The sequence below is a fragment of the Nicotiana tabacum genome, chromosome 12, assembly GCF_000715075.1.
Source record: "Nicotiana tabacum cultivar K326 chromosome 12, ASM71507v2, whole genome shotgun sequence".
Taxonomy (NCBI): Eukaryota; Viridiplantae; Streptophyta; class Magnoliopsida; order Solanales; family Solanaceae; genus Nicotiana; species Nicotiana tabacum.
The window spans coordinates 88,711,653-88,783,741 of NC_134091.1; the positions used below are offsets into that span (position 1 = coordinate 88,711,653).

Genomic DNA, 72,089 nt, shown 5'->3' on the forward strand with positions numbered 1-72,089 from the left:
ACTTTCTTGCTTTTGAAAGAGGATCTTACCTGCTTCCCCCTTGCACAAGCCTCACAAACTTTATCTTACTTGAACTTAATATTAGGAAGCCCTATCACCAAGTCCTTGGAGACTAGTTTGTTGAGTTGACTTAGACTGGCATGTCCAAGTCTCTTGTGCCAAAGAAGGGGATAATTATCCAACACACTTAGGCAAGTGAGTTCATTTTCTAAAAGTGTGAACAGATCTACAACATATATGTTGTTCACTCTTTTTCCCTACAAAACTATCTTGTTAGTGGTAAGATTAATCACAAAGTATTTTGTAGAGATAAAGGCTACCATGTTACCTCTATCACACAATTTTGATATACTTATTAGATTATATTTCAGTCCATCTATCAAATAGACGTTCTCAATAGAGTGAGAATCAGTCTAACCTACTTTTTCAACCCCAATGATCTCACCTTTTTTCCCATTTCCAAAGGAGACATTACCTCCTTTAAGGTCCTCAAGTGAAAGGAACTGGTTCTTGTTTCATGTCATGTGCTTTGAGCAACCACTATCCATGTATCATATTTGGTTGTTCTCCTTCACTTGGACCTACAAAAGTAAATCAGGGGTTAGTCTTAGGAACCCAAACTATTTTGGGTCCCTTTCTATAGGCAAACGGATGAATCAAATTCTTTTTAGCCCAACTCGGTAGCCTATTCTTCCCTTGAACAAATTCTTTGTTCTTTTGACTTGCCTTTCCTTTGCAGTGCATTCACTTTTATAGTGACCTATTTTACCACAGTGTGTGCAAATCTTGTTCTCAGGAAGTGTGAGGTACTTGCTTTTGGGATCCCACTTAGGTGCCAGGTTCCCAAAGCCAAGTCCTCTTCTGTTGCTACTATGGTGTCCGTGTAGCCATGAAAGTTCATCGTAGGACATGTTCCATTTAAAAGTTATGTCTAGCTCATGCTTGACCTTGCTTAGATCCTCCTTTATGATTCTTATCTACTCATCCCTTTTATACAACTCATCTTTCATTTTTCATACATTTTCTTCTAGAGTGAGTTGTGTGTGATCAACTATCTTTTTTCCTAGTTCCTAATTTTAGTTTTAGATTTTCAGATCTAAGCTCTAGGACAGTTGAGTCAAGTGCATGAACCTGGTTCTTCAACACAATAATTTCACTTACAGTTTCACTAACCCTAAGTTCCAGGTTTTTGCACTTAGCCTTCAAAATCACACATTCTTTAGACTATTGTTCCTTTTCATTGTTTACATCCTCATATTCATCAATTAGTTCTAGAAGTAACTTAGATAACCTTTCTTTAGACACCAATTTAATCTTGTCTTTGAGATGAATTACACTTACCTCAGTTTCTTCATCAGATTATCCAATGGCCATAAGTGCTTGTTCATCCTCATCGTCATCATCTGAGCTTTTATCTGAGCTTTCTCCCTAAGAAGCGACCATAGCCTTGGTTGTTCCTTTGTTGTTGCTTTTCTTGGGTTGAACCTGTTTCTTCTTCCTGTTCCTTCGTTTAGCTCTTCAATTTCCCACAGAGGACAATTTTTGATGTGGTGATCAGTCTTTCCACACTTATGGCATCCATCATTGGTTTCCTTCTCAGGAGCTTTTGACTTGCTATAGTATCCACTTCTTGAAGAGCCTTTTTCTCTCCTCAGGTACTTCTTGAAGTCCTTGGTGATCATAGCCATTTCATCATCTTCTAGATTAGAACCTTTAGTGATTCTGAGTGCCAAGCTCATTTCCTTCTTAGGTACATCTGATTTCATGGTTTGTCTCCTAATTTCGTAGGCAATGAGATTTCCAATTAATTCATCTAGTGGGAGAGTGAAAATATTCTTTGATTCCTGAATGACAGTGATTTTGCTCTCCCAAGTGATAGGCAAAACGCTAGTTAGTATCTTCTCGAATCTATCTTCTTCAGGAATAATCTTTCCAAGAGACTATAGTTCATTTGTCAATGTAGTGAACTTTGTGTACATCTCTTGAATGGTTTCTCCTTCCTTTATAGAAAAGTTCTCATATTGAGAATACAGTAAAGTTCCTCTGGATCTCTTCACCCGAGGCATTCCTTCACGAGTCACTTGCAATGTGTCCCAAATTTTCTTAGCATTGGTACAGCTTTGGATTCTACTGTACTCATCTGGACCAAGTCCACAAATAAGCCATTTCTTGGCTTTAGCATTCTTCTCCCATTTCTTCAAGTCCTCAGCAGTGAAATCCGCTCTTGTCTTTGGCACCTCTACTCCTTCAGCATTTATCTTATAGTCCTCTCCTATAATGTGATCTCTCATCCTGTTTTTCCACCAAGAGTAGTATTGGCCGTTAAAGAGTGGTGGCCTTGCAGTGGATTGCCCTTCCCAGTTTCCAGGTGGTGCACTCATGTTGATCTTCTCCTAAGGTGTAATCCTCTTCAAGGAGAACCTATTCTGATACTAATTGATATTTTATACTTCAATGCCACACAAGAGGGGGGAGGGAGTAATTTGTATGGTGTTCAATTTTCCCGTGCACTGATTATAGAAGGACCTGGTTCTTCTAAGTGTTTCTTATACTACTGTTACGGAAATAGTAAATGCGAAAAGTAAAGGACACGCGTATTATACGTGGAAAATACCCGGCTCAAAAAGTGAAAAAACCACGACCTACTACTTAATAGGATTTTTCCCAACACTTCACTAAATCACTAAGCCAAAACAGCATTTACAAAGTTTTTTATAAACCTAAGGATTACCTCTAATCCCATTGTGGCAACCAACCTCTAACTGATACGACAACTTCAAATTAACACTAACTTGAATAATGAGAGTACCTAATACAATTGCCTCTAGATAAAGTTGAAAGGTACAATTTGAAAATACCTTCTACAATGAATCTAGAATAAAAGACAGACACTTGGAACTGGTTCTTCTATCTGGTTCATATAGCTTTAGGTTCGCACACTTGAATCATACAAGAATTGTTTGTAAAATGCCTTGCTATTTTGCTCTCAACTCACGTTTAACTTCAACATTTGTGCGTACCTGCAGAATGAGAACATCCTGCAATATATAGAGTTAGTAGAATAAAAAAACAACTAGAGTTCTAATGCTATACTCTTCCTTGGTGGAAGAGTTCTAGTTATCTTCAACTTCTAACTCCTCCCTTATCTTGGATAACGTTCTCTTCGAGTAAGGAGTCATTCCCCTTATCATTTATGCGACCTTTTCGATCAGGAGATATCAGATATAACAACTTGATCTTATCTCCTTCACGTACATCTCTTATGCTCGAATTCTGTTCGTTACTGTGTACACTGTGTATGGACCTGGTTCATGCTTGAGTTCTTTTATCAATCATCAAAACAAACTTCACTTGGGCGAACACTAAGGCAGCTTGGCTAGGAGTGAAGTGGTGCATCTCACAAAGCTATCAAAATATCTATCTTGAGTGTGACTCCACAGTGGTGATCAATATGATTAAAGGGAATACGAAAGTAGCTTGGCATATGCAGGACATCATTTTGAACATTAGGCAACTTCTCCAACATGTTAATAGTAAAATCCAACATTGCTATCGGGAGGCCAACCAAGTTGCAGATGCTCTTGCTAAACGGTGTATTCAGGAAGATAACTCTTTTTTCTTTTCACTAAGGGAGTTTCCTAGACATGCAGTTGGTTCTTATCTTCTGGACAAGGCCGAAATGGCATCAATAAGGCATAAGAAAAGGAGAAACATGCTCGTATAAATTGGTTTGATAGGTGCTAATTACTGGTAACGTTTTGCTGGATAACTGGGGCAAATATACAAGGAACAATCCTTATATTTGACCATATGAATATGTACATAGTCTAGAGAGTGCCAATATGCAACTTAGAATAGCCTGAAATTTTATATGGTTTTTTGAGGCTACCACAAACCTTCTTAATAAAGGATTGGTTGATATACTCCTCTGTTTCTGATGTAACTTTTTGGTGATCAATAGAAGAATGGCGCCTCCTAACGACGTAAATTTTATTTTTTTTTTAAATAGTATTGCCTTTTTATTTCTGTTATTAGGCAAGCGGTGTTAGGTGTCATTATGATCCTTGATTGGGAATAACTTGGGGGAGAGTGAAAAAATATTTTTGTCAGTTCCAATGGCCATCTTCCCAAAGATTTGCCACTATGAGTTGTTGTTCAGGGATAGTGAGGAACCATGTATGGTGGCACGGGAGTTGGGGATCCAAGAGGAATCCCAAAGCCAACGAGCCAGCCTAGTCCCTTGGAAGTTGGAACAAATGTTCCAACCCCGGAGTATGTTTCCCAAATGAAGGAATAGTTTGCGAAGTTTGGTTTCTTGGCGTACTTGGTAATCAGCGTGGAGGCCCAAGAAGAGCCTCCATGTGAGACCTGCTATGAGTGCGTGGTTTTTATTGGCAACTTTACGTGTAATAATAAGTTACCTCCAAAAACCGATTAAAGTATACTTTCTCTGTACTAATTTATGTGGATCACTCTTTTCTTTTTAGTTAATGCAATAAAGAATGTTACATTTTCATATTTAGAAATAATTCTATCTTTAGAAATTTTTGCTTTACCCTTAATTAAGTAATTTACAGGCACACAAATATATTTGTTTTAAATCATAAGTTTCAAAAGTTCATACCCAGACAAACATTATCACATAATTGGAACGGAAGAATACTAATTAATTAATTTTTTACTCTAATAGTGTTTATAATTTGAATCCATTCGGCCGTGATTGAAAATTGTTGACTTCAACAACCTTTTGAAATTGAGAAGTTGGTCTAATTTCGTTACCAAAAGTTGACAGTCAACATAAGTAGTTCTCCGGAATTCAAATAGATCACTTCCCGTCCAACAATTAGCGAATCATTTAAGTCTACATTCATATTTTCTTTTAATAGACGCTCACACATGCATGTTTGATGGATAATACCACACAGAAAGGGGGTCGACGGTTATGAAAACTAAAAAAAAAGATTTCAGTATAAAAATCGATATTAATTTACACTCCTATAAAAATATTTATTCCATTAACTGTAATTCGTTCTGCTGGGAGTTGAATTCCAACTTAAAAAAAAGGGTCCAAAAAGTATGGTTGATTTGTTCTTTTACCATATTAGCCACTCTCTCATATAGTCAATCTTAATAGTACGAAACTTCAAATACGAAAAGTGCCTAGAGGATATCAATTGTCAAAATAAAAAAGGAGGGTACTTCGAAAAAAATCGAAGAAGGATTTCCTCACTCTTAGCTAGGATGAGTTCTTTATTAACTAGCCATAGTTGACCTGGCAAATATTTTTTGCTAATTTTATATATCTACTTTAAATTATGAATACTAGTTTTAGAATTATACTAATAGGGAATTTTGCTTTAACAACTAACGAAATTAATTACACTTAATATTCTCCTTAAGGTGTGTTTGGTACGAAGGAAAATATTTTTCTTGAAAAATAAGTAGTTTTGATACTTATATTCTCGTGTTTGGTTAGGTAGCAATTTTTTTTTTTGAATAATATATAATTTAGGCAAACACTATGAAAGATGAAATGGGTAAGGGTCGGAGAGGGTGGTAGGCCGGGGTTTAAGGGCCGGATTGGTGGTGGCAAGGGTAGGGGTGCCGGGGTTGGCAGAGGGTGGTTGGGAGGGAAGAAAGGAGGTGGGATTGTGGGTGGGGTTTGGGTGGTGGAGGTAAAGGGGTGAGGTGGGGATGTTGAAAAAAAGTTATGAAAAATGTTTTCCCTCATTTTGATAGGGAAGTCATTTTTTTCCGATTAGAGAAAAATGAGTTCATTAGAAAAAAAAAATTTAAATATTTAAACCAATCAAACATGAAAAAATTAAAAAATATTTTCTTTTATACCAAACACACCCTAAATGTATCGTTAAGACTTAAGATTTGGTTTGTTTGTCAAGTTATTGACGCTCAATACTTTTGTGTACAACAATTCCAGTTGCCTGTGACCCGTTGTTTTTATTAGAGGTCAAAATGAAATAAACGAGCGTCTTAATACACCAAAGAACGTTTGTCCCTTCCAATTGCATGTGTTCCTGGAAAGGAAAAGCTCCCCAACCCAGGAATACATCGCCCTCTCCTTCTATTCAATTTGCATTTTTTTTTGTGTACATATAAAAAGGCAACTTCTAGCCTCTGAACTATCTCTTTCCGTCTTTCTCTTCAGTTCTTCCGGCAATTCTGTACCTTGAATGAAAAGGTTCTCTTCCTACTCCTTTTTTACATACACACATTTTAATGATTTTCTAAGAAATTATCCTAGGTCTCGTCTTTCTAAGAAATTTACATCATTGTTATATGTTCTTTGCTACATTGACGATCATGTCGAATAACTTTTGATGAATGTCTTTCATTCTTAATTTGTTGCCAGCTAGGCGACATTCATATTTTAATTAGTCTTAAAAGCCTTAAGTGAATCTACCCAATCTCTCTTTTGCCATTGATTATACATACTGTTCATGCATAAACAGCATCCTTAAAACGATTTAAAGATTCCAATTTAAACATTTTTGGTGATTTTCCTTGATGATACAAAATGATAATTCAAGAAATTGTTGAATTTGAAGAATGTTATGTCGCCCTTGGAATTTTCATAATGCCTCATTTTTTTAGCAACATTTATGTTATCCACTCATAACTTTCTTGTTCATGTTGATGATTTTGGAACAGAATAATACGGGTAAAGATGCCGGAAATAGAGTTTGGAGGGCACACGGTGAGATCCCATGGGGCTAAGGTGGCCAAAAAGCACAGATGTGACTGGTTGATTTTAATTGTGCTTGTTGCAATGGATGGCTTCTTAAACTACATTCAGCCTTTCAATCGCTACACTAATGCAAAAATGTTAGAAGATCTGAAATTTCCCTTCAAAGAGCACGACACAATACCAATGTGGGCCGTTCCTGTACGTGTTTGCTTTGTATTTAACTTATATATAATAATTGTGTGAATAATTTTCATATTGTCAGTTATTAATCTCACTTATTATGGATTATTACTTGTGCCAATAGTGTATTGAAGTTAAACTGTACTACTTTTATGGCTTTAAAAGCTCAATAATTCCTTTACCTCCAATCGATTATAGTCCCTCTTTTACAATCTTCTGCCTTGTGGTAGAAACGAGTATTTCATTTTTTTTTTAATTTTTTCTCCCTTACTGTTTTGATCATTTTAATTCCCACTATAACAGATCTTTGCAGTAGTTCTGCCATGCACAGTATTTCTCATTTACTATCACTACAGGAGGGATGTTTATGATCTGCATCATGCGATATTGGGTGAGCTTTCTTGATGTTTATAAGGAAAAAAGCAGTCTCTTATTGTTTGGATTTTAGTTCTAGCTAATACTAAGAAATTGACCAGTTTGCTCTTGCAAGTGTAGGTGTCTTTTATTCTGTTCTAGTGGCTGCAGTAATCACCGATAGTATCAAAGATGCTGTTGGTCGTCCACGTCCAAATTTCTACTATAGGTGCTTCCCTGATGGAGTTGAGGTATGTTCTCCTTTTTCATACTTTAGCATAATATTAATGTGGCTTGAAATGTAGATAATTGTTTTCACGGGGTCCAAATTATGAAACTGAAAATTGTCTGTGGTACCACCTAAGTGAATATTATGTGAGGTCTGTGCTAGGAACAGAAGTCAAGATTTCGTGAGATTGTATTGCCTTGCTTTCATCATAGTAGAATTTTCTCTTTGTTTTGCCCAAGAACATGTACATATCAGCCAAACCTTGTATAATGTTTCTTCTTTTACACTGTAGGATTGGTTGTGCGTCTTTTATTGCGAGCTTGTCATAACATAACACTTAAAAAGTTTGTTTTCAACTCTTAAAACGAATTTTGCTTAAAGATACATTTCCCAATTCATGCGCAGGCTTTTCAAGCTAATGGGGATGTTAAGTGTCATGGAGACCCAAATATTGTGAAAGAAGGATATAAAAGCTTTCCCAGTGGACATACCTCATGTCAGTAGTTTTCTGTTTTTTCCTCAGTCTTCGTTTTTGTTGTTCTTTTTCTAATTTCAGTTAATAATGGTTAGTAAGTTTTTGGTTGACAAAATATAGGGTCCTTTGCTGGTCTTGCGTTCCTCTCGTGGTACCTGTGCGGAAAAGTGAAGGCTTTTGACAGAAGAGGCCATGCTGCAAAACTCTGCATTGTTCTGCTTCCTTTACTGTTTGCTGCATTAGTCGGAATTTCTCGGGTTGATGACTATTGGCATCACTGGACAGATGTATTCACTGGATCCATTATAGGTTGGTTCAACTATCCTGTGCTTGTACGGATTCACTACTTTGATATATTGTTTTGAAACCAAATTTAGCTCGTATACCTGATAATTTTGAACATTTACTATCCTTATCATGTAACCAGTTGTAGCAGGTTGCCAACTTATGGACATTGCCTTTCGTTGGCTAAATCACCTGATAGTGTGAAAAACCTTTAGACTGTCAGTGCATGAACTTAATCTTGTATACTGTGCCTTTCAATTGTCAAATTCTGGCTATGCCTATTATGAGAAATAGAGCTGTGAAGCATCTGATAAAGCTACTGTCATGTGACCAGGAGGTCATGGGTTCGAGCGGTGGAAACAACCTCTTGCAGAAATCCAGGCTAAGGCTGCATACAATAGACCCTTATGGTCCGGCCCTTCCTCGAATCCCGCATATAGCGGGAACTTAGTGCACCGGGCTACCCTTTAGTGCTGTGAAGCATCTCATTAAATTTTTGTTTCAGGAACCGTGGTTGCCTCGTTATGCTACCTGCTTTTCTTCCCATTCCCTCATGATATCAATGGTACGTGCTAAAGTCTCCAACAATGGAATTCATCATTGTGATTCTCTTAGTTCAGTGTTAACAATGCTAGTTATTTTCTAATTCCTCCTCTTTTCCCTGCAAAACCAGGGTGGGCACCTCATGCATCTATTAAAATGAGAGAAAAAAATGGATTCCATTCTTCATCAGTAGAAATGGACACTGTGTAATGCAACAAGAGTACAAGAGGGAACCCTCAGTCATCCAGGCGTGGAAGGAGATTATTAAAATTTCCAAAGCCTCGTCGAAATAGCAAAGATTTCATTTAAACTTTTTGTCTTTTTCTTTTTGTTAAATCTAGCTTATGGTGGCTCACTCTGCACTCATACCTGTATATTTGGAAGAAAAGAGCTGTACAACGAGGGGAAATAGTTCCTTACCTCCTCATTTTCCATGGGGGTATGAACGTACAGGCTCATGCCCTTACGAAAAATGGGTTTTTTGTACATGTGCATCTATCTTCTCCTAGATTAGATGAAAGAGGATTCCTCCTGTACACGAATGTAAGATCACCTAAGATATCTGGTAGGACCCAAATCCCACTAAGTCGTGATTGCATTTAACGCAACCGTTTAGGCGAACCAACCAACACAATTATAAGTCAAGCAAAAGATCATCATATAATAATAAAATTAAAATGCAGAATTTAATACAAACTATCCTAAGAATTAGTGTCACAAGGCGTGAGCTACTAAGAATAGGAATACAACGGTGAAAAATACAACTACAAAACAGAGTTACTGTCACGGCCCCAAATCCCAGTCAAGAGGTCAATCGTGATAGCGCCTAACTTTACTTGCTAGGCAATCCAATACTTACCAGCAAAATAAAGAAGCAAAACTAGATATTCAACACCATAAATATCATAAATAAAGAGAATAAGCTTTGGAATATACATAATAAGTCTAATACCATCACAACTATCTACACAACTTTCCAAGACTGGTATCACTGAGTGCATGAGCTCTATGGAATACTAAATACAAAGTTTGAAATGAATACAATATTGTCTGATACAAATAAACAACAGCGAAGATAATGAACTGACTCCAGTGCCTGCGAACGGATATGCAGCACTACCTCGAGTCTCCAAAATGTCCAAGCTAAGCACCTCTCGGGACTCTGCAGAACCAATGCTTGAATCTGCACAAGAAGTGCAAATACAACCGACCCCATGTACTCAGTAAGTGTTGAGCCTAACCTCGACGAAGAAGTGACGAGGCTAAGACAAGACACCTACTTATAAACCTGTACATTAAAAAAGAGAAATAACAAGAATAAATACGAGAAATAATAAAACGATCAACTAAAAGAAATAACGATCATATTTTCTCAAATATCACGACCAAATCTTTCTTAAAAAATTCAATCCAAGAGGGTGAAACGACATCTATGAAAATAACGCAGTCAATCCAGCATCATGAGAGAAATGAATAAAAGATATTTTATCAACAGTACGGCAACACCCTTCGTGCATTTACCTCTCATCCTCACCAGCACGAAAATACCCTGCGAGAGATAATCTCTCTCTCTCTCTCTCTCTCTCTCTCTCTCTCTCTCTCTCTCTCTCTCTCTCACACACACACACACACACACACACACACACACACACACACACACACACACACATATATATATATATATATATATATATATATATATATATATATATATATATATATATATATAATGCCGTAATAATAAGAATGTCAAGAAGTACGGAAATACCATTTGTGCATAAATCACCCTTCGTGCAATCCACTCTTCCTCACCATGAAGATATAAAATAGTACCAAGCAAGGTAGAAGCATAACAACATCAAAAAGAGTGATCAAACATAACACACAATGTGAGAGATAATCATAAGCTTTGCACCAATAGACGAGCCAATGTGTTCATGAACTATAATGCCCAAGTATCTCAACCAAATCTTAAACATAATTATTAACAAGCATGTGAATAATCAAGTAGTGTCACAAATTATTAAAGCATAAAAGAATAATATGTATGATGTAAACAAGATATGAATAAAGCTAATTCTACTAACATACTTTATCCATGGGAAACACATATATACTCGTCACCATGCATTTACGCCGCCCTCAAACATATAGCACGTAGCAAATAGACCCAAGTACCACCTAATTCTCTCAAATAAAAGTTAACAAAGATACTTACCTCTTTTCAAAACAAATCAACTCTTCAATACCGTTTTTCCTTTAGCACAAGCCTTCAAACAACTCGAATCTAGTCAATTAATACTGAAATAGGTCAAAACAAGCTTAAGGAACTCTACAAGTACAACAAATTGTCCATATTTACCTAATTTAGAAAAGTCAACAACAAGTCAGCCCGGGCCTACATTGTCGAAATACAAAATCAAGACCAAATCCCGACTATCCATTCTTTCCCGAGTCCAAATATGTGATTAACTTCAAGATCTGACCTCAAATTAAAGTCTAAATCTCCAAAATTTAATCTCTTAAGTTTCTACCCAAAATTCCATTTTTTACTCTTAAAAATCCTAAATTTAAGGTTGAAAATCTATGAAAAATCATAGAAATAAATCAAAACCAAGTTAAAATTATAACCTTAGAATTTGGGGGTGAAAATCCTCTAAAAATTTCCTCCTTGCGTAGTTTAGGACTAAAAATTGAGTAAAACAAGCAAAAGCTCGAAAATTTTCCTTTTTCCAGCTACAGATGTTGCAAATGCTAAATATTCATCGCAAATACAACAGCTTGGTCCAGAAATGCAAATCAACATCGATGCAGAAATCACTAATGCGAAATGGCCATTACAAATAAGACCATCGCATTTGCTGCCAATTCCTCGCAAATGCGACCACCCTCCTGTGCTGAACTCTTTGCAAATGCATGCCGATATTCGCAAATGCGAGCCTGACATCTACACACATGGTATCATAAATGCGACGCTACCCGAGCTCCCCCTTTCTCGCAAATGCAAGTTGTCATTTGCATATGTGAGCTTTGCATTTGAGCAACTGTCATCGCAAATGCGACATTAACAACACCAGCATTGGCAATATACATGTAAAGTGTCTGAAATCAATCCAAAAATCATCCGAGCCCCGATACCTCAGTCCAAGTATCCTAATAAGTATATAAACCATACACAAACTCGTTCGAAAGCTCAAAACATCAAAATAACATCTAAATGAAGAATCAAACATCAAACCTCAATTTCAAAATTTCATAAACTCAAACTTCCAACTTCCAACTATAAGCGCTGAAACAACCTTTGATCACCCGAAATTCAGACCAAACATGCATACAAGTCCAAAATCATCATACGAACCTCCGAAATTATCAAAATACTGATTCGTGGTCATTTATTAAGAATGTTGACCGTGGTCAATTCCAACAATGTTAACACTCTAGAATCAAAATTTCATTACCGAAAATACATATAAACTTTTTGGGAAATCAAAATGAACCGTGCACACAAGTAATAAATTATCAAATGAAGCTCTTCAAGGTCTCAAATCACAAAAAAAAAAAAGCTAGAACTCAAAACAATTTATCGGGTCGTAATATTCTCCACCTCTAAAAGAAACGTTTTTCCTCTAACAGACATAAAAATATACCTGGACTGACAAAGAGATGTGTATATTCACTCTTTATATCAGACTCGGACTCCCAAGTAGCCTCCTCAATCGGTTTCCCCTTACAATAGCAACCAGCTCTTCTTCATAAGTCAAATTCTCATCAAGTTGCACAGTGGCAAAGTCCAATACATACAACTTGTCCTTATGATACTTCCGAAGCATTAAAACGTGAAATACCAAATGTAACCCTACTAGGCTGGAAGGCAATACAAGCCTATAAGCAACTTCCCCAACTCTCTATAATACCTTAAACAGACCAATGAACCTCGGGCTCAACTTGCCATTCTTCCCAAAACACATCACACCCTTCATAGGCAAAAATTTTAAAAGTACCTTCTTGCCCTCCATAAAAGCCACATCAAGGACATTCTTGCCCGTGTTGACAATCATTTTTTACCCTACCTTTTAAAATTAAATTATTTATACTTAATAATTTGTAATAAATGTGATAAAAATATTTTCTAATCAATTATATCTATTTATATAATGGGAAATTAGTAATGAATAGTGCTAAATTAATAATTAAGTATTAAATATTTATAAAATATGTTACTCTTACTATTTTGATATTATTAAAATAACTTCTATATTTTGATACACAAGTTATTAATTCAACAAATTAATCCTTGGTTTTTAATTAATTCACTTATTAATTAAATTCGAAATTAACTTCATCATTTGAGTAAATAAAGTTTTTTAATAAGTAATCAATTAATTATAGTAATTTACAATGTATTTGATGATTGTATTTTTAGCACATTTAATTAAATTAATTAGATTAAACTAAATTAATCTTAAGAGGGTTAAAGTTTAAAGGGCTGTAATTATTAAAGACTCAATTAAACATAATGTGGCTAGTTATTAAACCAATTCCATCCAAAACATTAGCCCAATCCACACCTGTGACCCGGTCAAGATCCACCCCTGTCTTTTCACTTTGGCAATCCGCCCCAACCCACGCGAACCAATAAAAACTCGCCACGTAAGCTCTCCAACCCCACTCACGTAAGAAACACACATGCATCTGGATCGTTGATCTAATTGATCAACGGTCTACATTTAATCATCGTTTTTTTTTATTTTTAACGCCAAATTTCATCACAATCGAAGGATTAAAATAATCCAATGGTCACCGTTTTTCCCATATTAAACTTCTTACCAATATTTATTCACCAAAAAAAGCGGAATTGTTGATCAAACAATCCAACACCTCACGTTCCATCTACCATTTTTAACCCATAGACAACTCTTAAACCCTAAATTATTTCCCCTACCCGGCCGCCTCTCTTCCCTTTTCTCTCTTATTTCTCTCACACACCGTGAACTATCAGTCATCAGACCTTGCACAAATTCGTGCAAGGCCACAAGATTCGACTTCAAATCACCTAATCTGCCCCTAAGTCGTGAATCCCGCCGGTATATTTCTATTATCATTCCCCAAATTCGAAATCCTAAATCCAAAAACCCTAGACCTAAAGTGAAGTCTCAAATCGTCTGCATCCCCGTTATGATCTTTTAAATCCATGGCATGCATGGTCGCCTCTTCAGCGTCATCTTCATTATTCCCTTTCCAGAGGTCAAACGTTGTGACCTCTGGATATTGGGGTTTTGTCCGATAGTTTTTTATCTACAACGGCCATCCCTCATGCCCAAGTAAATTATTTTGTGCTTTTTCCTCTGTTCTTCACTGATTTTACTCCCTCCCTATCATCATCAACCCCATCATCATCTTCCACTCAAAAGTCAAATAGGCTGAAACCCTAGGCATTGAATGCCACTATAAATTAGAGCCTTAATTGCTCCCACCGAAATGACCCAACTTAACATACGATTGAATATTATCCAACACCTAAGAAAATTAAAAGCTTTGAATCCTTCTCACTGATTTCTTTTTCTTTCTCTCCGGTCCTAAGTTTCTTTGCTTGTTCGAGCTTGAGTTTTGGATTCTCAAAATGTAAAACAAAAGGCTTTGTTTGGTTTGTTGCTCCATAGAAGGTCAGTGTATACTGACCCTCCCTCTCACTTCGATTATTTGTGCTGTTTTGTGTTTTGAAATGTTCTATCTATTAATTACCTTCGTTTATGATACACACTCATAGCTTATGATTAATTATGTTGTCTTGCTTTCACATGCTGTTGTTACTGCTTGAGTTAATTGTCCCCTAATAATTTTTGATCAATCTAGTGTTGACTATTCTGTACTAATAGACTTCATGACTTAAATAGATAAATACTTCCTGTAATGAATGCTCTAAGTCCTGCTACACCTCTGTAACTAGCTAAAAACCTTTGATGTTTCTATGTATGTTTTTGTAGTTTTAGTTAACCTAATTGAACCATGTTTTAGACCCTCCTGATATCTTGTTAAGAGCTCATGTTTGCTGCAATATAGTGACTCTTATTATAGTATTCATGTCACACTCCTAACTTGTCTGCTTTGGCTAAATAATCTGTGGTAGAAACTATGCCTGTTGTAAATACTTAAGAGTTCTTATGTCATTATAATCCAAATTTATGTAACAAACTCATGGTCATTATGTTATCTGGTCACCTTATACATCATGTAATCTTGTAACCTTTAGAAGCATCATTGTATGTATGTTGAGTATCTTTGTTAGCTCCTGCACTTATGCATTTTGTTCATGAACTTCCTGTTATGTCGTCTATTTAAGACAGACTCATATTTGAGGTATTATAATTAAACCTGTCACGCCCCAAAATCGGGGAGCGCGACCGGCACTCAACTGAGTGAACTCAGCCGAGCAAGCCTGTTAGATTTTCTTCTACCCAAACTCATCCATAAATAAAGATAATACATATTTTTGTTAATTAGACAATAAGGTGATCATGTCTACAATACCAATTCATTACCATTAGTTACTTCATTTAATAAGTCTCAAAACACACACACACATTCATGGTTCAAAGTAGAACAAGTGATTTAATCACAACACAACTTGTATATCATTCCTAACACCCATATACAACCCACACTAAGTCTACAGAGCCTCTAAATATACCAAAGAGTACAATGATAGTGCCGACAACAAGGCTCCGGCTATACCTCAAAACACGATAACACATACGAAACAAAAAATGCACAACCCCAGAATGAGATGGGGCTCACCAAGTCAGCTGGGAAGAATGAGCACCGCTATCACTGGTCAATATCCTCCACTGTGGAACCACCTGCATCCATTAAAGATGCAGCTCCCCTGGCAAATGGGACGTTAGTACAGGTCGAATAGTACTAGTATGAAAACCGAACACCAATTTAAGAACTTGGAAATACGATATAAATATGATGAATCAGGGTAACAATAGGATAGAATAGATAGCCGTTTAAGACAAAGAAAGCTTATCAAGAGCTATCAATAACATTTATAAAATTTAAGATGAGATCCTCACTAACCATTTTCACAAAAAGCGGCCCCGCTGCCTCACCCCAATATATGCAGGTGGAGGTGTAAGCACAATACCAAAACTCTACTCAAGCGGCCCTGCCACCTCACCCCAATGTATGCGGGTGGAGGTATAACTACAATACCAAAAAAAAAAAAACCTACACAAAGCGGCCATGCCGCCTCACTCCAATATATGCGGGTAGAAATGTATCAACGATATCAATACCTACACAAAGAGGCCATGCCGCCTCACCCAAATATATATATATATATATATATATATATATATTATATGCACAAAAGTTGTTTCCGCTCGGTGAGGAAGAGGTAAATGCACGAAGGGTGTTGGCCGTGCTATTGATATGATATCTTTTACTCATTTCTCTCATCATGGAGATTTGTGGATTGACTATGTTGTTTCATTGGATACACTTTCACCCTTTTTGATTGAGTTGTTGACAAAGGTTTGGTATTGATACTTGAGAAAACATGATTGTTATTTTTTAGTTGATCGTTTTATTATTTCTCATATTTGTTCTTGTTATTTCTGTTGCTTATTAACTGTACAAATCTAAAAGAAATTGTCTTGTATTATCCTCGTCACTACCTCATCGAGGTTAGTCTCAATACTTACTGAGTACGTAGGGTCGGTTGTACTCATACTATACTTTTGTGCTTCTTATGAAGATTCAGACATTGGTCCATCGGAGTACTGAGAGGTGCTTACCTTGGACATTTGGGAGACTCGAGGTAGTGCTGCATATCCATTTGCAGGCTATGGAGTCACCTTCATTATCTTTACTACTGTTTATTTGTATCATACAATATTGTATTAATTTTATACTTTGTATATAGTATTCGATAATGCTCATGCACTCAGTGACACCAGTCTTGTGAAGTTGTGTAGAAAGTTGTGATGGTATTATTCTTATTTTGTTAATTTAGGAGCTTATTCTCTTTATTTATGATATTATTATGTTGCATGTTTATTTTTGCTTCTTTAGTTACAATTAAGTAATGGCTTTCCTAGCAAGTGGGGTTAGGCACCATCACGATCCCTTAGGTGGGATTTTGGATCGTGAAAAGTTGGTATTAGAGCCCTACATTGTATTGGTCTCACAATCAGAAGCATGTATAGTAGAGTCTTGCGGATCGGTGTGGAGACGTCTATACTTATCTTCAAGAGGCTAGGGGAAAATTAGGAAACTTCACTTTCTTTCTTTCTCTATCATGTGACTTTGTTTTATCCTAAAGTTCAAGTCTTTACTCTCTATTCCCTCACAGATGGTGAGGACGCTTGCCTCAGTTGCAGCTGAGCAGGAGCCAAAGCCCTAGGTTGTAGCCACTACTAGGGGTAGAGGCTGGGGCAGGGGCAGAGCGAGAGCCCATCCTAGAGCACGTGCATCGGCACCTACTGCGACTCACATCCTAGTTCGGGATGAGCCGGTGGTGTTGCACCCTATTTTGTACGAGCCAAAATAAGATTTAACTAGTGGTTTCCGTGTTGATGATAAAAGTGAGTCTCATACTAATATTTAAAGGTATACTAAGATACCTATTTCAGTTATTAAATCATTATCCTATTAGTCTGCTAACCAGTGAGATTTGGGTAAGGGTTCTTGTTCTTCTAAGGGAAAGGTGTTAGGCACCCTCTAGAATCTACCTAAGGTAGATCAATAGGACTTAGACTAAGTTTAGAAAATTAAATGTCTATATTCATCTTGGTGCTTAAAAGTGTATGGCTTATCTTATGTCATGTTTGAAACTTATCATTTTGAAAGAAAGATAATATATCTACTTTGAAAAGAGAGTATAGGATTTACTTATAAAAGTCCTTTGAAAAATATCTACATAATTGAAAGAGTTTTGGAAGTATATTTATAATGTCTATGTTTGTAAATTTGTAAATATGGCTAGGTTTTGAAATACATTATCTTTGAAGTAAAATGACTATCTGTGTAACTTTAGTAAGTAAGGCTATTTGAAGAAGTAGGCTTTAGATATACTTTAAGGTCGATTTCAAATCTTGTACCCAAGTTTATAAGAAAATCATTTAAGGTATTCTTGACTGCAACTGTGTTCGTTTTGGTTTGTAGAAAACTTGATCTTGAAATAGTTTGCCCGATTTTGGCTTTTAACGAAAAAGGATCATCAAACATTTGAATCTGTTTTTGAACTTCAAAGAATTCCATGAAAAAGGTATGTTTAAGTGAAAGTGAAATATATAGTAGAAGTAATTAAGTATGTTGAAGTTAGTTAATTAATACAAGAGAGCAATTCTTTTCAATTTTACCTATGGTTTTTATAGGTTTCTAAAGTAATTCAAAGATAATAAAAGAAAGTACTCACTCAATGTTGTGAGTGTTATATACACATATAGGAAACAACAATTTATGTAAAGCAATTAAGGACAGGGAAGTGAACTCATGGTTTGGGCCTGAAGAATGTTAGGCCCAGCGGACAACGAACATCATCAACAGCTTCAGGTGACTCCAAGTTCCGGTTAAGAATTTGGGCCTGAGTTCTTTGAGAACTCGGCAGGCCCAACTCAGACTCATACAAAAAAAAAGGGTCATTAGATACATCGCCCTATTCAACATTTAAACACAAGTAATATCAATACAGGCCCAAGATAAAACTGTAACAATTTTCAATAGTTAGGAATGAAAATTAATGTGAAGTCACACAGAGTAAAGCAATTTATAGTGAAAACCTTTGTTTCCATTGAACACTAAATCTAAAGAGATTAGAAAATGCCAATAGATTAAAGCTTACGGTAAAATTCCGTTCTTGGCCAAGATACCCTTTGGGTCCCTGGCACTTCAAAGTTCACAAGGGTCTCAAGGACCCCGAGCAGTGCTTGTGTCAGGGAGAGTATCTCAACCAAGAACTAAATTCTACTCCCAAATACCCCTAACTACTCACACTTACTCTTCCCTACAGGTTTAAGTGCTAATGAGGCACTCAATGTAAACCCCAATACCACAGTAATGACCACACACAAGGAGAGGTATATTTCTTGTAAATAAATGTCTAGAGCACTATAGATACATCAAACAAATCTTGGTTTGCACACAAACATGTAGTACATTGTCATATGCTTCAGGATGCTTAAAAGTACTAAACAAAGTCAGCTGCAGGCACATGAAAGGGAAAAGAGCATTGGCAGCACACCTTGAAAACCCAAATAGCTAGATCTTATAACTTAAAAATAGGGAGGTACATAGTTCAGGAATCTCAAGCCATGATCTCATTATCCTAACAACCTATGTTTAAGAATGTATCCTAAACTAAGTCTCAAACTTCTGTTAATTGTTCAAGTTAACATCTTCAATTGGAATCCTTAGAGGGTGTTAATAGGGATGCAAATAAACAGATCCCTCATGGCATGATTCTCTCTCTAAAGCTCTTAACTCCACACTCATGCTAATCTTTCTAAGGGTTAAAGCATATCACATAAACAAATAGTAGTGGAGAGTTCATTTCAAAGTTTACAGGTCAAACCTTATCCATTTCATAGATAATGAAAGAGCATACATAATTCTTGAGATGCAAGCAGTGTTATTTAAGGACAAGATAAATACAGAATACTCAAGAGAGAGAGAGAGAGAGAGAGAGCATACATAGGATATTCCAGCAAGATTACAACATCATAAATTTGGTTGAGTCAAACCAACAATATTACTATGTACAAGTTTCAGGAAAGGACATTGAAAATCATGTCATTAAAAGTCGGTTTTACAAGTTAAGTGTAAGACTTAGTCATGATAGAACTTAGTCTAACATTTCATCATAGCAGATGAACTTAAACACTACAGATTTATCTTAATCAAGCTCTATAATTAAGCCAAATGTGGAGCAGCTTCAGAATACACAAAGGGCAAGTACATGAGTCCAATTAATTCAGGGTAGGTTTACATAGTAAGATCAAGACATGATTAGATAGCCATGAGGTTTAACAGGATCATAGAAGCATGTTACAAAGGAAATCATTCAAATAATTGAGTGTGATATAAAAAACTAGGAATGGAAACCCTATCTCTGTTCTAAAAGATTCATATTCATTTAAGCTAGTCTATCATGATGAAGTTTAGCAATACCTAATTCAACACGTGGTATTCTACCATAACAGATGCAACTTCAATGTCACGACCCAAAATTCACTATAGGTCGTGATAGCGTCTAATGTCGTTGTTAGGCAACCCAACGGTGATTTACCAACTTAATTATTCATGTTATTATTTTTTAAATCATAAGTTTTATTAGGTAAAGAGTTCAATGCATTAAAAATTAGGAATACTTAAAATATTAGTAAAGATATAAAATAATAGATGACAATATCAAATCGAACCATAAACAACCACTAGGATATCCCAAAACCCTATGTAACAAGTGCATGAACATCTACTAAGGAGTACAATATTAATACCACATATGTCTGGAATATGAAATAAACCGGATCAAGTAGATACATAAGATGAAGGCTTTGAGGGCTGCGGTGCATAGCATATAATATAGCTCATCATAAAATCCCCTCAGCAGCTACGCCTACGCGCCAAGATGACCATCAAAGGAACCTGTCAGGTCCTGCAAATATAGTGCAAAAATATAGCATGAGTACGTAAATCAACGTGTACCCAGTAAGTATCTAACCTAATCTCGGAGAAGTATTGACGAGGGTTAGATATCGATACTTACTACTGGTCCAATAAATAAAATGCAGGGATAATAAATAGGCATGAAATACAACATGATCAATAGAATAAGGAATAGTAGATTACGAAATCCTTTAACAAATATTATCAGTTAAAATGACCCAGAGGACACATGCTATCTCAAAAAATAGGAACCCTCAATTAGATATCCGATCTCAGTTCATAAAGAGAATATTACGTAATTCCCAAGTTTAATTAAGAGGTTAATCTCGTGGGTATTCAGAAACTTAGCGATTTTATGCACAAATTATGTCGTGGCCGTTCGGCCCGATCCATATAGTCGTGTACATACACAACCGAGGTCATATGGCCCAATCCATGGATGCATCCCATAATTATATATAGATATTGTCTGTAAGGCCCCGTAAAAGTTTTCCTAAAAATCGGGGTTCTATGATGTCGGTGCATGCGTAAAAGATAATAATGCCTGATTTCAGACTTTTTGGATTGAACAATGCGCTGGGGAGTTGAAGGAACGTATTTGGCAGAAATAGGTATTTCTGCGGCCCATTCTACGGTCGCATAATCACTCTGCGGGCTGCAGAATAGTCGCAGAGAGACAGTTTTCTGGGTCATTTTGATGTCATTTTCGCGGCCCATTATGCGACCGTATAACCATTTCGCGGGCCGCACTTTGATCGCATAATCAGCCTTGGACTTTTGCGGAGGGAGGTTCTGCGGTGCATTATGTGACCGCAGAACATGTCTGCGGTGCATTATGCAATCGCAGAACATGTCCGCAGGCCGCATAGTGACCGCAGAACCAGGCAGTGTTTTTCCAACTTTTTGGTCCCAAATTGTGCGGCCAATTATGCGGACCGTATATCCATTCTGTGGTCACAAATACGAACACATACCCTATTCCATAGCATCATTTTTTGGGTTTTGAAACCCGACCCTTCTTCGTTAAAACATATGCCATAGCCCATTTTGAGCATATTTATGATATATTTAGAGTGAGAGAGAGTTCTTAGAGTAGGGGAGTAACCTTCAACCTATTATCTATCAATTCTTGCTCAATCATTGAAGATTAACAAGGAAAACTCACTAGGTCTTCATCCTAAAAGTAAGATTCTACACCCTAACCATCAATTTCAAATTTTGTCTAGAATTAGGTAATTAGTAAGATAATATTTGGGCATGGGAGTTGTTCATCTTGCATGCATGTGTTACCAAAGGGTGTAAGAAGGTTGTGAGCTAAAGATGGTAGATAATGGGTTGGGGAATGATGGAATCTTTCACAAAAGTACCTTAAAAATATTGATGCATACCTAGTGTTTGATAATATGCTCAAATGAGCTAGAATCATGACCATCTTCCTAATTTTGGTCTAACTTGTTATATTTCTAAAATAGATCGAAGTGCTAAGAATTTTGAAGCGTTTTAGAGTTTAAAGGAAGCTCAATTGAGGTATGTTGTCTAAACCCCCTTATTCTTAGAATCGAATCCCATGGTGTTCATGTAATTGGTGTAAGTCCCAAATTGAGCATTATAGAATTGGCTATTCCTAATGTGTTTGTGTTGAAGGATGTATGTTCAATATTTATTCTAAATACTTCATCATGTCATCTTGCCATTTGAGGATGTGATCAAAATGTGGAATATGCATTAGAAATGTTAAGACTTCATGTCAAGATCGAATAAATGTTGTTATGCCAAATTGTATGAAAAGCCTCTACGTGCCTAAGATTCCCAAATTGCTCATATGTGAATTTAATGTCTTGAATGGGAAACCTTATTGTTGTAGATAATGATAATGATGTTTGAATGTGGAAAAGGGGAAAGTGGAATTATGAAATACGTCCAAGGGCCAAGAATGACTTCCTAATTAAGGCCACTCGTGCCAATGAATTGAAAAGATGTGAAAGAAGTATGAAGTGAGATGATTGACTGAAAAGGTGATGTCTCGGGTTAGATGGACTAGCCGATCGGGCCGTGATCGGACGCCATGCCTCACACATGGTGGTAACTATGAGATGATTGATTTAAAAGGTAATGTCTTAGGTGAGACGGCCGAGCCGATCGGGCCGTGATCGGACTCCATGCCGCACACATGGTGGTAACTATGCTGGAAATTATAATGAAATTGTGGTTATGGTTGATGTCTCAAATGAGACGACCTAACCGATCGGGTCGAGATCGGACTCCGTGTAAGAATACGGAGGTATTGTGAATTATGGTATATCGACTCTAAAGATCACCCAACCTAATAACATGGGAATTGACTTGAGAACTTATGTGATCCTTACTTGTTGTTTTAGTATTGTTTGAAGCTCTTATTGAACTCATGATTGTCCCCCCCCCCTACTTGTATTATTATTCATTCTATTGAGATGGTGTTTAGTTTTACATACTAGTACTATTCGACAGTACTAACGTCTCTTTTCCCGGGGGCGCTGCATTTTTAAATGGATGCATGTTGTTCCGTAGCAGGCAATGCTGATCAGCAAAAGCAGTACACCTTCCTCCTAGAAGACTTGGTGAGCCCCACCTTATTCCGAAGTCATGTATCTTTTGTACATTTTGTTATCACGTTTTGAGGTATAACCGATGCCTTGTTGTCGGCACTATCATTATACTCCTTGTATCTTTTAGAGGCTCTGTAGACACTATGTGGGTTGTACATGGGTGCTAGATAAGTCAAACAGATTATGTTGTGTTTTGATCTCTTGTTTTACTCGAATCATAAGAACATGTATATCTAGAAACATACAAATGATGTAACCAATGAGATGACTTAGTGTTGTATATATGATCTTTCTACTGTCTTATTAATGAAATCATGTGTTCTCTTGATCATGGGTGAGTGGGGTAGAAAGTATCTAACATGCTTGCTGGACCGGGTTCACTCGGTTGAGCGCCGGTCGTGCTCCCCGAGGTTGGGGCGTGACATTGTTGAGGCATTCGGCCTGATCCACAGGAATAGGAGAACTCTTTGGATTTGCGAATTATGTATTTACAACTTCAAGGTAAGCTCACAAAAGAATATAAATTCCCATCAATGATTACCAATCATCCAAATCTCTAGATAACGAAGCTCGATTTAACATAATCTTTAACCAAATTTTTACTTATTAATTCAAGCAATTTAAACTAGAAAATAGAGTTCAAATAGTGCAAGTAATAGCATAGATAAGGCATACGTTTACCCGGACATAAGATGAATTTTAGCTACGCATGGACTCTCGTCACCTCGTGCGTACGTAGCACCCACGATTAGTAGCACATAATAATTTAAACACCTAAGGGGTAATTTTCCCCTCATAAAATTAGACAGGAGACTTACCTCGCTCCGAAAGTCTCATAACCTGCTCCAACACCTCTCTAACACCTCAAACCGTTGCCCATCAATCCAAAAGTAGTCAAACAACATGCAAACCAATTAAAATATATACTCCAACACTTATAATTAATCAATTTATAACTGTCACGCTCCAACCTCGGGGAGCACAACCGACGCTCAACCGAGATACCCTAGTTAAGCAAGCCTGTTAGATGCCTTCTACCCAACCTTGCCCATTAACAATATAAGAACCAGTACAGGTGATATACATGAGAAGAGTCAAGTGTTCCACAATATTTTTCACTACTAAAGGATATTCATTTATGATTTCCAAAATATAACAAGTTTACTGATATGATAAAAACATGTTCGCCCAAATATCAACACTTACTAGTTTAATTCCTAATATCATATACAACTCACAACCTGTCTACGGAGACTCTAAGTACAACAGAAGAGTAGTATGGATGTGCCAACGACAAGGCCCTGGCTATACCTCAAAATGTAACGTACAACGTCAAATGACATGAAGCCCAAAACATAGTAGGGCTCACCAAAATCTGCTAAATAGAGAGTAACTGCTAACAAGGGTCAAAACCACCTGCTGACAAATCATCTGCATCTATTGAAGATGCAGCGCCCCCGGCAAAAGAGACGTTAGTACATATGGAATAGTACTAGTATGTAAAGCTAAATGTCCACTTTCAAAATAGAATACCATTATAAGAAAGGGAAAATCATAGAAATAGAAAGTCACAATCAACAATATCCAAATGCCCAGTAAACATATACCCGTTTTCAAAATACAAAAAATAATATATATTATTGGTTGGAAGATCATTAGCACTGATATACCACCGTGTTTTTAGCACAGAGTCCGATAACGCCCGATCAGCTAGGCCATCTCTCAACGGACAATGTGGTTTGATATGTGATGCAAAATAAATGTGTTACCAAGAGTAGTACCACCATGTGCGCAACATGGCGTCCGATCTCCACCCCATCGGCTAGGCTGCCTTCCCACATATGTCGTGTGGGTTAACTTTCCAATTTAAAGCTAACATCAATCTCATCCCAAATAAGGGGAATAATCACAATCCATCACCATCCACCCGACGTCGTGAAAACTCTTTTTTACGTATGGAAGATAGAGTGCTAAAAGAAGAGTTGTTACCTAACGATTTTTAAGCTACGTTAGGGCACCTATTGTGCAGATAACTCTGTTTGACTAGTCAACATCACCAAAGATCGGGTAAGGGCTCAAATTTCCTCAAAGAGAAGGTGTTAGGCACTCTTCGAGGTCCATAACTGTGGGTCCCGGCCGAACTTAAAATTATATGGATTAGGCTAAGTGATCAAATAAGCAAAGAGAATATAAAGGTCAAAGAATTTTATTACAAAAATCTTAATACGAATATAGAGATACAAATATTCCAATTCTAATAGCAAACATAGAAAGGAAGGGGAGGTCCTAAGTTTTTTAGCCTAAAGGATCACCCTGTGCAACATAAATAATATTTCGCAACTTCCCTGGGGTAGGGAGTTACTCATATTATTCAACGGGCACAAACTATCATCTCCTGCTACCCGATTATTATATTAAAGTTGTTTACGTGAAAGCGCTCTAATTCAATTCTAAGTCGTGCCCTATGCGTACATTACCCGTCCCATACCTATGGTCCAGGAGGTTTTAGACCTCTAGTTAGGTAGTTCTAGACTTTACCTAGGCTGCTCAAAATGTTAAAACTAGGCGACATACAAAACACATTGGACTTCAAATACGGGCAATTTAGGGCTCAAGTTAGCCTCCACACTTAAGCAACAAACGCACGCGAAACAAATGTTCAGGTTAGGAAGTTTAGAATTAAGAACCTTAGGCCCTATAGATATAATTTCTAGGTGACTTTGAATTAAAACATACATGTAGTTTCAGATGCAAGGTGCTGCTCATAGACATGATTATACAGTTGTTACAAGTTGTCTCTTGAGATCGCAGGTTTCAAGTTATTAAACCTATAGGTGCTATGCCTTGGTGATTTACGCAGTAAAGGATAGTAAAATCTATTGGAGAAAAAGCCCCAGAATTAATTATGCTTTCTAACTACAGCCTGAATAAGCAATAAACAGTGTTTGAACAGTTCAATATTAACAAATTAGGGTGAGTAATTATACCCTATAGGCAGGATTTCTAACGATTAATACTTAGAGCCGATTTTATTGTCATACCTTAACCCTATAGGCATATTTTCTAGGTGAATAGTGGCAAACGGGATAATCAAAATCCTATAGGCATGATTTCTAGTGAACGTGCTGAAGCGAATTGAAATCAGTGACATTTATTCCTATAGGCAGATTTTCTAGTAGCACGTAGCAGTGAGCATAATTGCAGCATTTTGAATTCACATTTTCTAGCAGACAATAGGTGTGTGTGTGCTTCCCCTAATGGCGTGATTTCTATAGTGCACATAGTAATTGAATGGCATATATAGCAAGTAAATCACTGAATCCGATAGACATATTGTCTACCCTTTTGTACGCAAATATTGAGAATCTACCCATTCCCCATTTTTACTAACACCCCAACCATTTATACAAAGTTATTACAGGCCCAATAATGAATATGATTACAAATATAAACAAATAATGATAGTAGGCCCACAGCAGGCTCCAAAGGAATACCCAGCACTATCTGAGCCTTCAACAATTCTCTCGTGGTATACCCAGATTTTCAACAAGGAACCTTGTTCCTCAACACAACTCAGAACCCATAGAAGCGCTCAAAGCCAAATCACACAACCATAGAGCAACCACATTACCCAACCAGCTTACATGTTCATTAGGTACTAGGAAGAAGGAATCGATATAATTCAGGTTTTAGTAGTAGAGAAAGTGACTAAAGACCCAAATCCAGTGTATCAGAATTCACAAGGGTCTCAAATGGACCCCGAGCAGTGCTCACACTAGGGAGGTAGGTAGTAAGAGCATTGGCAGCATTGGCTTTCAGCCGGCTAAGAATGAGAGGTTCAAAATAGCATAGGTGACAAGTGAGGGAGAGTGGACAATGTTTAAGGCAGAATTGTACTTAGTTTTAGGAAGCAGACATAGCAAATTTTAAAACACAGAACAGTTAATCAATAGGCCAACAAGGCTTAGAAACAGGTTCATCACTTAGCAAAACAACACATTGGCAGAATCATATTGAAAGAGTTAAGGGAGAAACAAGTTTGCAGGATTACAAAAGATTATAATACACAGGTGCATGATACCAAACAAGTTGAAACATGGTTGGAAATTATGCTAAGCATACATCCTAATGTTACAAGATGGCCATGCTAACTCACATTAAGAAACAACATCAGACATGGCAGGGAAGCACAATTACTACTAAAGGGATAATTAATCAAATGAGCCAAGAACATGTTGATGGACATATTAACAAGGGAACCAGTCATGTTTGATAGAAAAGGGTCTTAACACAGATTAAAACACACTGCATATGCAAGATTACCATTACAGAGATTCATGTCAGATAGTAAATGTAGGCGTTCAGGTATTGACACAATAGACTAATTAACTAAAGAAGGTCCAGGTTATGTCAGGGATTCATCCTAAGATCATGAGATAGTTCAAAACATGGTAGGGAAAACAAGTTGAGGTGACTGTTCTAAAACCTCAAACAATCACTAAAGGGGTATGGGATCAAGTGAGCATGCTGAGCAAAGAAAAACAAGTCACAAGTTATTACAAATGTGAGACATTCACTATAGAGATTCAGGACAAAGCAGGTAAGCATATTCATGAACACTCAAACATCAATACACTAGCTGAATAAGCTTAGGAAGGTTCAGGTAATCCAAGTTAGACATAGCCAATCTCAGAACTAGCAGCATTACGAGAAGTTAAATGCTAAAGAAACTTAAAATGAGTGTAACGTTTACAGAGTTGTGCATAAAAGTAACCCAGAGACACATTAAGCCATAGATTTTAGCAGTTAGAACACATGCAAATCAAAGACACATAAAAATAAAATTGCAAATGGTCAAGCGACTTACCACTTAAACGGGCAACAATAAAGAACAAGAGATCCAGAGAAACCCAGAATCTCAATGCGTCAAAGTTCTCAAAAGCTTCAAAAGTACCCCGGGCAATGCTCACACCAAGAGAAGGTTGAATAACAGAATCTTAGTAGCCTTGGCTTTCAGTCGGCCAAAAATAGAATACAGAAAAAGAGAATGAGGGAATCGCAGAACAAAGCTCCAACTTTTAGTCAAAAAATAGTGATTCGGGTCCCCCTCAAAAGGGAACGGGGAAGGGTTTATATAGCGACAGAAATTGAACAAGTAAACAAGGAAAACTGTAAAATCAAACACAAATAAGGAAGTAATAACATACAGAATCAATAAAAAAAAAATCGGATTGGGGAAAAAATAGGTAAACCCTAGTTGACAGAAATCGAAGATTGTTCGGAAATCTTTGCTAATCGGACCCATATAGCATGGCCATGATGCACATGGACGAGATATCACCTAGATTCAAGCAATTAAAGTTGAACGACCAGATTCTGAGAGATAGTACTTGCCATGTTTAGGCAAGTACTAAGTGATACCATGGTCTTGCAGGTAATACTGAAATAATACATAAAAGGCAAGAAAATCATGGAAGGAATCCATGATTGAGAGGGATTCGGAGAAGAACGAGAGGGCGGCTAGGGTTTTTCTGGGGGGAGGGGGGGGGGAGGAGTGTTTGAGGGCGGTTGCTGAAGAGAGAATGTGGATTAGGGTTTGGGTGAGGGGATATAAGGAAAGTGGGGGGAAATGTTGTGAGCCGTTGATCAATTTTGATCAACGGTTGGTATTAAAACAGGCTGGGGTTGGTCTTTTGGACTGGGTTGGGGAATTAAGTCATTTGGGCTGATGAGGTTGTTGGGCCAGGGGTTTATTTGGACCATATATTAATCCTAATTTTGGGCCAGATTTAAAATAGGAAATTAAGGGGAAATAATTTAATAAAGAATAGTTAAATAAAAATATAAAATACCATTTATGCAAATTAATATTTTAAAATAATAGTAGAAGATTATAAAAATGCAAGATACTACTTCGACCTTGAATAAAATGATGAATGCAATAAAAATTATAAAATATATGATATTATTGCAAGATTGTGCAAATAGCTTAAAAATACTAATGTAATTATATAAAACGAAGTAAACAAAAATATTTGAAACATGTATTATGGATGAAAATAATAATAATAAGTAATTAAGTCATCAAAATATAATTTGAAGGAGTAATTAATAGATATTCAAGTAATTTAAATGTAAGAAAGAATCAATTTTGAAGCTCTAAAATTATGAAAAATTATTTTAAAAAAAAAATGCTTGTAAACTAAATAATGATGCAAAAATGATGTTTTGAAAGTATATATACTATTCGGAAAAAATATGAGGGCAAAATTGGGTATCAACAGCAGCTGACCGTTGCCAACGGTCAACTATACCCTAAAAATAATTTGAGATAGTCGTTGAACCGGTCTGGGCCTGTCCGGTTAACCGGTTCAAACATGACTTGACAGTACTGGTTCTGACCGGTCTGGTTAACCGGTACCTCTATCCTACCCGGCACAATCCATTCCCCATCCCAACCCAACCTAGCCCTGCCCAGCCCCCTACCTACCGGTCCGGTCTAAAATTAATCTGGGCCGATCCGGAACCGGGTCAACCCAACCCGTTTGACACCTTTAGTATAATATCACTCAACTTTTCTCCTAACATACTTGGAGTTCGGGGTCATACACCCACCAAATTGAAGGTCTATAAGTCTTAATTTCTAATGCATTAAACTGTTCATCAATAAGATGTCAGAGTAGAGAGATATTCGTATTTTTGCGAGACTGCACATGTAGCCCCTTTGGGACCCACTTGAGGCGTTGGAAGTTTCTTGATTCTATTTAAAGTGATGGACCATCTATTTTGGGTTATTTTTGATCAGACCAGATCCTGGACAACCCCTAAATTCTTTCTAAATATTCCCCCATGATTCAAGAGTGAATCTAAGGCCAAACTACCCAAGTCTGTCATCAAAAGTATTGTGAGACTAGAGGAAAGTGCTTCTATTGTGATATTGTCATGTAGAGGGATGTTCTAAGTTGAAGAAAGTACTTATTGAAGATTGTTCTTGTTATATAAGGTAAGTTTTCCCCTTTTCTTCTTGTACTTGAGCATATCCAAGCTTTAGCTGAGTTGGGCGGATCAGTAAGTTACAAGATAACATTTGGAAGTTGTTTGTAATGTAGTTGAGTTGTGTTTGATTGTTTACTGTTGTTCGTATGATAGGTATAAGGATGGAAATGATTTGAATATACTTGTTTAGATGCTGGGAGTATAAACATATAGTATATGAGTTAGGTTGACGATTTGATTATGCTTAGAAGATGTAAGTTACAAGTTAAAGATGTAACTAAAGTGATGTTTGTATTGTATAATGTGTTGGGGGATTTTTGGTGATCATTTTGTTATAAGAAATATTTTTACAATTGATGAAGTTTCAAGGATTAGAAGGGAGCTAGGTGAAGATATATGTCGTAAAAGCTTGTATTGGATGATTTTTCCGTTTGTCGGCTTGTTGTTATGTTTCTCATGGTTATTAGTAGTATTGTCTTCTTGATTGTAGCTTGAGTTGCAAGGGAAGCTGATTTCGTCATTCCGTTGAAGGTCGGCTTAGAGGTATGTAAGGCTAATCGTACCCTTTTCTTTGGCATGAATCCATAGCAAGTTCCCTTTTCAATAAACGAGTTTCATATGAAATAATAAAAAAAAGTTCTCTTTAGGGGTTCAATTGCCTGTATGCTCCTATTTCATTGTTTCCCCGATACTATAAGATTCCTATATCTATTTATGGTTCGTGCTCCTCGTAGGAAATGCAACTAAGTTATAACGGCTTTCTTGTAGAGGCATCTGTCGTATAATGACGCTTAGTATGAGTTGCTCCGTATATGTGCTAGATTGCTCTAGACGTTTCCTTATGTAATGTTGTAGTAGTGATATGAGTTCCATATGTTCATTCGTATTCACTTGTATTTGTCCAAAAATGCATACGAACCACAACGACTCCTTCGTAAGAAGTCATGTGGTAAAGGCCCACTCGTATGGATTGTTCTACCCATGCTCATTGGTAGCTCCATATATGTCTTAATTAGTAGTATCCTGATAGGTTCAGTTCCATGTACTTGTTAGTAACTTCTCGTTCTATTTAGAAAGTGTTAATACAAGCTGTAGTGATTCCCTTATGGGAATTATAGCACAAGGACGATAGAGAGTAACCCTATGGGAGCTGTTTGTTGTTGATATATGTAGCGAGGATGAGATGAGATTCCTATTTGATGGATAGATACTTCTTGTAATATTAATTAAGCAAAAACAGGTTGTTGGAAACTTATTATGTGAAATCCAATTGAAATTTGGATTCACGTATAAAGTCCACAAAGGACTAGGGCTGTATTTTGTCCCGGGCCCGGGCCTTAGTGGGCCTAACGGGCCGGGCCTCGCGGTCCCGGGCTTCGTGGTCCCGGGCTCTGGCGGTCCCGGGCCTGGCGGTCCCGGTCTTCGTGGGCCTAATGGGTGGAACCGGCCCGTGACGGGCCTAAGCCCACATGGTCCTGTGCTTAACGGGCCGGGCTCGTGGGCTTCGCGGGCCTAGCGGGTTTTTTTTTTTTTTTTAAAGACAATTTCTTGTAGTATCATGGCTATATTAATATGTAGTATATATGTATATCTAATTATTAAAGTGCTTGACGAAAAAGAAAATAACAAAACAATAGTAAAACACTAAATTGTCATGCATAAATATCACTTCTTGATATTATATTGTATCTTATGTATATATATTCTCTTATATATTTTCTTTTAGTATATATATTGTATCTTATGTATATATTGTAGCTTATAAATATATTTTCTTGTAGTATATATATTGTATATTATGTATATATTGTAGCATAATATATTTTCTTGTAGTATATTATATTGTATCTTATGTATATATATTCTCTTATATATTTTCTTGTAGTATATATATTGTATATTATGTATATATTGTAGCATAATATATTTTCTTGTAGTATATATATTGTATCTTATGTATATATATTCTCTTATATATTTTCTTGTAGTATATATATTGTATATTATGTATATATTGTAGCTTATAAATATATTTTCTTGTAGTATATATATTGTATATTATGTATATATTGTAGCATAATATATTTGCTTGTAGTATATTATATTGTATCTTATGTATATATATTCTCTTATATATTTGCTTGTAGTATATTATATTGTATCTTATGTATATATATTCTCTTATATATTTTCTTGTAGTATATATATTGTATCTTATGTATATATTGTAGCTTATAAATATATTTTCTTGTAGTATATATATTGTATATTATGTATATATTGTAGCATAATATATTTTCTTGTAGTATATTATATTGTATCTTATGTATATATATTCTCTTATATATTTTCTTGTAGTATATATATTGTATATTATGTATATATTGTAGCATAATATATTTTCTTGTAGTATATTATATTGTATCTTATGTATATATATTCTCTTATATATTTTCTTGTAGTATATATATTGTATCTTATGTATATATTGTATCTTATAAATATATTTTCTTGTAGTATATATATTGTATATTATGTATATATTGTAGCATATAAATAATTCTAAGTATAGACAAAGAAATATTGCGAAAAGAAGCTCATGGGTAGAAGCAATAAATTTTATTACCAAAAAATGACATATCTTTCTTAGTCATCCTTCCCCCAATGGAATGAGCACAACAAGGTACTAATACCACCATTAGAAGGAAAAAACTAAGGAAGATGTGCCAAAATACAAGTTACATATTATTCTATGTATTATCTCTAACAAATCTCATAAATCCTTCAAGGTTCGGAGGAGGTTGCGTTGGTGGTGGTGGAAAAGAAGCTTGTTCATCACCACTTCCGGGCGAAGCCGAATCCTCCGTAAGTTCCGCTATCATTTCTTCATAAGCTTCATCTATCGCCGGTTGTGCTTCTGCAATTCCAAAGTTTCTTCTTTCCGAGCGGATCCAATCTCTAAACAATACTGATTTTTCCAAGCTATCCCTCATAGACGCTCTATGATCACCTATTTGCAGTCTTGCTTGACTGAAAGCGCTCTCTGATGCAACAGTTGAAGCTTGAATTGATAAAATATCCCGAGCCATCCTTGCAAGAACAGGAAAATGTTTTTCCCTTGCCTTCCACCATTCCAAAAGATCAAAAGAGCCGTCTGGATTCTCCTTTTCAAGTCCCTGAGACAAATAAACTTGAAGCTCATTTAGATGTGAAGTTTCATCATAATTTTCACCTTGAGACCCCTGAACTCCGTCCAAGATTTAAGAGCTTTTAAGCCCGCAACTCTTTTAGAGGATTGTGAGCTAGACGAAGTAGGGGTTGGAATAGTTGGCCTAGCATGCTCTAAGGCAAGTTGATAAGCATTATAAACTGTTTGAGCGTTAATCTTAATTGAAGCTTTTGCATCTGCAAGTGTCGCAATTTCCTCATTTGAAAGATCTAAAGCCTTATAAATATTTGAATACCAAAAATGAGGACCTCCCAATTTCATTGTAGGATTTAGCATTGCAGCAAGACCATAAATAGGAGGGATAGGAAAAAAATATTTTTTAAACTTTTGTTTCATTTCATTTATAGCAAGTTCATAAATATCCCCACCCTCACTAAATTCAACAAACAAATCAGATAGTGCTGCAATATAAACTAAACAGTTTGAAATAGTAGGATAATATTGCCCAGAAAATGCATTTGTTGCAATTTGAAAATGTTCTAAAAAATCTAAAAGAATTTTAACATTAGTCCAATCTTGAGTGGTAAGCATTTCATCATCATCTTCACCACCTACCCGAGAATTAAACGTTGCATTAATTGGGTTTCTATATTCATATGCTACTACTAAACTTTCGTACATACAATTCCATCTAGTCGGGCAAGGTTTAGGAACCTTTCTTTCTCTAAGGCCATATTCATCACATTTTTTAAAATACTCTCTAAGTCTACTTCTACGGTTTGAATAAAAAAGCCAATTAAGAGCCATTCTAACCTTTTCAATTTCTATGTTTAATATTCGCATACCATCACCGACAATTAAATGATAAATATGACAAATACATCTAACATGGAAAATATTAGTAAATGCAGGATTTAGTGTTGTTGTAAGCATGCCTATAGCACTGGTGTTACTAGAAGCATTATCCATTGAAATTGCCATTATTTTATCGCTAAAGCAAAAATATCTACAAATATCTGCAACAGTGTTAGCTATAAATTTACCTGTGTGACGCGAATTAATTATTCTATATGCAATTATGCGTTTTTGCATTATCCATTCTTCATCTATCCAATGACTTGTAACAGTTAGGTAATCACAATCATTACCACTTCTACCAATATCAGTAGTAATAGAAATCCGATTAGGTATATGAGTAAATAAATAACGCAAATATTGTTCATATTCATGTTTGAATTTATAAATATCACTCTTAACTGTTGCGCGAGGCCAACCTTTATAAGTAGGATTAAACACTCTTCTAATATAATGAACCCAATTAGGATTAGAAGCAAAAGTATAAGGTAAGCACATAACAGTAATCATCTTTGCTAATTCTTCACGATCTCTATTTGGATCGTAATATAAAATACCTCCAGTGACAGTGTTAATTCCTGGTTGAACTAGATTTGAACCTGTACTAGGGTTAATCGCAGAATCTACACTTGTCCCCTCTAGATGCGCTTTCATTTGAAAAAATCTAGCCTTATCTCTAGGGTGTGTTTTTATGTGCCTAGTCAAACTACCTGTGCCGCTACGGTCTCCTACATATTTATGCGACATTAATTTCCCACAAGTTTTACACTTAGCCTTATTTTTTTCTCTTACTTGAGTAAAAAAATTCCAAACTAATGATGTTTCTAAGCGTTTAGCAGGTTCTCTATTAAAAGTAGGAGTTTCTACAGGTGGGTCGACCGGTGCATCACTTGGGTTATTAAGAGGACTAGTAGGTGTATCATCTAAATCCGGTGCTTGAGTTTCATCATCATCCTCATTTTCCTCATTATTTTCTAAGATGGTTTCATTAGGATAAAGAGCATTCATAATTTCATCATCTAATCTATCACCTGGTGCAACATTATGATAAAATTCACTATCGGTAAATTGAAAACAAGGGTGATCACTATCAAGAATTACGGAAGGAGGAGGACGTCTAGGTTGGCGACTACTTTCAACTTGCTTATCTTTTCTAGGTCGGGGAGCCGGGGGAAGGGTAGTTGGTTGGCCACTACTTTCACCGGTTTTATCTTTTCCTTTACCAAACATTTTTTTCAAAGTAAATGCCATATTAATTATAATTATGCAAACTAAACCACACAAAAATATATTATAAAAACGTAAGAGTTGAAACGAGTTTACCGGATTGCCGAACAACTTCTTGAAAATTGAAAATCGTTGAACACTTGAAAACTTCAATTCAACAACTTCACAATTTTTCACGAAATTTCAACAATAAATTAAGTAATTGTAGTAGAGAGATTGAGAGAGATTGAGAGATATTGAGAGATATTGATGAATTGGTGAATAAAAATGAAAGAATGAGGGGGTATTTATAGTTGAGAAATGGGGAAAAGTGTAATTATATAAAGTTTGGGGTTAAAATAAAGTTTGGGGGCCAAATGGCCATTTTTTTAACTTAAAAAACGGTCATATTTTCAGCCCAAACGGCTAGATTTTAAATATGGCCGTTTGATTTTTTTTTTTTTTTTTTTTTTTTTTTTAAAATAGCCGTTGGGCCCGCCAGGCCCGCCAGGACCGGCCCAGGCCCGCCTGCCGGTCCCGGGCCAAACGGTCCCGGGCTCGTGGGCTCAACCATGGAGACCAGCCCGTGACGGGCTCAGAGGCCCACCAAGACCGGCCCACCCAGGACCGGCCCACCAGGCCCACCAGGCCCGTTAGGACCGCGGGCCCGGTCCGGTCCGGTTCAGGCCCGGCCCACCGAGCAGCATTACCTGGCAAGTACGAGAGTGCTAGCCTGCCGATACGGGCATGATAGCCTGGTAGATGATGGATACGCTAGTTCGAAAGTACATGCTTATTAGTTGGGTATGAGATGATAGTACCGGTACGCGAGCCGGAAATGTAACTTAAGAGTCTAGCACATACGTACGAGACAATACGAGTAGTTAGCATTTCAGTTTTATGTATTCGTGCGACTGACGTATGATAGACTAGACATGATATGAGTTGTGAGATGTTGTTACATAAAGTGCATAAAGACAACGCTACAAAGCAATGGTACGGGTCCCGTTTGGTAAGACTATTGTATATGACCTTCTAGACTTATTGTAAGATGTGAGCTATGATCTTTAGGTGATCTTGACCCTTATTTTATCCGGTTATCTTCCTTCAACATTCTTTTATTTGATTATAATATTTATTTATGATTATTCAGTTGCCTTACATACTTGGTACATTATTTCGTACTGACGTCCCTTTGGCCGAAGATACTGCATGTCATGCTGCAGTTTTAAGTAGGCAGTTTGACGGACCCCAAGAATAAATACTCACACTTCTAGCAGTTGATTGGCGAGACTCCATTTCATCTGGAATCCAGTCGAGTCTAAATGTTATTTGATTTTATGATGTACAAGGTTTTACGGGTAGGTCGTCGTCCTGTCCCTACTAGGTTATGTCTGTCAGATGTTCTTAGAGGTTTTTGTAGACATATATGTACCTGTGGTCAGTTGGTGTATGCTAGACAAGTGCCTATGTTGGTTGAGGCCTTGCGGGCTATATATGTACGTTTGGAACTTTCTGATTGCAGGTGTTGTAAGTGTGGTTAGTTTACTAGTTTTACGGAATGGGTCGCTCACATATGTGTTAAGACATTAAGTGTCTGTCCACCTCACCTGGGTTGGGGTGTGACAGTATAGAACCTGAATTGTTGTACGAGATGATTAAGGAATTCATTTGATGCTTCTGATTTCCTCGGACAAATAATCTTCTGGCTCCTGCATTACAAGCTCTCTAGTTTAGTGTACAGTTTTACCTGCCGGAACCCACCCTAGTAAATGTCTTGTTGGGGGCGTTGTGGTTCGCTTTCTGTCTATGGTTGGCTCAAGCATACTTGCCCAATTAATATTTACATATGCCATGCCTAAGTTCATTAAATGTATTGTCCTATTAGAGCAACCACTTTAGTTTCCAGGGATGATTTTTTTTTTTTTTTTTTTTTGTAATTTAAGAATTCTTGGTTATATTCCTTTGTTTTCTTATGCTAAGAGATGAAGTATATAATTTGAAGAAAAGTGCAGCCCATGTCCTTCTACATGTTCAACATTTTCTGATTAAGATCCGGAGGATGCTTCAGCGAGTGACCGTTAGTTTGACGACATGTTTTGCAAAGAATAGTCTCGTAACGGCTAACCGAAATTGATCGATTCAATACATCAAGGCTATGATCAACTAGGTCATTTTAGTACTAGTTGAAATGGATTTGTTATCTTCTTGTTTTGGCACTCAAATACGATAACTCATTGAATGAAATAATCTAGGAAAAGATAAATTAAACATGCACGCCTTGTTTGTTCAAACCAATAAAAGCATTATATGTCTCATTCCTTGTAAAGTTAAATCGATATTTAATTTGCAACTCAAAGCAATTTTATTAATTGTTTAAGTATGATAAAATTTGTTCGGTACCCACATTGAAACCCGACTAAATTCGGATTCGCACTGAAAAATTTCACATAGGGGGTAAAGCATTCCCAAGGGCATTTTAACGTTATTGGTAGCCTAAAGCTAAATCTTGATACAAGGTAATGTTTTTCTTTAAAAAAATAATAATAATTTCCTATATGGTTTATTTGAAGTATACTTTTTCAACTGTTTGAGATGCAAAGTTATAATATTACGTAACAGTTTAATGTAATCTAGTTCTTCTAATAATTCATTTTCAAATGTTAGTATAAATAATCTATTTTATTTTTTTTTGCGAGGCATTATTGATCATATGTAAGAATTTTATCAATATTAATTTAACTGCAAATGCAAGTATGTAGTTGTTATGGGCACATTATACTACAAGAAATATAGAGATTTCAAAAAAAATCAAGTCTTTTTATTTGATTCGAAAAATAAGTTTAAACCATCAATATCATAGTTACTATTATATTTTAAAGAACTCTCAAAGTTAAGACAATGTATTTGCAGATTCTTATCATTTAGTGGTCTTATTTTTTTCTACTAATAAAAATTCAAAAATATTTTCATACATATCGACTTATTTAAATCTCAACGATCTGCATCAATAACAAACCAAAGTTTTCTTTTCTTTTTTATTAAATTTTTTATATTTTTTACTTTAATATACTCACTTTTAAAAAAATTAAAATTAATTTATACACTTGCTGCTAGCAAAAAACAGGCCGCCAAATCTTTGAGGGCCTAAAGCCCTTGCTTCGGCTACCTTACTCTCCTGTCATTCTTGAGCACTCCCTAACAAAGGCAACTCTACAAAAGGCTCAAACTCCAGACCTTTAGAATGAAGGAATACTTACTATTGCAACACATGCCATTATTGATTCCAAATATCGTGTAACTGTTGTGCATGTACATATAAGTTCTGCAATTAAATTTCTTTTTTTCACATGAAGGCAATAATGTTCATTAAAATGTACAAGTAGAAACATAAAATTAGCTTAAAAGAAAAAGAAGGTTTAATACTTTATATGAACTTACATTGTAAAAATTCTTTTACAATATAAGACAATCTAAGAAATAATCACATATACTGTCCATAATAAACGAAATCAATAACCTGAAAAAAATAAGATAAGTAACATGGTAAAACAACTTCAAATACATATAGTATAGAAAATGTATAACTAGCAACTCATAGTCGTCTCAACCTGGTTACAAAATACAAGGTTGAAGGGGAAATTCCAACTTCCAAGCAGTCCTAAGAAGTCTGGTCTTATCATTGAATTAAAACTAGAATGTCGAATGATTATTTACAAAAACCAACTTTCAACTCGTAGCCATTACTTAGCCGCAAGCTTTGTGTCACGATCTAGCCAAGTCAACGCAACATCATTAAAATAAAAAAATTAAAATATTTCCACCAGTCAAAACGAAAAAACAAAACTAACTTTGACTCATTCACCACCTTTCTTTGTGCCTTTAGAATGGGTGTACATTCCTGGTCAATCCACCATTCACATTAGTGAAAAACCCGACGAGCTCCGGCCGGTAAGGAAGATACGATCGTCGCCGTTCTTCATCTCTTGCTTTACTCTTCATATAAGCTTCATGTGCTAACACTGCTTCACTCTTCTTTACAACTTTCTTCTTCTTCTTCTGCGTAATTACTTTATTGACTTTAACCTCATCACTAACACTTGTCTCTTTCTTCTCCAAAACCTTATCTTCTTCTTTCTTAACGACCTTCGACGTTGTTGTAGGGTTCAAGAACACGAACGCGTCTCTTCCGTCACTGTTACTCCGACGAATGAAATCTCGGAATCTCCAAAGTTTTGAAAACCCAGTGGAATTGCTCTTTTTGCAACCCTCAGCTGGATTTGTATTTGGTTCGACCGCTTTTTTTGACCATTCACAGTACGGTCCTGAGATTTCTACATTCTCGTTGGGTGATGAGGAAGTTGTCGGAGGATTATTATTTTCTGTTTCGACGAAAACTGTGTTGACAGGTGGATGTACAGGTTGCCGATTTTTTAAATTGTTAAAGTCAATATCAGACAAGAGAAGATCTTTGTTGAACAACGGAAAAAATGGTCTGATTTGACCATTATCAAATGCTTCTTCTGCTGCTATCGGTGATGTGACTGTGAGTACTCCACATATAAAAGAAAAATCTTCATCATTAGCATCAACAAGTTCAATCTCATGATGATCATCAATATCCTTTTCTTCGTCATCATCATCATCATCTAATTCTTCATATTTAGGTTCATCTTCTTGAATCAAATCATCCTCAGATGATTCTTCTTTTACTTTCAGCTCTTCGGTTAGTTTCTCTGTGCCCTCTAGAAAAGTTGAGATATCGGGTAGCATTTTTCTAGGAAGACCCAAATGGCCAGAAAACTGAATTTCACTTTGATTTTCCAGGGATGTACAGTAGTAGGGGGAGAGAATTGAAATAACTACTCTTAGTCGTATAGAGGGAGGAGGAGAGAGTTTGAATTATGCTAGGATGGTTTTGAATTAAATGAGGGGTATATATTGGGTAGTTGAGGAGTGACATGACGATATTGGTGGCATTAAAAAAGAGAGAGAAAATAATTCTTTGGAAAGTGATTAGAAAATTTGGGGAGCAAGGAAAAAAGAAATGGAAAGGGGAGAGAAAGTAAGAGGAAAGTGAAGATTATTTGGAGAAAGTAAAAACGTTAGCGCGTTAGAGATGCGAAATTGTGTCAGGGTGGGGCTGGGAACTTTTGACCTTTTCGCTAGTTTTGGATGCTTACATTTTACACGTGTTTGGTATACAAATATTCTTCACTCGTGCTAATTGGGATGGAATGGCTGTAACTTTCAAAGTAGGCCGCACGTAACATTTCAGGATAATTCAGTGATTAAAATGTCAAGATTCAAGTAATACTAGATGTTGTGTCTAATAAGTTGGTATTAGCAATTGGAATTGAAGGAAGAAAAATGTCTTTATCCCCTCTACGTATACTAATCAAGGTTATTATTCAATGAAGATACGCGTGGTCATTACTTAAAAATAAACTTATCCATGTCCAATTTAATAGAAGAATGCTTTGAACAATTAACAATAATTCACTTGACAATGTGCTTTTTTGACACATCCAATTGCTGTTTCTTATTTAACTTCTAGTAGAATTAGAAGGCGAATCCAAACTCATTAGTTGGCAATGCAATTGGTTGCCAGCAGAAACATATGTACAACGTTTTCCTTCTCATTTGTTTAATTCATGTTTAAGTTGTGTTTGCCCGAAAAATCAGATAACGTTAAATTTATGTATGGTTCTAACGATACGTGATACCCTTTGATATAAATCGTATAGAGAGATAGTAATATGAATATTCTTAACTATGAGAATGAGAATAATGAACAGAAAGAATAAGTAAAATGAACAATCACAAAGAGATATCTTTTTTGCCAGTGTATTCCGTGTATGCATAGCTTACAAGGATCCCCTTTTATAGTAGAGGGTCATTACTTTATTTATAACAAAAAATAATAAAATAGAGCATATAGTGGATGACCCATGATGATTTATCTCTTCCTCGATTCCCGCCAAGATTCTCTCTCTTGGTTCGGTTGAAACGACTCTTGTCTGTGAGCTCGATACTGGCTCGAACTCGTTACTGGGTCGAGCTCTTCGGTCTTGACTTGAGTTCGACCTTCGGGATGGGCGTCGCGCATTTCCGACCTCGAAGCAATGCCTGCGGATTGATTTGGTCACGGGCTCGATAATCTGACTCCTCGAGCAGCCTTCAGACTCAAGGCTCGTTTGTACTTTCTTCGGAGCTCACTCCCAAAATCTCACTCCGATTTCTTACCACTTAAACTCGATCGAACGTAGGAAGGCCGAAATCTATTTCGACCATATATAGATAGTCCCCTAATTTCTCACGAAGGATGCGGTGAGAATCGATTATGACGTATGTGATAGTTGTCCTATCGATTTAGTCTTTCAAGGTATTTAATGCTTGTCAGATGGTGGTCGGCCACCTCTGATATTGAACCGTCATGATGTGAGCCTATAAATAACCCTTCCATTTAACATTTACCACTTTTACGCATTCACTCTTCCAAATTTTCTTATCCTTTATCTCTATTTCGTCGCTTGCAGAGCCATCTATACCAGAGTTTTGGTGTCATCAATTTTTCACTTTCCTTTGCCTTTCTTCCTCTCATATCAATGGCCAAAACTTCGAAAATTATACCTCAGAAGGAGAAAGCTTCTTCTTCACGGCCGTCCGGCGACAAGGAGTCGGTGGAGCCGTCCACCTATGACTATGTTCCCGGCCCGTGTACTCTGAAGATCGATTTTAAGGTTGAGAATCCTTCATTTGTTCCGGGTCGATACGAGCACGCGTCGATGTACATGTGCTCTATAACGGAGGGTCATCTCGAGGCCGTTAGGAAAGACTGCAACTGGGGTTCCGAGGTTGTGTTGCAAATTCCATCCCCCGAAGAGAGCGTCATCACCCATGTGGAGGGAGTTTTAAGTGTTTACACTTATTCCTTCACATTGGGTCCCGTCGACCCGGTGATCATTGATTTTTGCAAAAGATATCAGGTCACCCTTGGTCAAATTCATCCCTCTCTATGGCGTATAGTAATCTTACTTCGCTTCTTCTCCATCAAAGCCCGGGGCTGGATTTTTTCCTGAATCACCTCATACGATTGTATCGGCCTCAAATCTTTCGAGGACTAATCAAACTTTATCGTCGGGCATCGAAGGCTTTGATGTCGAGTATCGACAAAGACAAGAATCGGTGTTGGATGGGCCGTTATATTCGGGTGAGGACCCGTTACCATATTCCGGAAGAGAAGATGTCGTTCCCCGAGGAATGGAATTTCGACCGTAAGTGGTTCTCATAAGACGTTGCTTTTCGTATCTTTTCCCGATTTTTTCTGATGTCTTTCTCCGATATACAACTTCCCCTTGGATGCCACAAGCGGTGCCCGACCTCGAGGATTGGGTTCGGAAGTTAGCCTCGACTTCCTCTTATGCCGAACGCGCTTGGCGTGATTTGGCAAAAGGTAGATGGGAGGCCAAGAATCATGGTAAGGTTTTACTTCTCATTTCCTTCGAAGTGTTCTTTGTGATCCATTCGTTACCGATTTTCTTTCATGCAGGTGTAACCAAGGATGCCGCTTTGAGGCCTTCAAGCGGTGAAGAAGGAACCAAGTCCCCGGTCCCGAAATCGGAGAAAGATAAGAAGCGAAAAGCTGCCTCTCGGTCAGAGGACCCCAAGCCCAAAACTCGAAGGGTGAGGAGGAAGGCAATTGCCCTTTTGATTGACTCGGTCCAACGACTGAGAGAAGAAGAAGAAGACGAATAAGAAGAAGAAGAAGAAGACGGTGCCTCGGCTTTGGTGATCCGATCTGCGAAAGCTATCGAGGTCACCAGAGCTCTTGAGCCGATGGCGGCTTTACCGGTCGGGGTCGATCCTGGAATCCCGAGTCTCGATCGGAGCGCCCCGAGTGATTCGCTTGGGGCTATGACAGTGGGTCATTCGCCTTCCCTTCCAACCTTTTCTGAGGAGGCGTTAAACGAAGCTCGAGAATTGAAGACTCCCGATATGGGCGGAGGCTCTAGTGTAGGGGACCCCTTTCGGGATTGCTTTACTGGAGTCGATGATGCTTTCGATATTGGTGATGCTTCTCTTATACTAGAAGAGGCCCAATGTTTCATTACTCAGGTAATGATTTTACTATACTTGGTTTCTTTGTTCTTTTCCAAACTTGACTTGTATTCTTTCCCTACTGTGCAGGCCATTAGTAGGTTTCGAGTCGACCTTAGCCAGTGTGCGGTCGAGCTTCAGAAGGTCTAGGGGTAGAAAGACGCCCTGCGGCTTCTTTGCAGCCAAAAGGAAGAGCCTATGAAGGACCTCCAAGCGGATTTGGCTAAGGTTTGTGAAAAAGAGGTCGAACCCGATAAGCAGGTGAGCCTCGTTTTGTTAAAGTATGGGTTTGACTCAACTGTGGAAGTTAACCCTTCGGTGTCTCAGCTAAAGCAAAAGGTTAAAAAGATCGGGTTACTTCGGGAAGAAGTTGATTAAATCAAAGCTGAATGTAATCAGTGGAAGGAGACTATCGACCGCCTGACTGCGAAAAAAGAAATCATTTTGACCAAATTATTATCGGCCGATGTTCAGCTTCGAAACATCAAGCAAAAGGGTTCGGCTCAAGCTAAGAGGATCAAGGAGCTTGAAGCACGGCTTGCTGAGGCCAAGGCGGAGGTTGAGTCATCGGAAGTCATGGCGGATAAGTCCATTACCGTGTATCGGGCTGATGCCGAGGCTGCTCAGATGGAGGCACGAGAGGCGGCGGATACTGCCGACACTCGAGCACATTGGGTTGCCGAACTTGCTAAATGTAGGTCTCGGAGGGAGACCCTCGAAGAGATACACGCTCGAGGTTTTGACCTTACTGAAGAGATAAAAAAAGGCTAAAGAGCTCGAAGCTGAAGCTGAAGCCTTTGCTTCTGTTAGCGATGATGATGATGATGATGACGGTAGCAAGAGCGGATCCGAGGACGGGGAAGAGCCTGACAGAGAAGAAAACGCCCCTGAGGATGATCAGGAAGCTTAGTTCTTAATTTTTTACGTTTGTAATCAATCATGTAGAAGTTTTTGTATATAGACAACTTGGCCGACTTGTGAAGACTTTATACGTACCTTACAAATGTTTTCACAAGGATCTTAACAATTTAATCAAATTTGAACTTCGTAGTCTCTATGATTGATTGTTTTTTTAGGCTCGAAGTGATCTAAGCCCTTAGGCTTACTAGTTGAGTCTATGACTCGAACTCGAAGAAATATAACCCGTAGGTGTAATGGTCGAGTGAGTGCTTACTCAAATTCATAATAAAAGTAGCCCATAGGCTTAGTCGTCGAGTGGATGATTCGAACTCGAAGTAATGGAGCCCGTAGGCGTAATGGTCGAGTGAGTGCTTGCTCGAACTCGTAATAAAAGTAGCCCGTAGGCTTAGTCGTCGAGTGAATGATTCGAACTCGAAGTAATGTAGCCCGTAGGCATAATGGTCGAGTGAGTGTTTGCTCGAACTCGAAATAAAAGTAGCCCGTAGGCTTAGTCGTCGAGTGAACGATTCGAACTCGAAGTAATATAGCCCGTAGGCGTGATAATTGAGTGGGTGCTTGCTCGAACTCGAAATAAAAGTAGCCTGTAGGCGTAGTCGTCGAGTGAATGATTCAAACTCGAAGTAATATAGCCCGTAGGCATAATGGTCAAGTGAGTTCTTGCTCAAACTCGTAATAAAAGCAGCCCGTAGGCTAAGTCCTCGAGTGAATGATTCGAACTCGAAGTAATATAGCCCATAGGCATAATGGTCGAGTGAGTGCTTGCTTGAACTCATAATAAAAGTAGCCCGTAGGCTAAGTCGTAGAGAAAATGATTCGAACTCGAAGTAATATAGCCCATAGGCATAACGGTCGAGTGAGTGCTTGCTCGAACTCGAAATAAAAGTAGCCCGTAGGCTTAGTCGTCAAGTGAATGATTCAAACTCGAAGTAATGTAGCCCGTAGGCGTAATGGTCGAGTGAGTGCTTGCTCGAACTCGTAATAAAAGTAGCCCGTAGGCTTAGTCGTCGAGTGAATGATTCAAACTCGAAGTAATGTAGCCCGTAGGCGTAATGGTCGAGTGAGTGCTTGCTCGAACTCCTAATAAAAGTAGCCCGTAGGCTTAGTCATCGAGTGAATGATTCGAACTCGAAGTAATATAGCCCGTAGGCGTAATGGTCGAGTGAGTGCTTGCTCGAACTCAAAAAAAATAGCCCTTAGGCTTAGTCATCGAGTGAATGATTCGAGCTCGAAGTAATGTAGCCCGTAGGCGTAATAGTCGAGTGAGTGCTTGATCGAACTAGTAATAAAAGTAGCCAGTAGGCTTAGTCGTCAAGTGAATGATTCGAACTCGAAGTAATGTAGCCCGTAGGCGTAATGGTCGAGTGAGGGCTTGCTCGAACTCATAATAAAAGTAGCCCGTAGGCTTAGTCATCGAGTGAATGATTCGAACTCGAAGTAATATAGCCCGTAGGCGAGTTTATCTTAATTCTGATTGCATAATAAATCTCCAAATATAGGAATTTTTCTTGGATATAAGATATCAGTAAAGGGGACTTTCTTTGCAAGTCATTATACATGTGTTCATGTTTCGCGTCTGGGTTCGGGCCAACTACATGAGCATGGTTCGTTTTAACCATTTGGCTCTTACAACTTTTCCTATTGGAACCTTGTTGTTGCGAAATAACTTTGTTGCATCAGAACTTGATATATTTGAGGGCTAATTCCCCCCCCCCCCCCCCCCCCAGTATTCGAGGTCGATTGTACAGAGGCCTCGGATACTTGTTGTAAGTGCAGCACGATCATTGGTTGCCTCATTAAAAACCTTGCCGAAAAACCCATTTGGGATAAAGCCGGTCTAAGGGAAAAAGATTGCAACACGTGCTTTCAAGAGAAGGGTCCATCTTAGCTCTTGTTCGGACTTCTGTAGGGGTTAGTTTTGAAATGTAAATGAATATGGAAGGGTCGTACCTTAGCAGTAGTATGGATCAAACCGTGATGAATGTGGTAGGACCCGCTTGCCTTTTCAACGAGGCTCAACATGCTCTGAATCAGGTAACTTCGATGGTATCTCTATCGTTTCTTTTACACTTAGAGTTGTAGATAATTCTAACATATTTTTCCATATTTGTAGGCTTCGGTGTTGCATCACGAGGCTTTCCTCCGAATCCGGGAGGAGCATGAGGCTAAAGTTCGGAGCCTCACTGAGAAGAGTGACTCCTACAAACTTCTTAGTGAGAAGCTTCGGACAGATTTGGCAACGACTCGAGATGAGCACAAGGAAATGGCTGAGCAGGTATTCCAAATTCTTCACTATAGTGAAGATGAATTGGAGATAACCACTAACGATCCGATTCTGTAGGTTCGGTAGAGGCTCGAACAGATTGGACGGCTCAATTCGCAGGTAGATGAGCTACTGGCCGAGGCGGAAAAATTCAAAGAGAATATGGACGTCCTTGCCCCGAAAAAGGAGGTCGTCCAAGCATAATTGGAGTTGACTGAGACCCAGCTTCGGGCTGGAGAAGAAAATACCTCGGTGCAGATCGAGAAGATTAAGGAGCTTTAGCATCGATTGGATTTGGCCACTTCTGATAAGGCAGGCTTAGCCGATGAACTCGAATTGTCCAGATCTGAGGTGGCCATAGCCAGATCTGAAGTGGCCGTAGCCAGATTTGAGGTGGCCGAGGCTAATAAAAGAGCTGATGCTAAAGTGGCCCAGTTCAGAATCAATGTTGGGGTCAACCAGGCCAAGACTAAGAGCATGGTCGAACATGTTAAATGGCAGGCTCGGAGGGAAGCTCTCGAGGAAGTCAGTGCTCAGGGCTTCGATGTTGCGGCCGAAATTGAAAATACCAAGGCGGAGGAAACTAGAGCCCGAAGGGTGGCCTTCCTTGAGGAAGACTCCGAGAGGTCGAGCGAATCTGAGGACGAAGAAAATCCCGAGGACGCAGCCTCCGATGAAGACCAAGATACTTAGGATATTAGGTTTCTTGTGCCACTTAGGATATTAGGTTTCTTATTTTTCTTTTGTATCTTTTCTGGGGCCAATTCGGCCTTTTGTAAAAAAAACTTTTGAATATATATATATAAGGCTTTTCTTGCTTTTTTGATTCTTGTGTTTTTCCTTTGCTTTTCTGTATTTTATGAAGGTCGAAAATGCCTTAGCATAAATTTGTGTCCGAGGTTTAGACAATTTGATTAGAACCGAACTAGTATAGCCCTTAGGTTTTTCGATCGAGTGAGTTCATGCTCGAACTCAAAGTAATGTAGCCCTTAGGCTTTTGTAAGAAAGGTTATTTATGGCTTTCTCCCCTTTTTGGCTTGAATTTTTTTTTTTTATCATTTGTATTTGCAAAACACTCGTAATACCTTAGCTCGAAATAGGGAATCATTCAAGAGTTCGAACAATTTTTTACTCATTAGAGTTTTCGAGGCTTGATATTATAGAAGCCTTTTATGATTTTTTTGGGGGTAGCCTTTTTAACCAGTTTATGAAAGAATTCGAAGGCCTGTTTTGTTACGGAATTCGGACGTCTCCAAACTGTGTTAATTCGTCCGTAGCCTCTTTAGTTCGGTATATTTACCCCTTGGGCTTATTTTCCCATTTTATTTTGAGCTTGCTCGAAGTGTCAGTCCCCGAGTGGGTTGGCCGTGGCCTATAAAAATCGATGGTTGCCTAAAAGGTCTTATGATCTCAGAATTTTAATAATTCGATCCCGTTTATTTTTTGAACGGAAGTCCCCGAGCATGGGGGTAATCATCCGAACTCTGGTCATGGTCGGCCCCTTAAGCCTGTTTACGTAATAAATCGAGAGTATGAAATTGTAAAGTAGAAAAAAACTTTCTAAGGCACGAGATATTGGTAAAGAAAAATACTTCTCTTTATAAATGATTATACATGCGTACATGTTTTGTGCCAGGTCTCGAGCAAACTATGCGGGCATGGTTCGTTCGACTGTTACAATTTTTTTCTAACGAGACCATACTGCCATGAAGTAACTTCCTTGCATCAAAGTTGATATTCGAGATGCCCCCTCCGCCCCCCAGTATTTGAGGTTGATTGTAAAGAAGCCTCAGATACTGTTGAATTGTTCAACGTTAGCACGATCAATGGTTGCCTCATTAAAAACCTCGCCGGAAAACACATTTGGGACAAAATCGGTCTAAGGAAAAAAGAGTGCAACGCGTGCTTTCAGACCTAAAGGCTTTGTGTCGAAGAATCCATAATTGTTTCTGGTCGAACACCTGCAAGGGTTAGTTTAAAATATAAATGAAAATGGTAAGGGCCGTACCTTAGCAGTAGTATCGTTTTAGGTGCGATACGTTTCAATTGCTCGGCAGTTGTTTTCCATTTATCATGCCGAGCTTGTAGGATCCTTTTTCGATAATTTCAAGAACCTGATATGGTCCTTCCTAGTTCGGACCTAGTTTCGAGGGTGGCTTTTCTTAGCACCAAGTCCCCGATGTTAAAATGTCGAAAAATAGTTCTTCGATTGTAGTACCTTTCGATCCGCTATTTTTGGGCGGCCAATCGGACGAAAGCGGCTTCGCGTCTTTCATCCAACAATTCTAGGCCCGTATTCATGGTCTAGTTATTCGACTCCTCTGTTGCATATCGAAACATGATGCTAGGTTCTCCGAACTCGACCGAGATCAGAGCTTCGGTGCCATAAACCAATGAGAACGGTGTTGCTCTGGTACCGAATTTTGATGTTGTGCAGTATGCCCATAGAACCCCGGGTAGAATTTCTATCCATTTTCCTTTAGCGTCGGTCAATCTCTTCTTAAAATTTTGGATTATGGTTTTGTTGTTTGATTTGGCTTGTCCGTTCCCGCTGGGATGATAAGGTGTTGATAAGATCCTTTTGATCTTGTGATCCTCGAGAAATTTAGTTACTTTGCTGTCGATGAATTATTTTCCATTATCTCATACGATCTCGGAGGGCATTCTGAATCGACATATGATGTGGTCCCAAATGAAGTCTATGACTTCCTTTTCTCTTACTTTCTCGAAAGCCTATGCTTCAACCCATTTAGAGAAATAATCAGTCATAAAAAAAATAAACTGAACCTTATCTGGGGCCGACGGGAGAGGGCCAACGATGTCCATTCCCCATTTCATGAAGGGCCATGGGGACAGGACCAAGTGGATTAGTTCCCCGGGTTGATGAATCATGGGTGCATGCCTTTGGCATTTGTCGTATTTTCGAACGAACTCCCTTGCATCCTTCCCCATATCGGTCCAATAATACCCTCCTCTAATTACTTTGTGGACCAGCGAATCGGCACCGGGATGATTTCCATAAGTGCCCTTGTGAATTTCCCGTAGGATGTAGTCGGTATCTCCCGGTCCCAAACATATTGCCAACGTTCCATCGAACGTCCTTCTAAACAGCGTTCCGTCTTCGGACAAAGTGAACCGTGCTGCCTTTGTGCGCAGAGTTCTTGGCTCATTTGGATCCGATAGAAGCTTTTCGTTCATTAAGTACTCTATGAACTTGTTTCTCCAATCCCATATTAAACTTGTGGAGTTTATCTCGGCGTGACCTTCTTCGATTACCGATCTCATGAGTTGTACGACAGTCCCCGAGTTGCGTTTGTCTTCCTCGATTGACAAACCTAAGTCTGCAAGAGCGTCGGCCTCGTTGTTCTGTTCTCGAGGTACATGTTGCAAGGTCCATTCCTTAAATCGATGTAGAGAAACCTGTAGTTTATCCAAGTATCTCTGCATTCGGTCTTCTCAGACTTCAAAAGTCCCGTTAACTTGGTTTACCACGTGGAGGGGGTCACACTTAGCCTCTATGACCTCCGCTCCCAAGCTTCTAGCTAGTTCGAGACCTGCAATCATGGCCTCATACTCGGCCTCATTGTTAGTCAATTTTGTAGTTCTGATAGACTGTCTAACTATATTACCTGTGGGTGATTTTAGTACGATGCCTAGTCAGGACCCTTTCGTGTTCGAAGCACCGTCCGTAAAGAGGGTCCTGACTCCCAAAGATGTACCCGATTTTATCAGTAGTTCTTTTTCAACCTCGAGTACGAGGGCCGGCGTAAAGTCAGCCACAAAGTCCGCCAAGATTTGATACTTGATGGCGGTTCGGGGTCAATACTCAATATCGTACCCACTGATTACTACGACCCATTTGGCCAATTGACTCGAAAGCTCGGGTTTGTGCAAAATATTTCGAAGAGGATAAGTTATTACAACACATATTGGATGACATTCGAAATACGGTTTTAGTTTCCTAGAGGCGTTTATTAAAGCAAACGCTAATTTTTCTAAGTGTGGATATCTAGTTTCGGCCTCACCTAAGGTCCGACTAACATAATAGACAAGGAATTGCGTACCTTGTTCTTCTCGGACCAGGACTCTACTTACAGCTATCTCCGAGACTGCCAAGTACAGGTAAAGTTGTTCGTCCACTTTCGGGGTGTGAAGTAGCGATGGGCTCGATAAATACTGCTTTATCCTCCAAGGCCTACTGGCATTCCGGAGTCCATGCAAAATTGCTCTTCTTCTTAAGCAGCGAGAAGAATCGGTGGCTCCTATCTAAGAATCTCGGAATGAATCGTCCTAGGGCGGCTAACCCACGAGCCAACCCTGAATGCACACTTTTCGGGGTTGAGCTTTATATTATACCTCCTCAGTATACCGAAAGTCTTCTGCAAATGCAATAAATGGTCCTCTGCTCGTAGGGACTTAATTAACATGTCATCAATATAAGCTTCCATTGATTTTCCTATTTGTTCTTCGAACATTTGGTTTACTAGGCATTATAAGTTGCACCAGCATTTTTTAGACTGAATGGCATTACATTATAATAGTAGGTGTCGTACTTAGTGATAAATGAGGTCTTTTCCTGATCCTCCGGGTTCATCTGTATCTAGTTGTACCCAGAGTAGGCATCGAGAAAACTGAGAGTCTCGTGGCCGACCATGGCATCGATCATACAATTGATATTAGGGAAAAGAAAAGAATCCTTGGGGCATGATTTATTCAGGTCTTTATAATCCATACACATTCTAAGTTTGTTTACCTTCTTAGGGACTACCACTACGTTTGCTAACCGTTTGGGGTACTTTACTTCCTGAATGGATCCTATTTTGAGAAGTTTGGTTACCTCGTCCTTGATGAAGGCATGTTTGACCTCGGACTAGGGCCTTCTTTTTTGCTTCACCGGGCGGAATTTAGGGTCCAGGCTTAGTTTGTGAGTGGTAATTTCTGGTGGGATCCCTGTCATATCGAGGTAGGACCAAGCAAAGCAATCCTTGTTAGCTTTAAGGAAATGAATAAGTTTTTTCCTGAGCTCGAGGGTTAGCCCCGTGCCCAGGTATACCTTTTGTTCGGGCTGATGCTTGGCCAGTGTGACTTGTTCCAGCTCTTCGACCGTTGACTTAGTGGCGTCGGAGTCATCGGGAATTATGAAGGATTGAGGGATCCAGTAGTCGTCATCCTTGTCGATCTTTTGCTCCTGCAATTGGGTCGAGGCAAGTATCCGTGGTTGCTATTTGGCCTCCTGCTTTCGATTCGATCCCTTCGTTGATGAGAATGTCAATACCGGTATCACTTCATCGACTGAAAACATTTCCTTGGCGGCGGGTTGCTCCCCGTACACTGTTTTGACTCCCTCCGATGTCGGGAACTTCAGAACTTGGTGAAGGGTCGAGGGTACTGCCCTCATGTTATGGATCCAAGGCCTTCCGAGCAGGGCGTTGTACCTTATGTCACCATCGCTCACATGGAACTTTGTTTCTTGGATGGTCCCGGCCACGTTCACTGGCAAAGTAATTTCACCTTTGGTAGTTTCGCTTTCCACGTTGAAGCCGTTAAGTACTCGAGCTGCGGGCACAATTTGATCTTGTAGGCCGAGATGTTCTACGACCCTCGATCGAATAATGTTGGACGAGCTACCTGGATCAATCAAAACACGTTTAACTTGAATATTATTCATAAGGACAGATATTACCAGTGCGTCGTTGTGGGGTTGTAAGATCCCATCTGCATCCTCGTCATTGAAAGACAAGGTCCCTTCCGGTATGTAGTCTCGAGTCCGCTTTTCTCTCGTGATGGACACCTTGGTGCGTTTGAATACGGGCCCCTGAGGAATATCGACCCCTCCAACAATCATGTAGATCACGTGCTGCGGCTCTTCTTGCTCATTCTGTCTGTTTGAATCTCTGTTCTTGAAATGGTTTTTAGCCCGATCGCTTAAGAATTCTCGAAGATGCCCTTCGTTGAACAAACGGGCTACCTCCTGCCTCAGCTGTCTGCAATCTTCTGTTCTATGACCATGGGTGCCATGATATTTGCACATTTGATTAGGATTTCTCTAGGCCGGCTCCGTCTATAGAGGTCGGGGCCACCTGGTGTCTTTGATGCGCCCAATAGCCAATACAATAGCTGATGCATCAATGTTGAAGTTGTATTATGATAGTCGTGGTACTTCTTTGGGTTCGACATTTATGTCGAAACCACTCTTACTCATGAGCCCGAGAGAGCTCTGTCCTTGATCATTTCTTTTATCAATTCGAACGGGGTTGCGTCGAGTCCCGTTGTTTCTCCGATCTCCACCGTACGGCTGATATCGATCTTTGTTTGATCGTGGTTCCCGATCAATATCCAATTTAACTCTGTCGATGGTCCTATTTGGATAAACGGACCCGTAAGGAGTCCCCAACTGGTCATTCTGGACTCTAATCTTTGGCTAGAACCGATTATGCACATCGGCCCAGGTTATAGTTAGATATTCGATCAAGTTCTGCTTCAACTATTGTGAGGCTACCGAACTTCGTATGTTTAGGCTTGAGTGAAAGCCTGAACGGACCAATCATTGGTGACCGGGGTCAGATCCATACGCTCCATTTAGAACCGAGATATGAACTCTCTGAGCATCTCGTTGTCTTTCTGTTTTACTTTGAAGAGGTCCGACTTTCTAGTCTCGACCTTTATCGCTCCAGCGTGCGCTTTGACGAAGGAATCTGCGAGCATGGAAAAAGAATCAATGGAGTTAGGTGGTAAATTATAATACCATATCACCGCCCCCTTTGATAAAGTTTCTCCGAATTTCTTCAGCAGTAAAGACTCAATCTCATCGTCCTCTAGATCGTTCCACTTTATTGCGCATGTGTAATAAGTGACATGCTCGTTGGGGTCAGTAGTTCCATTATACTTGGAAATTTCTGGCGTGCGAAATTTCTTCGGAATGGGCTTAGGAGCCGCGCTCGTGGGGAAGGGCTTTTGTACGAACTTCTTTGAATCCAAGCCCTTCAAAATCGGTGGTGCTCCCGGAATTTGATCAACTCGGGAGTTATATGTTTCCATTATTTTGTCATTCGCTTCAATATTCTTCTCCCCCAATTCAATTTGCTTTGTCAGCTCCTCGAACATTTTTAAGATAGCGGGGTTGGTCCCGTACTCATTCACATTTGACCTCCCAGGCACTGGTTCCGCCCTGTGAACAATTTCCTATAATAGCTCGGGTTCGACCCTACTCGGTGCGTGGTTCTAATTTTAAAGTTATGCTATTGCAGCTTGTTGAGCATGCAGCATTTTGAATATTATTCGAATGCTGATTTTGCCTTTTCCTCCACCCTGTGCGTTTGGACCGGCTGATCGAACGTCTATGTGGACGCTATTTTTGGGGTCGACGCCCAGATTTGCATTTAGGGCGACATGGGAACTGACGTCGATGGGATCTACAACTGGTACTCCCTCGAGGTTAACTGGAAGCACTTTGTTTCCTATGGCGGCTACATTGTCGTTTTCGCCATGAAAACCAAGGCCGCTGTCGATGTGTGTGGGTACTGCTTGAGAGTTCGACATGCTGATCCCGGAATCAAAAACTCTTACAAGAACAAGTGTAAAACAGTGTGCGTTATGAAAATTAGCACCAGGCAATTACTATTATACTTAGCCCCACGGTGGGCGCCAAACTGTTTACCCTAAAAACGGATAACAATTGAATTTATATGTGGTTTTAAGGACAAGTGATTTTACTTGGCACAAACTGAGAAAATATTCAAATTGATATTAAAATTGACTATAAAGAAAAATAAAAGCAAACCAAATGGGATGTGCATCTTTGGCCCTCGAGCTAAGTTACCCTCGAACCAAATGAAATACCAAGTGAGATTTGAGCAGAGTAACAGAGTATTGAGAGCCAAAAGAAAAGAATAGTATATTGCTTTCTATTGCGTGAATATCCCGTCTTTACAAATTATTAGACCTCATTTATATAGTAGGAGAGTCCTACTTATAGTATAATTCTAAATACAGTAAGAAATTTCATGATTGGCTAATTAATCTCTCTTTGATTTGTGTTGTGCTTTCCGCCGAGATTCTCCCCCTAATTGCAGTTATAATGGCTTATTCGTTTCTTGGCTCGATCTTGATCCTGGCTGATCTCGATCTTGGCCGATCTCGATCTTGATCAATCTCTGGGTCTTCGAGTTCGATCTTGGCCGACCTCGATCTTGATCGGTCTCTGGGTCTCGAGCTCGACAACATAAACTTTGCACCATGGCTCGATATTACAATGATGAACCTCGGACCATCATGTTCTAATTTCGATTAATCCTACGAAGGGCAAAACTCGGTTTTGTCCGTATACAAATAATATTGAGAAAGTGTGATTAGGTGGACCAAGTTTCTATTGAATCGAAACCTAGGTATAACGTAACTCTATAGCATGACGTGAGATTGAGTGTTCCAATGTTATATCTACGTGTTAGCATTATTATAATATTTAATCTACTAAAGGCTTATGTTTATTCTTTAGTTTGATGAAAGGTTACCCGAAATAAGCAGGGATATACATAAGGACGATGATAATGATATACTATCATGAACCTAGTGATAGCAGACATAAAATTTGGACAGTTGTAGTCTACACTATCATAAAAACAGAAAGGTCAACTGAAATGCTAACCTCGTAATTTTGCCATCTATAATAGTTTATAATATTTGGTATTAATTATAAATTTGTTTACCCGTAAAACGATACGGTTGAATTTATAGCGTAATTCATAGACAAGCGAATCGATTTGATCCAAAAATGATAAATAAATAAGATAGAAAATTAGATTGACGAATGAAGTTAATGGAGATAACAAGCCTGACTAAGGACTTACCTTTTTTCGATGACAAGAGCAATAATGTTTCAAGTGTTTGAATTCAGTGTAATAAGGGAATAGATTACAGCTTTTGTGTGCAAAATATTTCATCTATCCTATAGTGGTCGTTAATCCTGTTATTTATAGCCCTATTTAGGGTGACAAGACCCTAAAATCAAATTGCTTTTGAATGAGAATAAAAATATCATTGATGGGTGCATAACGACTGGCTTTGAATGCAGATATTCTCTATAACGACTGCTCATTAAATGCTATCCGATGTCAAACCTTTGAATCTTTATTATCTGCTATGCTTCCTTCGGGATCCATCCTGTACCGGTTACACACTATGCACCCGGTGCTAGTTGTGTGTTGGCTCATCTTTTGCCTGTCTTAGGTTCCACATGTCATCTCGTCATTCGACCACTTGTTTTCAACAAATTTCACCCCATACAGATAGTCCCCCTACTTTTTGGTGACGCAACTCAATGTTACCGGGAAGTAGATGAGAATTCTTTTCTTGGCGGGAAAGTTCCTGAACGGTCTCTGACACGTAAAGGGATGCACGTCTCCTCTCATTTAATACCCCAAACGTGTGTTGCCCCGTGATTTAACAAGTACTTTTTTCGATTTTCGAGGTAATCATGACCATGATTTTTGCCGTCTATAACTTCTTTGCTACTCATCATTTTTACTTCTTCACTTTCACTACTTTCACAACTCTTTATCCTCTGAATTTCTTTAAAATTTTTCTACAATATTCAACTTTCTCAGTAAAAACATTTTCATTGATCTTTACCACCATGTCTTCTTACACTGCTATCTTCAGAAATACTAGTTTTCTCTTCGGTGGAGGCCTAATGAAAAACAAAACCAAATAGGTAAGTCTGAACCTCCAACCGTAAATACCATCATTCCACTTCACCTTAGTACTGCGTCTGATCTCCAGGAGCAAAAAGCACCTGCAGATCCCACAAGTGAGAGGTTTTGGCTTATTCGTAGGTACCCCTCCTCCATTTGTCCTTCTAGCATCCCTATTTTGAGGGAGGAGTGTAACTACAATACTATTAAAATCTTCGTTCCAGATGGGGTAGAACGAGTTACCTACTCCAGAGCGGGGTTCATGTATGTCTATACATACCCCTTTACTTTGTGTCCCTTCACCTTGAGGTCGGGTAAAGGACTTAACCCAATAATCTTGGAGTGCTGCCACCAGTACCAGGTCTGCTTGGCACAAGTAGGCCCATCTATATGGCGTACAGTGGCTTGCCTTCGTCAATTATGCTCTGAGATCGGGGAAACCCTAACTCTTGCACACATGATGAATCTTTACTCCCCCAAGATTTTCCGCGGTGGTGTGATGAAACTCAGTAAGCATGATCATCATGCCCTTCTCATCAGTGTTGACGATGACAACGATCATGAGTGGATGTAACGGTTAGTCGTCATAGCTACCAGGGGAATCATTCCGGCCACAGTGCCAGTTGTTCCCAAATTATGGAACCTTTTTCATAAGTCTTTGTATATTCATTTTCTTTTCTGCGTGCATAAACTTTCTCCTTAACTGACATTTTACTTTTTGTTCCAACAACCCACTGGGAACTTCCATGGGTTTAAGGACTAGCCCAATGGGTCCAAAAACTATTGGATATCACTACTCCGGAAACCTGGCGATGGAAAGAAATGGCTCCTAAATACGGATGGAGAGCCAAGAACCATGGAAAGAAAAATTCTTCTTTCTTTCAATCTTATCTGTGTAAACATCTTAAGAATAATTCACTAACTGTCTTCTTATTTGCATAAGGCTTCCGAGGGATTCGGTCGTGTGCCCCCATGTCGATGCCACTGATGACCCCGAAAAAGCCGAGCGGGTATTGTAGAATGCCCTTAACCAGAGCAGGGCTCGCGGATCTGATCAAGCCTACGGTGAGGATGCCTCTTCTCGGAGTCCCCAACCTAAAAGCCAGAAACCAAAGATGAAGCGAACCTCCTCGACTGGGGCTCAAGAGAAAAGAGTGAGAAGATTATCAATTGAACCGTTCACAATAGTTATTGATGATGAAGAAGGGGTTAATGATGATGGTGCCCCTCTTCAAAGAAGAAAAAGGTCTTCATCAGCTCAACTGAGTGCTCAGCCGGTAGAGCTCCTAAATCCATTGTCCGAGGAAGTTCAGGCGCTCTAGGGGGAGTTGAGTTTAGTTGAAAATTTTGATTCCCGTTTTCCGATCCCTGCCGATGCTCCCGATCTTAGGGGTTCGACCCCTGACCTTTCTCTGTCACCGACTGCTGATCCGACCATAACTGCCGCCCCCTCCGTATCAGTTACCTCTTCTCCATCTACACCAACAACTTCCTATCCATCGACACCAGCTGTCCCTTCTCCAGCATCACCGATTCCTTCTCCTCTGCTGACATTAGTCAAACAAGCAGGGAATTCCACCCCACCACGGTCTCCCGACCATGGGAACTTGGGAAATAATTGCTCGACACCATCCCAAGATCCTCGTGGAAGGCAAAGCGCCACTCTTTCGATTTCAAAGGAGTGCCATATTCTCTCCAAGCCGACGGAGCTTGGCAATCACCTCAAGTTGCTGACTTCAGCGAAAGACTGGAAGAAGATGGACTTCCTTTCGGGGGAGTGCCTCATAAATAATAGCATGCGTTTCTCTGCGCATGTAACAATCTCACTCTTTTCCACCTTCTTTCAATTTATGTTTTGAAGTAATAATCTTGGTTGTATCCCTTCTCCGGGCCAACTTTCTTGCCTCCAAGGTCATGCAGAGGTTGATTCTGGACAAGCAAGAGCTCTTCAGAAGGAGACCAAATATTGGCTGAGAGCAACCAACTGGTTGAGCGCCTACCGGTGCCGAAGGCCAAAGTTACTCAAGTGGATGAGCTCAAAGCTCAACTACAGCAGTCCGAGAAAGACAGGATGACTCATACTCAAGAAGCCTCCCAGCTACACGAGAACCTCAAGGAAGCGAAGGCTAAATGGGCCAGGCTTCACGATGTTGTGACTGCTGCTGTCGAGCGTAAGTCTGCCTTCATGGAATAAGTTAACAACATGGAAGCTAGCTTGCGTGCCAAAACCGAGGAGAGGAGGGCCACAACTCCAGAACCGAGAAGACTCCCTTGTCTTCGAAAACGCCTATGCCATGTATCATATGAAGAGGAAGCCTTTGAAGGAGGCCAAAGAAGGCATTGCCAATATCGATGACTGTATTGCCTAGGCCCAGGGATTTGAGTTAACTGCTCTTAAGAATCTTCTTGATCGGCCCGCTGCAACTGACTCCTCGAATACTAGTTCTGAGTATTTTGGAACCGAAGGGGAGACCGTAGAGGATGAAGGCTCTGAACCGACAGTGGAACAACTTTCTTCTACCAGGGAGAATGAAGATCCATCTCTCCCTTCGGGTTCTAGCAGCAAAGAATAATGTATAAATGTTTCTTTGATCTTTTATATTAATGCCAAAACTTTTTACTAAATTTGGCACTTTAATAAATAAAGAACTTTTTGCTTAAATATTGTACAAAAATATTCTTTTTATGTTTAAATGATAAAGCTTCGGGAACTCTTTTGCATCCGATAGCTTTTGATTTCGGGCATAAACACTTGTGGAATCTAACCTTTACTATGAGGGTTTCATAAGAGAGGGCCTTTATGTTTACGGTGCTCTTGAAGTGGATGTTTCCTATTCATTACGGCACAAGCATTTGAAGTTTTTGTTAATTCTCAAATGATAAAATAAATTAACTTATCGTTTGGACAAGAAATAAGATAAGAATAAAAAGGACTTTGATTTATCCTTGGAAATAAGATAAGAATACGGGGCTGATCATGCAGTCCCCTGTCCTGATAAGACATTGATCTCGGTTCTAATAGTTCCCGGTCTGCGTGGCACTCTTGGTTCCGTAACATAAATTACTCCCCCAGTGTTCGAATGCTAAATACGAGAATTCGAACACTGGAAGTATTGCATTCATCGAAGGCCTTTTCCTTCATTTTATACTTTATCTGCTTGATCGATGGAGACAACTTGTGAACGGATAAATAATCTGTTTGAGTTTTGGGAGGCGAGATTCACCATCAAACCAAAGATTATTTAACTATCCATAAGTTGTTTGCCACACGAGCTCATGGTCGTCAATCCCATCAGTGGAAGAACTTTAGTTCTTTGATATTTAAAGTCTTGCCTTTGCTGATGATCCTTCCTTCGTGGTATGCTATGCTTTATTTTGCTGCCTCATTAAAAACCTTTCTAGAAAAGACCGATTGGGACAAAAACTAGTTGAAAGGAAAAAGAGTGCAGCATATACTTTCAGTACCAGCAAGGATCTTCAGCAATAGTACCTTTTGAGGTGAGTCACATTCTAATTGCTCGGTAATTTGACTCCGTCTTGATTGTCTAATTCATATGAGCCTTTACCGGTTATAGCTGAAACCCAATAAGGTCCTTCCCAGGTTGGTCCCAGCTTCCCAGCATTGACTTCTCGAGTGCTTTGAGTAACTTTCCTTAGAACCAGATCTCCAACTTTGAAATATTGGAGGCTTGCCTTGCGATTATAATACCTTTCCATCCTTTACTTTTATGCTACCATCTTCACATATGCCAGATCCCGGTGTTCTTCAAGAAAGTCTAGCTTCACCAGCAGTGCTTCATTGTTTGCTTGTTTGTTCGCTCTGGAAAACCTCAAGGTCAGCTCCCCCACTTCTACCGGTATCAGATCCTCCGAGTCGTATATGAGCAAAAAGGGTGTTTCACCCGTGCTTGATTTCGTCGTGGTCTTGTATGCCCATGAAATATTTGTTAGCTCAGCCGTCCACTTGCCCTTAGCATCTTCTAACTTCGATTTAAGGTTTTTAATAATTACCTTATTGGTTGAATCCACATGTTCATTAGCACTCGGGTGGTATGGTGAAGACGTAATTCGTTTGATCTTTAGCTCTTCCAAAAGCTTTGTGATTCTTGAACCTATGAACTTTGGCCTATTGTCACAAGCAATCTCCTTTGGTATGACGAATCGGCAAATTATGTGGTCCCATATAAAGTCAATCACTTCACGTTCCCCGATCCTTTGGTAAGGATATGTTTCAACCCATTTAGTAAAATAGTCAGTTAAAACCAAAAGAAATCTTACTTCCCAAGCCCTTGTGGTAAGGGACCGACTATGTCCATCCCCCACTTCATAAACGGCCATGGTGACACTATCGAATGTAGAAGCTCCGCTGGTTGGTGCATTAATTGTGCATGGCACTAAAACTTGTTGCATTTTTTCATGAATACCTCTGCGTCCTATTCCATCAGAGGCCAATAGTAGCCGGCTCTGACTAACTTGAGAACCAATGAGTCTGCACCGAAATGATTTCCGCAGACCCCTTTATAGACCTCATTCATCATGTAGTCAGTCTCCAAGGCTCCTAGACATTGAACCAGTGGTCCTTGGAATGACCTTCTGCATAGTTGTGCATCAATAAGAAAGTCACTAGTTGCTTTGGTCCAAAGTGCCCGAGACACTATTGGGTCTTCGGATAATTTACCCTGTCTGAGATATTCAATGAAATCGTTCTTCCAGTCCCAAATTAAGTTGGTCGAATTTACTTCGCAGTAGCTGTCCACATCCAACACCGAATGCAACAATTGAACGACTGTACCAGAATCAGATCCTTTCATCTCTGTGGATGACCCCAAATTAGCCAATGCGTCTGCCTCCACATTTTCCTCCCTCGGAATGTGGATGATTGACCATTCTATGAATCGTGCGAGTAATGTCTGAACCTTGTTCAAGTACTGTTGCATGCACTCCTTCTTTGTGTCGATAATCCCATACACTTGGTTTACCACTAGCTGAGAGTCGCACTTTATCTCGGTGACCTAGAAACCTAGTCCTCGAGCTAGTTCGTGTCCTGCAACCAAAGCCTTATACTTGGCTTCATTGTATGTTAACGGTACAGTTCTAATGGCCTGTCTTAGGGTTTCCCCCGAGGGCATGATTAGAACTACCCTGAGGCTGGACCCTTTTATGTTGGAGGCTCCATCCTTAAACAAGGTCCAGACTCCCAATGTCATTCCCGATGCCAACACTACTTCCTTAGAATCCAAATGCATTAATCCAGGACTGAAATCGGTCACAAAGTCAGCCAAAACTTGTGACTTGATTACAGTCCTGGGTTTGTACTAAATGTCGAGCTCCCTCACTTCGACTTCTCATTTAGCCAAACGGCACGACAACTCAGGCTTATGAAGGACATTTCTTAAGGGAAAGGTTGTTACTGTAGCTATAGGGTGACATTGAAAATAAGGTCTAAGCTTTCGAGAGGCAACTACGAGAGCTAAGATCAGCTTTTCAAGGTGTGGATAACGTGTCTCCACTCTTGATAATAATTTACTAACATAATAAATAGGAAATTACGTACCTTCTTCTTCTCGAACAAAAACGGCACTTACCTCTACTTCCGAGACCGCTAGATAAATTAGCAGCTACTCGCCTTATCCCAATGGATAAGTACCTTTCTAGGTCCTTCAGTGCCTGTTGACATTCCGGAGTCCATGCGAAGTTATTCTTCTTTTTCAGAAATGAAAAGAAGTGGTGGCATTTTTTCGAGGACCTTGAGATGAACCTGCTTAGAGCTGATAACCTACCGGTCAGCCTATGCACTTCCTTCACACTTGTTAAATAGTCCGGGATGTCCTCGATGGCTTTAATTTTGTCAGGATTTACCTCGATCCCTCTTTGCGAGACAAGAAACCCCAAGAATGTATCAGAGCCAACCTCGAAGGCACACTTCTCTGGGTTGAGTTTCCATGTTGTACTTCCTCAGAATGTTGAAAGTCTCTTGGAGATGTTTCAGATGATCTCCTACATTTAAAGGCTTAACTAGCATGTCATCAATATATACTTCCATCATTTTACCTATCTGATTTTCAAACATCTTATTTACGAGCATCTGATAAGTGGCACCAGCGTTTTTAAACCCAAAAGGCATCACATTATAGCAATATGTACCGAAGTTTATGATAAAAAATATTTTTTCTTGATCTTCCGGGTTCATCCTAATTAAATTATACCCAGAATAAGAATCAAGGAAGCTTTTTAACTCGTACCTGGTCGTAGCGTCAATCATTTGATCAATGTTTGAAAACTGGAACAAGTCTTTGGGGCATGCCTTATTTAAACCCTTATAGTCCGCACACATCCTAAATTTGTTATTCTTTTTAGGTACTATAACTACGTTAGCTAACCATTCCAGGAACTTTACCTCTCGAATCGAACTGATGTTAAGTAGTTGAGTTACCTCTTCCTTAATAAACCTGTTCTTGACCTCAGCTATCGGGTATTTCTTTTGCCTAACCGGTGGGAAGTTTGGATCCAGACTTAGTTTGTGGACTGCTACCTCCAATGGAATACCTTTCATATCCGAGTGCGATCACGCAAAGCAGTCAACATTAGCTTTAAAATTTTTTATAAATTCTAACCTGAGTTCGGGATTTAACCCTGTTCCCAAATGAAGTTTTCTTTCCAAAAATTTCTCGAACAGGGCCACTTGATGGAGCTTTTCCGCGGTTGATTTGGTCATATTTGTCTCATCCGGTACCTAAAAAGATCTTGGTACCTAATATAATTCCGACAACTCCTTAATTTAGTCATCTTTGATTGGGATGGGAGAAGGCAACAGTTCCTGTAATTGCTATTTGTTGGATTCTCTATCCTTGCTTATGGAAATGATTACATCGTTCATCTCTCTTGCCGCCGGTTGATCTCCTCTTATCTCTTTGATCCCTCCCAATGTTCAGAAATTTCAACAATTGGTGATAGGTCAAGGGCACATCCTTCATCTCGTGTATCCACGACCTTCCGAGGATGACATTATAGCCCATGCCACCATCTACCACTTCGAACAAAGTGGTCTTCGTTACCCCTTCGGCGTGCGTGGGCAGCAAAATTTCTCCTCGGGTTGTGACACTCGTTATATTGAAGCCGGCTAGAAGTTTTTTCATCGAAATGATGTAACCAGTCAACTTCTCTTGTTCCAGGACCCTCCATTGTATGATTTTGGTTGAACTCCCTAGATCGACCAAAACAAGCTTTATTATGAAATCTAAGATGTTAAGTGAAATTACCAGTGTGTCATTGTGCGGTAGGAGTCCATCAGCATCTTCTTCCCTGAAGGTGATGTCATCTACCAAGACTTTCCGAATCCTCTTGCCATGAGTCACTGATATTTTTGTCTTTTTTGCTGCCAAAAATGTCACCCTATTGACCTTGCTCCCTCCGAAAATCATGTTGATTGTCATCCGAGGTAACCTCACTGCTGTCTTTGACTTCTCCGCATTGTCCTGGCTTTTACCATAATTGTTTTTGGTGCGTTCACTTAAGAACACTCTAAGATGGCTATTCTTCAATAACGTCGCCACCTCCTCGCGAAGATGTCGGTAGTCCCCAGTTCTATGGCCGTGAGTCCTCCTTTTGGCTAGGATCCGATAGGATTGGTTTCAAAAACTGTTCTTTTTTTATATTCCTCATCACCGACACCAATTCTACCACGCTGGTATTAATGTTATAATCTGATAACTTGGGATATGTGGGATCTCGGGATCCTGGTGACATTCGGCCAAAAATGCCTATATTTACCCATTGTTGCATTATATTCTAGTACTTTTAATCATTTTTTGAGTGTGAATTATATCACTTTATGCTTAATATTATATTTTAATTGTGTAGGAATGAAGCGGTGTGAAGATGAAGAGATTTGGAGCAAAATTGAATAAAATACGGAAGAAAAGAAAGAAAATAAAAAGAAAGAGGGGGGGGGGGGACACCCTTTGGTGTTTGCCCCCCCAAGTTGAAGATAAGAAAAAGTGAGAAATACAATTCAAAGAGAGATACAAAGAGTAAAGAAGGCAAAAACGTACCTGGGAGGAAGAATTTAAAGAAAAGGCGGAAACTTACTGCTTCCAGCGCTAGGCCAACGCCTCGCGTTGGTCTGGACGCTGTGGGTGGATTTTTCTATTTCTCCCGGGACAAGGTTATTTCGGCCCTACAGGGTCCCAACTCGTATAAAAGGGGTCCTAAACCTAATTTGGAGAAAATCTAACATATTTTTGAGATGAGAACATGCCACTTTGGAGGGGAGAACGCACACCACAATTGGAGGAGGTTTTTAACTAGTTTTTCTTCTCTTCTCTTCCTTTAATCTCACAGTTTATTAGTTCTAGAATCGTGGGTGCTACATGAATATTATAGCTTGAAGTTTGAATTATTTTTATTATTTTATCATATTGGTTTATTTATTCAATCTTGTGCTTAATTATTCGATTGCTTGATTACGAATTGAATACAATCTACGAATTTAGGATTGAACTCGGAAGAGGGAATTTTAGATTGAAAATAAGATTGAGTAGAGAAAAATCTTGAACCTGAATTACGGGGAACATATTTATGGTTAGGATAAGGATATACCTAATCGCCTTGCTTGGTTATTATACGGGAGTTATTAATGCGTTCTTGTTAATTCTAATTCCATAGGAATATATGCGTTAGGTTAGCTTGAATAGGCAAGTAGTACTTCGGGAGAATACTACGAGTAATATTAACCCTGTCAAATAATAAACCAGATAAATTAATTAGATAATTTAAGTAGAAAACTCAACGGGATTGTTAGCTAACCCATATCCCTAGAATATTGTCTCTTATTGAATGCATATTTAAGCTTGCCGAGTTGTTTTCTTTAATCTCTTAGTTTACTACTCTAGATTAGTTTTAGTTAAATAATCACACATTAGAAGATCGCTTGAATAGATTAATTGTCTTAGTGTAATTTAGTAAATAGTTAATCACAAGTCCCTGTGGGTACGATATCTGGACTTATAATCCTATATTACTTGTACGACCACGTATACTTGCATGTGCATTTGGGAGCAACACCCGACACATCCTTTTCTTGCAATGATCTGTTATTCTAGCCACGAGTCGTCCTTCTGTCGGAAGCAAATCCAACAACTGAAATCCTTTACTGTTATACCCATCGGTCCTCTCATACGGTAGAAAACTACTCCTAAAGGACCTCTAATTTGCATCAAAGTCATTTTTAAACTTATCCTGATTTATATCGCGACCCTGTCCTTTGGATGACACTAAAGAACCAAGTTTATCATCCTCTATCCCTATTTTCGACTCATAGCAATTATGGACATCTGCCTATGTGATTTCTTGGAATTCGAGCAAGCTCTCCTTCAATTTTTAGGAGGAATCAGGACTTAATGGATTTAGAACCTTCGTGAACGCCTCCGCTACCCACTCATCTGGAACCCCTGGTAGTAACATTATATTCTTCTCGAACCAGATTACAAATTCCCGTCGCAGAGCGGACATTCCTTGCGAAATTATGAATATATCTGCCTTTTCGGCCGGGACTTTTTTTGCTCCAGCACGGGCTTTGATCTGCAAGTATTTCAAAAGAATTGATTGAGTGTTCTGGTAAGACAAAATACCATGTCAAGGCCCCCTTTGTGAGGATTTAGCCAAACTTCTTCAACAAAACCGACTCGATGTCGTGTTGAGCCAAATCATTTCCTTTCATTGTCGTGGTATAGGTCGTGATGTGCTTCTGCGAATCCAACGTTCCATCATACTTTGGTATATCTGGCATTTGGAACCTTTTCGGGATCAACTCTAGTGCCACACTTGTTTTGAACGATAATTGTGTATACTTTTTAAATCTGGACCCTTTAACACCGCCGACGAGCCTGGAATCTGACCCATTAGTGCATGAAACACTTTTGCATTCTAGTCCATTCTCTCATTCATCTCTCTCTTGAATCTCACGAGCTCGATTTTGAAAGGATCATTCAAGTTGTTATTCCCAGATCCGCTTCCGACCCCCCCGCTTCATCGAAACCGACTTCATCTGACAAAGCTTGTTTTAATTCCGTCATCACCCGATCTTGCCTTGTGAGGTGATCCGTGATTTCTCTTTGTTCTTTTCTCAGGAGTTTGACCATTTCAACAACGTGTTCGTCCTCCGCATAATCAGGAGTTGGGCCCCGCACATCCCGAGGGTACTGACCTTCACGAACCGGGGTTGTTTCATCCCTTTATTGCGGGTCTCGCTGATTAAGTCATCATGTAGGGATGCCTCTTCCCATTCATCGTGTGCTCCAACGTTGTAAGCGATGTTGACATCATTAGCTGCCATATCTGATTTTAACTAAGGAAAGAATCAAAACGTTTTTAGTAACAAACAAATGGACCAAAGCAATTACGCAGTTGTCTATACCCATGATAGGCGCCAAACTATTTACCAGTAAAACAATATAATAAAATTTATAGCGTGGTTTATAGACAAGCGAATCAATATAATCCAACAACGATAAATAAATAAGAACGAAACTTAGATTAACGAATGAAATTAAAGGAGATAACAAGTTTGACTAAGGACTTAACGTATCCGATGACAAGAGCAATACCGTTTCAAGTGTTTGAATTCAGTGTAATAAGAGAATAAATTACATCTTTTGTGTGCAGAATGTTTCATCTCTCCTATAATGGTCGTTAATCCTGCTATTTATACCCCTACTTAGGGAGACAGGATCCTAAAATCAAGTTCCTCTTGAATGAGAATAAAAACGTCATTGATGGGTGCATAACGGCTGGCTTTGAATGTGGATATTCTCTGTAACGACTTGTATAAAAATCAGCTGCGAATATTATTTATCGAAGGAACTCTCAATTGGGGCACGAATTTTCACTACTAGAAATTCGGGAAAAACCGACCAAGTGATACCGACCAACGTTGGTCGGTCAACAAAAGCGACCAAAAATCGTCCAACACGGACGGAAACTACCAAAATAATATTTTATATTTTTTTTAAAATTACATACCGACTGAAGTTGGTCGGTATATTAGTCAAACATTTGACTGTAGTGGTCAGACTTGCTTAGTCAAAGCACCTTTTTGATTACCGACCAACATTGGTCGGTAATGTGGACCCACTTTTTTTAAATTTTAAAAATTATATTATTATTTAAAATATTTTATAAAATTTATAGTTATATAGACCAACGTTGGTAGGTAAATATTATTTCTGGAAAATAACCGACCAATTTAGGTCGGTTCTTAGGTCAAACATGGTCAAACTTTTGAATCACATTAATATTTACTATCTAAATAATATAAACGTAATCTGTTAACACTTTATTTTGTAATACAAATAATAAATACACTAACATATACTATAACAAGCAATATATAGTTAAAGTAGTACATATATATATATATATATATATATATATATATATATATAGGTATAGCCGCATCTAAGAACACGAAGCGCTAGGGCCACAGAGACGGGTTCTTTTGGGGATAGACTTGTGAAGAAGCAATAATCTAATTAGTATATATAATTGATCATCATCAAATATATCTATTTATAAATTGATTCATCGACTTATAACTTACTTAGATGCGTCGATGAATATTAAAAATAAAACGTCTCGACCTATATCGATGAATATTAAAAATAAAACGTTTCGACCTATATCGATTAATCTATGTCATGCATTATTAGTGATGAATGAATGGAATATAGAAGAATTAATACTAAACATCTTTGACATGTATATATGGATCACAAATTAAAGAAACGAAAGAAGTTATTAGCATTAAGTAAATTAGTTAATATAACAATCGACTAATCATATTTAAAATAGAATAATATTGGTTTATCAATTCATCAATTGATAAAGTTTTCATACGTAGTAATGTATGTGATTGATCATCAATTACAATATAGTGTATGTGTGTTTGTGTGTGTGTTTGTGTGTGTGTTTGTGTGTGTGTGTGTGTGTGTGTGTGTGTGAAATTACTCATATACTTAATTATAACTTAAAAAATTAACTTAGATAGATGAATACAAAAGGTAAAATGTCTTGACCGATATTTATTAATCTATGTGATTTGTAATTAGTTATAAAACGAATGAATATATAAGACGAAATGTGGAATTCGAATAAAATAAATGTCTCATATATATACCTTTATTTTTTTATTATCATATACTTAATTATAACTTAGAAAATTAACTTAAATAGATGCTTATAATTTATTAAAAGTAATTAATTAATATAATTATTTATAAAGATTATGCTTATAGTTTATAATTATTTATAGTAAATATATATGTGAATAAAATAAATGATTATAGTTTATATTAATTTTTTTTATAGTTTATAATATTTTAAGAAATAAAAAACACAAAAAAAATAATTTAGTTTTTTAAAACACAGTCAACCCCGGTCACTTAGTGTATTGACCAACATTACCGACCAACGTTGGTCGGTAATTCTAAATCCAGATCCCAAATACAGGATTTTTTCCTCATTTCTCTTACCCTCTTCTCAAAATTTTCTAACTCCTCCCTCTCTTCACCTTGACACACTCGCCCCAGTCCATTTTCTGCCCCTCTTCTACACCAAAACCCTAGCCGCCTCTCTCTTCTTCTTCTTCTTCTCTCTCTTGAGCAGCCACCCAATTCTGCCTCCCTCCTCAAACGAGCTTCATAAACAAAGCCATAATTGGATTCTGGATTGAAAACGAATTTCAAGAGCAAAAAGAAAAGAAAAAGCGAACAAAAACCGAAGGAAATAGGCTAAAACAGTGAATTTCTGTCATTATTGGAAGCTGTTGTTCATGGTTCTGGGTTTTCTAATGCTATTCTATGTCAAAGCATTGCCGAACTTCTGTTGTTGGTTGCTAAAATTTCTGCTGAGCTTCATCCGAATTTGTATTTGCCTTCATTTGGCTCATCTCAGTTATCTCATTATTTGATTAGGTGAGTTTTAAACCCCTTATATTATGCTTTCGTTTGAATAATTAAAACCGTTGATTCCTGATTAATCTCTGTGAATTTGTCTAGCTCCTGATTTTCTACTATTGGAAATATAATAAATGTAATTTTGTGTCAATTTGGAAAGTGATAAAACTGGGAAGTAATTCGAAACATGATGCTTGTATGAAGTAATTTAATTCTTGCTTTTAATTAGGACTCCTATTAATGGTTATCTGCTCATTCTAGGTTTTCAAATGTATGTTTTCCAATCCGAAATTGGTTGAATCTTCATTGAATATCTGCAGATCTACTTAGTGCTACCTTATTTAATGAAATTTCCATTTAAAATCATGGTTTAGTTCTAAGTGGGACTGAATATTAATAGCATTCACGGAACAAGGAATTTTCTCTAAATTTAAAATTTTAGGATATGAATTGAACTTTTAGGGGTAATGGTTGAACTTTTTGGATGTGAATTGAACTTTTAGGGATAATTGTTGATCCTTTTGGGTGTAGTTATTAAAAATTAATTATCTTAATTAACTAAAAATAATTTAAATTTATAATTGTAGAATATATTAAGTAGTTGTAATACTTATGGAAATATCTCAATTTGTTTTTATTTGTATAAATGAAACATCGTACTTGGATGTACAATAGAAATTATCCTAATCGTACTTGGATGTACATCGTACTTATGGAAATATGCTCCTTATCCATTACGGCGGAATAAGTCCGATTGGTGGGTTGTAATCAAAACTAAGCATGTAGGTAGGGTGAAAGTCGAGAATGTGTTAGATGTTGCATATCAAAACGATATCTTCAGTGTTCACCAAATAGTGGACGATTTGTTAAGGCAATGGAAGACCGGGGATTTCTTACAGAAGAGCAAAAAAGGAAAGAAAGCTAGCTCATCCGAGAAGGGAGGCTCCTTGCACACTGGAGGTGCTATCAGCATCGGGACAATAAGAAGAAGATTGGTAGTTGCTTAAATTATTTTACTTTTCTATGTTTATCAATTCTATTTATTAACTAAATTAATTTATTTTCAGGAAAAAAAGTATGGGCGTCCAATGAGCCATGATGAGCTATTCAAGGAGTCGCATATTTTAAAGAAGAAGAAAGAGGGGGATAGAGATAGGTGGGTCGAGGAACGGGCAGAGACTACATATGTAAGCTTTCAATTTTCTTTAAGTGTTATAATTTACTTTTTAAAGAATTTTTAAATACTTTAATTTAAAATAATGTAGGGTCGCTACCAAAGTAACGTGGAGAAATTCATTCGTAGTCAGCCAGCTGGTGAATCGGGCGAGCTAACCCAACCTTCAGACGAGGATGCTGAAAGAATATGGTTGGAGGCTGTTGGCGGTCCAAAATAGGGGAAGGTATACATGCTTCCTGAGAAACATTTCTATCGCTATAGGTGTGGAATGCAAGGAATAGGGACTTCCTCACAGGGTGAGGAACTTAATAGGGAGAGCCTCTCGGCTATGCGGGAGACAGTGACAAATCTTACATCTGAGCTAGAAGCGGCCAAGGAAAGAGAAAGGCTTAGAGATGCTCAATTCCTTGGTATGCAAGCTCAGATCAGAACTCTCCTTTCTACTGGAGCTTTTCCGTTGCCTCGGTCTCATGAGTCATCGCCAGAGGCTCGGCCTCCACGTGATCGTTCCTCCCGTCGTCTCTGTGATCGTTCCTCCCGTCTGACCCGTAATCGTTCTTTCCGTTCTCTACAAGACCATTCTCTATACCGTCTTGTAGATGCAAGTTCATCAGATGATGATGATATTATAGAAAACACCCATTGACCAATACTTTGATATACTTTGAACTAGACTAATAGAACTAGTTTTGAATTCGATTGAACAATTTTGAACTTGTTGTAATTACTTAATTTTTGCTTGATTTTGGATTGTGATGTTTAATTGAACTTTAATTTGTTAGTTTTAAAGTATTAATTGGATGTTTGATTGTTGTTGTTGGATGTTTCGTTGGATTTGTGGTGAATTAGGGGTTGTATGTGGTGAATTGGTGGTTATTAGATGTGAATTGAGGGTATTAGTATACTATTTTTATTTGGCAGGTGGTGTAGCTACCAAAACAGGCATTTTCTGCCAAAATTAATCCCAAAAAACCGACCAACCTTGGTCGGTATCTAACAAAAAAAAAATTAAAATTATAAATTACCGACCAATGTTGGTCGGTTAATGCACATTTATTTCCCAGAAATTCAACATTACTGACCAAAGTTGGTCGGTAAGTTGCTTGCCCTGTCCAGTTTACCGACCAACGTTGGTCGGTATTTTTAAATTTTAATTATTTATAAAAAAATATATTTTCATTACCGACAAAAATTGGTCGATAAGCAAAATTAATAAATTTAATATACCGACCAAGTTTGGTCGGTAAAATTAAATTATTAAAATAACATTCCGACCAATGTTGGTCGGTAAGTCAATTAAATTGTCAGATGGTCGTGTAGAGCATACCGACCAGTGTTGGTCGGTAATTTCTGATCGACTTTGGTCGCGTTTTGGACGGTTATTGGCAATTACCGACCAATTTCGATTGGTTTTTATGGATGAAGTTTTCCGGATTTCTAGTAGTGTTTTGTTCTTGGACCATGTAATTTGGTAGAAGGTACCATTGTTCTAATTAAAAAAATGATTTTAAACATACCGAGTCAAGATGGAGGGCTTAAAAGGAAAAAAAAAAAGAAAAGAAAAGAAAAAAGGAGAGCTTCTAGCTTTGTTTGACATTGATTATTGACCAGTCAGAGACTGTGTAGCAACGATTAGGTATTTAAGAATATTCAGAAAGTGTGATTATGTGGACAAAGTTTCCATTGAATCGATACCCAGGTATAACGTAACTCTATAGCATGACGTGAGATTGAGTGTT

At 38.4% G+C, this 72,089-nt stretch overlaps 3 protein-coding genes across 3 annotated transcripts; 1 reads left to right on the top strand and 2 right to left on the bottom strand.

Annotated features, from left to right (window-relative positions):
• The first annotated feature begins 6,058 nt into the window (after positions 1–6,058).
• On the top strand, positions 6,059–9,258 carry LOC107819521 (putative lipid phosphate phosphatase 4). The gene is made up of 8 exons (XM_016645635.2): positions 6,059–6,199; positions 6,670–6,904; positions 7,190–7,277; positions 7,382–7,491; positions 7,875–7,965; positions 8,065–8,253; positions 8,735–8,794; positions 8,903–9,258. Exons 1-8 carry the CDS (start codon positions 6,192–6,194, stop codon positions 8,980–8,982), a joined length of 861 nt encoding a protein of 286 aa, XP_016501121.1. The 5' UTR covers positions 6,059–6,191; the 3' UTR covers positions 8,983–9,258.
• Positions 9,259–39,135: 29,877 nt separating this feature from the next.
• Positions 39,136–40,026, bottom strand: LOC107819520 (uncharacterized). The gene has a single exon (XM_016645633.2). It carries the CDS (start codon positions 40,024–40,026, stop codon positions 39,136–39,138), a length of 891 nt encoding a protein of 296 aa, XP_016501119.1.
• A 20,630-nt stretch (positions 40,027–60,656) lies between these two features.
• On the bottom strand, positions 60,657–61,160 carry LOC142167263 (uncharacterized). The gene has a single exon (XM_075227426.1). It carries the CDS (start codon positions 61,158–61,160, stop codon positions 60,657–60,659), a length of 504 nt encoding a protein of 167 aa, XP_075083527.1.
• Positions 61,161–72,089: the final 10,929 nt, after the last annotated feature.

Excerpts from the sequence above, each read along its gene's own strand:
- LOC107819521 (XM_016645635.2), top strand. Across the intron at positions 7,966-8,064 it reads TCCCAGTGGACATACCTCAT|GGTCCTTTGCTGGTCTTGCG; the intron begins GTCAGTAGTTTT and ends GACAAAATATAG. Across the intron at positions 8,254-8,734 it reads ATTCACTGGATCCATTATAG|GAACCGTGGTTGCCTCGTTA; the intron begins GTTGGTTCAACT and ends TTTTTGTTTCAG.
- LOC107819520 (XM_016645633.2), bottom strand. The coding sequence starts at position 40,026 with ATGCTACCCGATATCTCAACTTTTCTAGAGGGCACAGAGAAACTAACC.
- LOC142167263 (XM_075227426.1), bottom strand. The coding sequence starts at position 61,160 with ATGCAACAGTACTTGAACAAGGTTCAGACATTACTCGCACGATTCATA.